At 37.8% G+C, this 72,089-nt stretch overlaps 3 protein-coding genes across 3 annotated transcripts; 1 reads left to right on the top strand and 2 right to left on the bottom strand.

The window, feature by feature from the left end:
- Positions 1-40,349: 40,349 nt before the first annotated feature.
- Positions 40,350-41,544, top strand: LOC137732947 (uncharacterized). Its single transcript, XM_068472183.1, has 3 exons — positions 40,350-40,669; positions 40,769-41,077; positions 41,166-41,544. Exons 1-3 carry the CDS (start codon positions 40,350-40,352, stop codon positions 41,542-41,544), a joined length of 1,008 nt encoding a protein of 335 aa, XP_068328284.1.
- Positions 41,545-47,759: 6,215 nt separating this feature from the next.
- Positions 47,760-50,761, bottom strand: LOC137732067 (uncharacterized). Its single transcript, XM_068471362.1, has 3 exons — positions 50,595-50,761; positions 49,406-49,585; positions 47,760-48,539 (listed from the first exon to the last, which is right to left on the bottom strand). The coding sequence occupies exons 1-3, from the start codon at positions 50,715-50,717 to the stop codon at positions 48,489-48,491; spliced, it is 354 nt and encodes a 117-aa protein (XP_068327463.1). The 5' UTR covers positions 50,718-50,761; the 3' UTR covers positions 47,760-48,488.
- A 9,257-nt stretch (positions 50,762-60,018) lies between these two features.
- LOC137730639 (NDR1/HIN1-like protein 12) lies at positions 60,019-60,966 on the bottom strand. The gene has a single exon (XM_068469613.1). The coding sequence runs from the start codon at positions 60,884-60,886 to the stop codon at positions 60,290-60,292; it is 597 nt and encodes a 198-aa protein (XP_068325714.1). The 5' UTR covers positions 60,887-60,966; the 3' UTR covers positions 60,019-60,289.
- Between the last annotated feature and the right edge of the window lie 11,123 nt (positions 60,967-72,089).

The following is a 72,089-nucleotide window of genomic DNA, read 5'->3' as shown; positions in this document are numbered from 1 at the left end:
CAAGGACGGAGCTACCAAGATCGAAGCTGCTGAAGATAAAGAGTTGGATGAGTGAACTGTTGAGCATGAAGTGGCTGCTGCTTCCTAACCATTTGCTGCTTAGCTGGTCTTCGACTATTTGATCTTTTGAACTGTGTTGCCTTCTCACACTATAGAGCAATTAGTTTATCCTCTCACATTAGAAAGCAGACCCAGATGGGTGTTGGGTAAGTAGTTTACCCTATCGCACTGGAGAGCAATTAGCTTATCCTCTCGCACTGGAGAGTAGACCCAAATGGGTGTCAAGGAATTAGTTTACCCTTTCGCATTGGAGAGCAATTAGTTTATCCTCCCGCACTAGAGAGTAGACCCAAATGGGTGACATGGAATTAGTTTACCCTCTTGCACTGGAGAGCAATTAGTTCATCCTCTCGCACTGAATAGTAGACCCAGATGGGTGTCAGGGTAAATTGTTTATCCTCTCGCACTGGAAAGCAGACCCAGATGGGTGTCGGGGAATTAGTTTACCCTCTCGCACTAGAGAACAATTAGATTATCCTGTTGCACTGGAAAGCAGACCCAGATGGGTGTCGGGGAATAAGGTAACCCTCTTGTGCTAAAGAACAGACCCAAATAGGTGTTGGGGAATAAGGTAATCCTCTTGCGCTGGAGAGCAGACCCAGATGGGTGTTGGGGAATTTTTTTACCCTTTCACACTGGAGAGCAATTAGTTTATCCTCTCGCACTGGAGAGCATGGAAGTCGTTGTCGTGAGCGCAGCTGAGGAAAGCTGGACAATTAAAATAATCCTCAGCATGTGAGGTCTTGTTCTTGATCTGTTTAAGATTTCGAATTGCTTGTGGAACCTATGTAAAGATGTAAATAGGAAGCACAGTAAGCTGTTCCTGGACCTTCCCCAAGTATTGTGCCATCCTTAAATGTTTCATCGTGTGTTCTTCTGAAGCTTGGTTAGTGGTTAGTTGAGAATCTGAATAAATTGCAAGTGTCTTCACTGCTAAGTCTTTCGCTAGCAAGGGCTGCAAAGAAAAGCTTTGTCTTCTGCTTTGTCATTCGATGCTTTAAATTTTGGAGTGCCATGGGCTTGGTCAGTGCGAGCCACATGGCAAGATCGGCACGACTGGGAGCCGTGGTGCAATAGCAGCATAATTAGGAGCCATGGTGGTAGATTAAGGGCTATCGGGAGCCTTAGAGTAGGTAGGCACAGCTGTGAGAGGGCTGGCTTGGGCTAGAACAAGACCTGCCCCCAGTTCTTGGTAGTTGGGTTGGTGTGTCCTTTTGGTACTCGTCTGCCCTCGGCGAGCCAATAAGCTGAACTACTCATTTGTTGAAACAGAAGTAATCTTTGTATCTGACAATTTATGTGGGATAGTCCTGTCTACTCGATCTTGTCAATGAAAGGTGACCCGCTTATGTGGGATCTTTCATGTGCTCGGTTCGTCTATGTCACGGTTACGATACATGTGGTACGTTCCTAGCAAGCGAGCAAATTACTCGCAGGCTGATTCACCAAGGTAGTCTGTTGCCCGAAGGCACTTGTTAACTCTATGACTTGTCGAGACAAGTGTTGTTCGCCATTTAGGGTGGAAGAGTATGGATGTTATACGTCTCCTTGAGTAGTGGAAGTGTAATGGACTCCAAGCGTGACATTTAAGTTGGGATACGTCAAATCTGTGAATAAATGAGGTGAAAATACCCATAGTTCAATCGTCGATCTAAAAATTTGAAGTTGGGATGGTTGAACCAGTCTTGAACCGATTGAGATTGTTGGTGGGCCACATGAATGGGCTGCCGCATAAACGGGTCCGATCACTTAAATGGGCCTGACCGCTGAGGTGGGCTGGGCTATGAAAGCGTGCGTGCTTTGGGCCTCCGTTCTCCTCAATAAGGCTTGGGCCGGCTACTGTTCAATGGGGACCTGGGCTTGCCATTGTTCTGTGGCGTGGGCTTGGGTATACCAGGCTGCTCCTGCTGGCATCTGGGTCTGGGCTGCTAAAGTGGCAGCAAGTTGGGCTGCCTCTAGGGCTTGTGCTTCTTGGGTTGTGGCCTGATTGTCTCGTTGCCATAAACCTGGCCCACTCCCCACTACCACAGTGGTTGTCGTGGCTACCATGATGGTGGTGCTCAGTGGGGGCAAAGTTGCTCTTCTCGCCATCGCGTTGAGCCTCGTGGATCGTCGTGGTAGGGCTACATCTCATCCTCCATCATTTGATCTGGATCTTTGAATGTAAGAATAGGGGTGGGCACTTGAAACCGAAAACCGAAGCCAAAACACGAACCAAATCGAACCGCACTGAACGGTTTGCTTTTGCGGTTTCAAAACGGTTTCGGTTTGGAACCGAACCGAATAGGGGAGAAACGGTTTGGTTTCGGTTTCGGCCCTCCAAAATCGAAGCCGCATAATTTTATTAAATGTTAAATTCTAATTGGTTATTTCATTAAGTCCATACATTTAGTATGGACTCAACCACATCATAACATGACCACATAATCTTTTTCTTTTCTTTCTTCTAGTCATAGTCTATACTCTTTCTTTCTTTTACTCATTTGTTGCTCAACTTCATTCTTCATCTCTTTGTTCTGTCTCTCTTGGTCTCCACTCAAAAAGATGATCTCGTACAAGTTAAACCCATAATTATTTAAATCAAACATGCACACTAATCAATCTTAGCCTTTGAATCAAATAGATATATCTCTAGATATTTAAAGATATATTGCTTTAGATATGTTCAAAGCAAGTTGTTAATGGCAGCCAGATAGATATTTCAAACAAACAATACCTGCTACTTTAGATATTATTCACATGCACCGAATGGCTGGCAGTTAGTCAGTCAAAGGTTTGAAACTTGAATGATGCAAAGTAAGTTGAATGAGTGTAATAATGTATGTTGTATGCATGCATGCTTGACTGTGATTGAAGCCATGCTTGATTGAACAATGCAGTAATAGAAGACATGCAAAATGAAAAAGAAACAGTAAACGTTGCTCATAGAAGAGAATTGAAGTGTATATCAAAGGAAAATGAAATGAGATACAACTAGGTAACCATAATAGTTTTCTCAAACAATCAAACCAAATCAAAACTGTTTAAAACTAAACTGAACCAAACCAAATGGTTTGGTTTCATTTCGGTTTTAGCCTCAAAACCGCACCAAACCAAACCGCAAAAACTTGCAATTTTGGTTTTGGTTTCACCCAAAACCGCACCAAACCAAACCGCGCCCACCCCTATGTACGAAGTTCCGTTTGTCATCATTTCTGAATTTTCTGTCATTGTATTTTTCTCTTACCTCTGTTCAAAGAATTAAAAAATTCTAAGAATAAGAAAGTATGAAAAATTTACGAAGAACAAGAAATGAGAAACTTTGAATAAGAGAGTCTTCTTTGAGCGTATGAATCAAACTCTCAATGAAAGCACCAATTTGTGGATACAAATGTTTGCCATCTTCTCTTTTGACAAAAATGCACGTGCAAAATAATAACATCTAAGATTAAGGCCAAAAGTCTCACGCGCCGACGATGAATCGAGGGGCTTTGGCCGAAGAATCTCCGATACCATAGTGAATTTGAAATAGAAAGTGTTTAGGAATTTTTGGGGAAAGAATGGCCTATATATAGGGGTGTGGCTCGCCCTTTTTAGAGAAATAGGGACTGGCCATTATTGGTAGAATTATGAGTTTACAAGATATGATGTGAAATAGTATCTTGCAATTAACTTGGAGTTTACAAGATATTATGTGAAATAGTATCTTGCAATTAACTTGGTAATCAATCATAATTTAAATAGGATAATTGGGAGTTACCTTTTGAGTGAGGATTTTATGAGGAGTGATGAGAGGGTTTTGAATAAATACCATTTTGATCACCTTTGACTCTTCCTTGATTGAGCCGTTATTGTCCGATGTATACGCATGGGAATCACGGTGTGCCTCGAGGGTAATTTGGCCCTTTTAACCCAAAAGCACACGTGTCGCCTCCATAATTTTCTTCATTATTTTTGGCTCCACAGTATCCATCTTGAAAGGTTATGAGCAACAATTGAGCAAATCCAATGAAGGTAGCTCAGAGATGGCTTTTGCTAATATTGATGTCTCATCCAAACAAACTAACAAATTTGGTGGTCAAGCTGGAAATTCCAGATTTCAAAAGGGTTTTAAGAACAAGGGTAAACAGTGGTCAAATAGGGTGAATAATCTTGTGAAACCATGGCAGGGTAACAATTATGCTAAAATTTCTTGTAAGATCTGTGATAAGCTCCATTATGGTCAATGTCGGAACAGAGGAAGCCTAAATGTCATAAATGCAACAGGTTTGGACATATTGCAAAGGATTGTAATCTTGAAAAACCTTTGCAGCAAGTTAACTATGCTATACAAATTGAAGATGCTAGGAATTTGTTCTATGCAAGTCATGATTCAAATGGAAAGAAGTTGAGTGATGCATGCTACATAGATAGCGGATGTAGCAACCATATGACTTCTATAGAGGATTTACCGGTTGACATTAACAAAAATGTTAAAGCTAAAGTTCAACTTAGCATTCGAGTTTTGGTTGATGTGGTTGGTAATGGATCACTTGTGATTGAGACAATGAGGAGAAAGAAATATATAAGGGAAGTTATGAGGGGAAAGAAATACATAAGGGAAGTGTAGGGCAAATGTCTGAACATGGTTATTTTCTATTATTTGGAGATTACAAGGTAGAGGTCTATGAAGATAGAAAGTTGACAAATCTGGTTATGAGTGTTCAGCAGAAAAGCAACAGATGCTTTCCTTTGAAAGTCAACTCTGGAAAACAGTTTGCACTGAAGACAAATGTTGTGCATGACTTAGTTATTTGGCACATGAGATTTGGCCATTTAAACTACAAGAGTCTAAAAATGTTGGAAGAAAAGAATATGGTTATCGGATTACCAGAGATATAAGAGATGGGTGATGTATGCCAGGACTGTGCTATGGGAAAACACCATGGGGAGCCATTCTCAAAAGAACCTACATGGAAAGCTAGTGAACCATTGGAACTTGTTCACTCGGATGCTTGTGGTCCAATGAAGATCTAAACATTGGGTGGCAATAGGAATTTTCTCACATTCATAGCTGACTATTCTTGGATGTTTTGGGTGTATTTCTTGAGAAACAAATCTAAGGTGTTTTGTGTTTTCAAGAAATTCAAATCAATGGTTGAATTACAAATTGCTTTTTTCACTGAAGAAAATGAGAACTAACAAAGGAAGGGAGTTCACCTCTAGCGAATTCAACAAATTTTGTGAAGATTTAGGATTGGAAAGGCAACTGACTGTGGCTTATACTCCACAGCAAAATGGAGTGGTAAAAAGGAAGAACATGACAATTGTAGAAATGGCAAACTGTGTCTTACATGAGAAAGAACTACCCTATTAACTATGAGGGTGAAGCAGTGCATACCTCTGTGTACTTGTTGAATAGATGTCCCACAAAAGCTCTAGATGGTACTACTCCATTTGAGACCGTTAGTGGAAGGAAGCCATGGGTAAAACACTTGAAAATATTTGGTTCAGTGTGCTACATACTGATACCAAGTCATTTGAGGCACAAACTACAGCCTACAAGCACAAGGGGTATATTTGTAGGCTATGGCGCATGCGAGAAGGGATATAGGATTTACAATCTTAGCACATAATATATCATCGTTTCTAGAGATGTACTTTTTAATAAAGATGAGAAATGGAATTAGGAGTCTAATGCAGTCACAAGTGTCAGGATTCCACAACTTGGTTCAGAAAGTGAAGAGTCAATTGAGAATGGTACTGAGAATGTTTTCTTGTCTCAGCAGCTAAGCAGCACTCAATCTAGAATTCTAGAGTCTGAAACTTATGATACAACACCTCTGAAATGGAAGAAAGTGAGTGAAGTCTATGAGTATTTTAACCTGTGCATTGTACAACCTGAAAGTTACACTAAAGCTGCAACTGATGTCTCATGAAACAAAGCCATGGAAGATAAGTTAAGCATGATAGAGAAAAACAATACATGGCAGTTAATGAATAGGCCATCAGATAAGCCTGTCATTGGAGTAAGGTAGGTGTACAAAACTAAACTAAATCTTGATGGATCAGCGATCGCCTCCCTGTAACAGCCCGTCCCAATTCTGAATCTCTTCCATGTTACACTGAGTTCCCGTGGAAGCTAAACCCAAGTTTAGATCTATAGGTGTTATCTATTCCGCCACACGACTTACAAGAGGAAAAAGAACAAAATCTCTTATTACTCTGTATTCGTTGCACAACCAGTTGTTGTATTATGTGCTTGTTCTTTCCTTGGCCTTATTCTTGTCGGAGAACTCACCGTGTTAGTCACATCATCTTCTCCTGTGGTGGACGATTGCCTAGATTATTGAGCAAAAGGATAAATGTTCATTCCCATAACACGTCTCCAAGAGCCATCGCTACAAGATAGCATACCAGAATATCTATTTCCTGAACTCGTAGAAGATTGTCTCTAAGCCGCTAAGCCAATAAGTTTACTCCTTAGCTAGTCTCTGCCTCTAAACCCTTGTAAGCTAAGACAAAAACTTCATTCTCTCTTTCAGTCATCTTTCCATGACCATTCGTTTGTCGTTTAACACATTTAGAAGACGCATGTCTAATTATACCACACTTGTAGCAATATTCGGGTAAATATTCATAACGAAAGTGTTTCACTCTCATCTTCGAAAAAGGTATTGAAGTTCACCATAGCAAAAAGAACAATTGCATCAAGCCCGACTCAGATTCTAATAAACCGACCTGTACAGTCATTTCCATCACGATTATTAACCCATACAACCTCACCAAGCTTTCCTCCAATGAGTTTTGCAATCACCAGTCATACAAAATCCTGAAACACTATAAAGTTACACCCAAAAGTACCTAGGGTTGATGGAATCAAGTGGTTAGTATCCTTCTTAGCAAGAGGCAAAGGTTTGAGAGGTGGGACAGCTGGAAATTCCATCAAGCAGGGGAGAGACACATAAGGAGGAAAACGGAAAAGGTCTAGAGGTCAGGGCGTTAAGACGAATGTCATAATATTGTCGAATGATGGTGAGAAAGGTAAACACAGAGTAGTTTTTGCAGATTTTGTATCACAGGCATATGAGACCAGCCTTGATGGGTTTCCTTAGTCTAATTTTAGTTTTCTATTGGAACATTTGTGGGCTTGGCAACCAACGAATGTTCCAAGACTTGAAGATATTTTTTCAAGATAAGTGGGCAAATTTGATCTTCTTATGTGAAACTAGAATGTCTGAGATTCAAATGGGAAGATTAAAGAAACGTTTGGGAGCGTGGAATGAGTGTTTTACGTTCCTCAAGAAGGACGGTCTGGCAGTTTATGTATCTTTTGGAGAGTTGAAGTGTTAGTTTCGTTGCATTCATTCTCAATAGGGCATATTAATGTTCGTGTAAGTTTCAAAGATCAATCTTGTTGTCAATTCACAGGGTTTTGTGGTGATTTCAACGAAGTTCTCAGTATGCGTAAGAAAACAAGGGACCATCTCAAGCCTGCTGTACAGATTGAAGAGTTTAGAAAAGCCATTGAAGATGTCGGGTTGCAAGAGTTCAAGTTTTTGGGATACGAGTTTACTTGGAACAAGGTTCTCAAATAAGCTAGGCGCTAATCAAGCGGCAGGTTGGGGCCTAGCGCTTGTACAGACTATGCAGATTTAAGTAAATTTATTATATATTATTGTTGACCATAAAACTACTAAGCCCACGTGCATGTAGGCCGAGTAATTAATAAACTAACTATGTCATTCGGTTATGTACGAGGCGTGCCAACTCGTCCGCCGAGTTCGACCAGGGAGTAAAATATGTTGATGTGGCGTTGGGCACACTACTAACTTCTTGATCTTGCGACTGTGGCCTAAGAAGGAACACATCTCGGCCTTCAGGTTCTAGAGCCTGAAGATAAGGTTGCTAGTTCTACAAAGTTCAATTTCAAATTCACCTTTCAATTTGCCAAATGTAGTAACCTGGTAACACCTTACTTCGCCGAGAAGGCAGATGAGATGATCTCTACCAACAAGGACTCGGAAATCTTTATTGACCAAGACTTGGATAAATAACCAGTCGGACTGGAAGCAGTGTTGTCTATCCAAACTGAAGGTGCTCATTGATCTACTGATTCTACAGCTCCAATACTGTCTATCCAAACTGAAGATGTCGCTGGTTGCCTTCACAATGTTCTCTATCCAAACTGAGGATGTGTTGGCGAGACGACAAGAGGGAGAGGAAAAAAACTCAGGGTTGTTGAGAAGCTTTGCACAGGGCAATTTGTGTGTTGATTTTTAAGAGGCCTTGAATGATGCACTCCCCTCTCTATTAATAGCATCGAACCCCCTTATGGTCGAACTAGAAATCTACTTGGACTAAAACTCCTCAACCCAATCTGATCATGCTTTAGCCAATCCTAACCCCTATAGGACTCTGAACCAAGCTCCTTAACGAACCAGATTCATCCCCTAATTCTAAGCATCCTTAGCTTTAAGACTCCTTGTTGCACTAAGGTTCGACTACCTCACCCTTATCTAAACCAATCCTTTTCATAATAGGATTCGGGCAACCTTGATTGGACAGCCCATGACAAGATTCTAGATGAACGTTAGTGGACCGAGAACGACTCAAAGCTCGGCCCAAAATATTATGTTAGGCCCAAACAATTATATATAAGTGTCTATTTACACTTAAAAATGCACACGTAATAAGTTTGGGTGCATAAATTGAAATGTAAAATGATATATAAATTATAAAGTATTAGAACATATGGAAAACATGAGAAACAAGCATATAATGAGTGTTAATCCAAATATTCAACAAGTCTTTTACATTTTATTAAAAAATTAAAATGCAAAATGAAAGTTATTAATTTTCTATCTAAGTCAAAGTCGCGATCTAGGCTGGTGCCTAGGCAGGTTTAGGCGGGCTAGATGGGCGCCTAGACGAGCTACGCGGATGCCTAAGCCGGTCTAGGTGCACTTTCTTAATTTTCAAATGCCTAGAGACTAATCGGGACGGTGCCCAGCCTCTAGCCCCTAGGCAGCGCTAGACAGGGATGCTTAGAACAATGACTTGGAGTAATAAGATGAAATGTGATGAGAATGTGAAGGCAAGGTTAGATCAGGGTTTTGGCAATAATACTTTTTTAAGTCTTCTGGCCCGCATAGGCTCATCATTTGATTGCTTATTCCTCTGACCATCACCCAATTTTAATATCGGTGGATAGTACACAATACCTCGGTGGTAACACACATAGACATGGCTGACGTTTTCAATTTGAAGAGTTATAGACCACGTCAGACGAATCTCAAGAGGTCATCAAGGATGCATGGGCTTCAGGTAACAATGTGGGTGTTAATTTAAAAATGTGTGTTGATAACCTTGTCTCTTGGAAACAAAGAAAATTCGAAGATATTCAGTCTCCTGTCGAGATTTAAGGGGAAAGTTAGACACTTTGCAAAGTTTGGAACCAGATGAGAGGATTCACCAACATGCAAAAACCTTGGAAGAAGAGTTGGATCAAATTCTAGAGCTTGATGAGATTTATTGGCAGCAACGGTCGCGAGTTAATTGGCTTCGATATGGTGATCACAACACCTCCTTGTTCTAGACGCACGCAAACTATTAGGTGAAACATAATATGGTTTCAGGGATTTCGGATGAAAGTAACGTATGGCAATGAGAAGAGGGGCCATCTTCAATGGCTCATTTCGCACAGATGAGGGTGTTTTGGATGATGAAAATTTTAATGCGGTTAAACCTAGAGTCCCCGACAACTTTAGGCAGGGTCTGATCTTGCCTTTCACGAGGGAAGAAATTGAGGCGTCAGTAAAGAACATAGGTCCAACGAAGTCCCTGGGGTTGGATGGAATGACGGCTCTCTTTTATCAAAAATATTGGAATGTAGTCAGAGATTATGTGTGTGATGCATGTTTGTATGTTCTGAATGGTAATGGTGATGTGAGTACTATGAATAAGACTCTGATTACTTCGACTCCAAAGATTAATCTTCCTTAGCCAGAGCCGACCTTCAGAATTTGGGGGCCTTAGGCGGGTTTAGAAGTGAAGCCCGAAAGTTTTCTGTACATTGGTATGTATAATAATAATAATAATAAAAAATAATAATAATAATAATAAATCGTTAAATACAGGAAAATGCCTATTTCTACATCAGTTTTCATTAAAAATTAATATCAAAAGGAGAAAAATATACAAACATTACTTAAATAATATACGTCTTGCGTTGTTAGATGCAAATGTACTAAAGATTTACAGTCAATAGTCTATGATCAAGAGAGTAATTAACAATAAAACTTGATGATTAAGAGAGTAAATAACAATAAAACTTGATTATGAATATAATAAATTTCACAATGCATGGCTCTTTTTAAGCAACATCACACATCACACTGATGAATATTAGAATCATTCAGTTGCATAATAAAGTATTGAAAAAAATTCACAATTTTGGTTACTGGAAACTATAATCTTCAAGAACATGTGAGAGTTGATTTAAACATTCCATAAAAATGGAGAAATCGGAAACTAAAATGAAAAAGAGGAGTGCAAAGGGACTTAGGTTTTATAACTTTATATGTTGAGGAGGAAGGCAAAATATTATACATGTATTTTTTGCGTCTGACCCTTTTTAGGGTTTTTTTTTTTTTTTTTTTTTTTTTGGTTATTTGATTTTTTAGGTTACTTCAAAAGAAAAAGAAAAAATGCATTTGGACTAGGATGATGGCTGTTTGTAATCAACCCCTTGATTAAACTATTAATTTCATATGGAGTAAATTTGGAAAAAAAAATATATATATATCTTTGAATTTCAAAGTGCTTTTATTTTGAATAGAATGATTTTGGATAAAGTCCTTGCTGCTTTTGAGACTATTCATTGCTTGAAACGGAGGGAAAATGAGAAAGGAAGAAATTAATTTTGAAACTAGACATGACCAAGGCTTATGATCGTGCTGAGTAGGCATACTTGGAGATAATGATGCATACAATGGAGTTCTCGGCCCGTTTTGTACCCTTGGTCATGAGTTGTGTTACTTCGGTATTGTACTCCCTTCTTATGAATGGTATGCCACATGGACAAATAATTCCATCTCGAGGAATTAGGCAAGGAGATCCTATATCCCCATATTTGTTCTTAATCGTGGCAAAGGGTTTCTCCTCTCTTTTACAATGGGTGGAGGAATCGTGGCGGAGTGACACACCCCGACCTGGGATGTCCACTTAGACTTCGAATCCAGCTATGTTGGCCGACACCTATAAGGTGACGAAGCCATAAAGTGCAGTGATGTGGAAAATGTGAATAAATTTAAACCTAAAAGTGCTTAAGTATAAGAATGCGCGGTGAGCAGGTATGAACTCAATTCACACGTGATGACAGAGCATAAATACAATACAGTAAAATAGGGTGAGAATTATACCATCGATGGTAATCATCTACCCCAAGATTTGCCAATAATCCTCGTCGGTACGAAAACTCTGCTACTAGAACCTGGAGGGGCGAAAAACAAAGGTGAGTAGGCCTAAAAATAAAGTTTTAATAAAAACTTTTTGAAAGCGTTATAACCCCTCGTCGTAAAACCCGTATAGTTTCCAGAAAATAATACTATGTAGGTACGAAAAATGAATGCACATGTGTAGTAAAAACAGAAGCATGCCATGCCACAATAGCTCAGCAATAATTCATATAAGCCAAGTGTGAGATTAGTCTAAACTAGCATGCCAGTCGGAGTCATCTTAATGTAACCTGTACAGCTAGACTTATTGCTCATTAGTCTATACTAGCACGTGAGTCGGAGTCACCTAGTGTGACCTATGAGTCGGAGTCGCCTAATGCAAACTGTATGACAGGCTAGCACCTCACTTGGATCCAAGGCAAGTGTGCGGTGCGGGAGGTGAACAATCACATGAAGGTTGTGCCTTGGCCCACGACGGGAGCACTAACATCATAGTGCAGTAATGATGAGCTCTAAATGAATATATGCATGCTCATATAATTCAACCATTTTAATCACATAATAACTCACCTAAACTTACCTGCGCCTCCGTAGGATCATTTGGCATAACCACAAATCTCATCACAATGCAACATTTAAATATAACACATTTAAATCATGGCATGCTATGCATAATCAATTTAAAACATTTATGGAAAACCGTAAGGTGTATATATGTATATATATATACTATAAAAAGGAAAAAGACCTACTCACCTGAGGTCCGCGCTACAACTCCCTAGCATGAATATTGAGGTGTCACGAATGATCGGCGCCTAGAACAATTATCAAATCACGTCTCAGAATTCCTATCAATAGAACACGTCACATACATATCCTATTCAGGAAGATCTGTACGTCAGATTTTCGATCCATAAGTTTCTAATATCTCAAAGATTACATACTATAACGTATCAAAGTTTGGTGACGATCCAACAATCGGATCGTCGATTGCTATAATAATCAAGCGGTGGACCTTAATGGAACTAGGTTCAAACTACCAAAATTCATCAATCGAAACTTCATGTACAGAATTGGAGAATCAAATTTAGCCTAGGAAGGTCAAGGGATGCCTCAGCCCACGCGCTGTCGTACACGGCGATCGGCCACCTCGACTTGCCTGGAAAATCAACTATTTCTTAAAATTCTTAAATTTCACAGAAATGAAAATCACAATGAGTAGAACAAGTTTTATACCTGTGGCTAAGTCCAATTTGGTCGGGAAAAGCCTCAAATCACCATGAACTTATCGGGACCCTAGAATTTGGGTGTTTCTTGATTCATCCTCAAATTGACTCCAACACTCCGACCAATGGTTGGGCATTGTTCCTGAGCTCAAGGGAATTACATTGGTGGTAACAATTAAGAGAAATTGTTTCACATATGGTGGTTCAAAGCTGAGACCCACCCGAACCCATCGATGGGTTTTCTCACCACATCAGAGCTAAAATTCGTCGAATTTGGTTAGAATTAGGTGATGGGGTGTTGTGGTGAGGTTTGGTGGTGAAGGAAGGTTGAAGAATGCCAGAAAATTGGACAGAAAACCGTCAGAAAACTCCAAGGAAGTCGGGTCATCGCAAGGGTCAAAGGGAACCCGACCGATTCCCTTCATCTTTTTTTCCCTCCTTTCCCTTCTTGGTCTCTCTTCCCATTAGTCACTCGCTTCTCTCTCTTCTCTTGATTAGGCAACGCCCATCCTCCTTCCTCTTTCTTTATCTTTCATCTTCACCGCCCAACTTTTTGATGTGGTAGAAACTAACACACAAATGAAACCCTACAAATTATGCAATCATAGTATGAGTAAGTAGGGATCGTTCTATTCCGGGGATTAGAAGAGATGCTAATCAACACAAATTAAACTTATAAAACTGAAAACTAAGTTAAACGAACAACAAAACAATGAATGGGGTGATTTTGGATGAATTTAATTAAAACAACAATAAAGTGCAGCAAGTAAATTAAGTTGTGAATGAAATATGGATGAAGGGATAGCTAAAGGATTCTTCTCCACACATGAAACATATGCATACAAATCGATTTCTGGTTATTCTTCCTATAAATCATAAATGATAATGCCCCAAATTAACTGTGAACAGCACTAATTAATTCTCAGATTTTCCTAAGTTCATTGAATTGGACTCAGCAACGCAACCAAATTATTCTTCTCAAGTTCCCTAACTATGAAAAGCATGATAGGGATACATCTTGAAGATCATTAAGTTCTGTGAAAATCATAAGCATTGACAAAGCATTCATAACTATGAAAAGCATGATACTCCTGCCAAGAATTTACTTAACTCAATCTTGACTAGTGACTTTTACTACTTACAAATATAAGTTCATAACGATTAGGTGAAATTCCCTTATATTCTAGCATCAAATCCCTGCATGCAAACTAAATATGCTTCCTTAATAAACATACAAGAATAAGTTCTCTATAAAGCAGATAAGTAAATCGCATTCATGTCTTATAAAACAATAACTAGATGTAATCAATTTATATAAAACATATGATCATGGCTTCGAATTCACCTCTAGCTAAAAAGAAACTTAGTTACACATGTTCATCATAACTGAAAAACAATCTAAAATAAACATTGAAATTTAAAATAAAGATAGAAGGAACTCTGAAAATTCCAACAACTTCAATGGATGAATGGTAGGCATGGCCCACCCTAAATCATTGCAGGAATTTCATATATATATATATATATATATATATATATATATATATATAATGGGGAATGGCTGAATCTAAGGAGGAAAAGGTTTTGGCGTTTTGAATTATTTTAGGACTCTAAGAATCAGGTAGAGAGTGTTAAAATGTGAATAGGATTCCTCCTTGCAGCTGGAGATAAGATAAGATAAGGTTGGATAAGATAAGATAAGATAAGATAATATTCCTCTCCAACTAGTATTCCTCTTTCTTGTGTAATTCCTTGTCTTCCAAGCCTCAACTTTAATTTCTCCAGAGTTCAGCACATGTCTAACATCATTTAAACACCAAAAATGTCCAGCCCATATGCTATCCACACATGCTTTCCAATCCAAGTCCAAAACTGCTCCAAATTGCTCCATCTTGCCATTTATTGTCATCTTTACCAATTGGACCTACAATAATATGAAAATAACTTAAATTACCAAAATAAATAGAAATTAACTATGTAAATGCAAAGAAATAAGATAACAAAGTCACATAAATATGCTCTTATCACTTTTCTTCCCTTTAATTTGGACCACACACTTGGCTTTCCAAATTTTGCTCTAAAAATCTGGAGCATTCCAGAAAATAATAAATTTACAATTTTGCCCTCAACTTCATTTGTTAATAACTCATTTGTTATAACTCCAAATTATGTTTCGTTTGTGCCCACGCGTTTGTAGCGATGAGTACTACGAGGATACGCCAAGAAAACGAACCTTATGTGACATGACAAGATGGTCAACAAAAGGCAACATCTTTGCCTCGAAGGGCATTTCCGTAAATTCACAGTTAAAATTTCGTCCCCGAAATTTAAAATAACTTGCTAAATGTAAAATACTTGAAAATAGGGAGAAAATATGTATATAAATACATACACAAGGAAGAAATCGAGTTAAAGCGGTTGCATAAAAGAGAATGCCATTCCGCCACGATCAGATTGCATTTATTCCTCTTTCATGCCTCCAAGCTCATACCTTCTTCCTTCCTCAATAATATAGTAGTATAATACCCGTATAAACTGTAAGGTTGAAAACACCAATTATTACGTAAAACATAAGGAAAAAAAATATACATATAAAAAAAAATCAAAAAAAAAAAAAAATATATATATATATATATAAATAAACGTACGATTCAAATACTTGTATTGAGTTTAAAACCAAGAGTGGAAAAAACTTACCAAAAATTTGTAATGGCAGAATTACCCATATAAATAAAATATCATGGTAAAAAAAATATTTGCACAAAAAATCAAAACCCAAAATGAAAATGAACCTCGCTAAACATTCGTCGTGTCACGAACTTCGAGAATGAGTCTGAACCATAGCTAACTAGTAAGTCTTGCCGTAGATGAGTCGTCTTGCCCACTTGCTTAGTGAACCCAACAATTAAGCTGATAGGAACATATTCATGCGACTTAATTAGCTTGTACTCATGCATTTATGTTGTGTTTACTTAGTTATTTTAGTGTTTAAGGCCACTTTTGTGTATTTTCAGATTATAAGGCCAAAGTGTGCAAGAAGATGCAAATTGGAGTCTTTTGGAGTGAAAGAGGAATGAACGAGTTGAAGACTTGAATAAACGATGAATTCCTACTCCAACGATGAATTTCTACCAAAACGAGAATTCCTACTCAAACAAGGTTTCCTAATTGAAGTAGGAAAGTTAACCCTAGGTTTCCCGTTTTGGTAACCTTTCCTAAACTTAAACATCCGTATTTTCTAGCCACTTTGAAGGCCTTGTAGGCACTTTAGGACACAAAACCAAGGCCCTAGCCCAATTACACAACCTTGCCGTGCCTTAACCCTAATTCCCTTCCCTTGCCGTGCAAGGGGGGGGCACTTTTGTCCAATGTTGTGCAATTAAACCCTATTTCCCTCTCCTAACCTAACCCTAGCCGCACCCTTTAATTATTCCCTTGTTAATTTCTGATTTTATTTCCTAAATTCTAGCAGCCTTTAGGTGAATTTTAGTTAATAAAAATAAAAGAGGGTTTGAATTTCTAAACCCTAGGGTTTCCACCATTTAGCCGCACCTTAGGGACCTATTATTATTTTTCTTTTCATATTTTTCAGGGACAAAAAAACAAAAAAGCCGCAAGAAACCATTCATTGATATTTTCATAAGCCATTCACCCTAATTCTCTCCAAGAAGCCGTCACTCCCATTCTCTCCCAAAACCGTGCATACCATTCACCTTATTTTATCATCAGCCACATTCACATTTTAACCTAAGCCGTAGCCGTTCACTCACTCTCTCCCATAAGCCGCAGCCACCATATTATTATTCTCTCCATTCTCCATTCAATCCGTGCATCCACCATCCATTCCAGCCCTTCCTACCACCTTGCCGCAGCCATCTTTACCATTCCAGCCACCTTCCACACCCCTTGCCGCACCACCAAACCACCCTAAACCCATCTATAACCCAGAAACTCACCCCAAATCATCCAAAACCATCTCTGCCGCAGCAAGGAGAAGAAGAAAGAGGAGCTTGGACGCGCAGAAATTCAAGTGGATTTGTTGTGCGTTCTAGGTGTAATCAATCATTTGTTTTTTATGTTTAAATTCAATTTTATTTCTCTTTCTGTGAGCATGAGAGGCTAAACCCCTAATTAGCTAGGGGGTGATTCGAAACCATGTTTATGCTTACAATATGAATTGATTACCTTTGGTTGGAATTTCATGAGTTGTTGATTCAATTTGTTTAACTGTTTGATTGATAACTTATTTGTGTATGTTTATTGAGAGTGCACGCTTAATTTTCATGCATGAATATGACGCTAGAATATAAGTGAGTTTCACCTAATAGTTATGAATTTATATTCACAAGTAGTGGAGGTGCTTATAAACAATCGCGTTAAATGAATTCTTGGCACTAGTTTCATGCTCATCATAGTAACAAATGCCTCGTCAACACTTATAGTTTTCATGATGCTTAATGATCTTTGATTGTATCTTTATTGTGCTTTTCACGTAAAGGATTTTTGGAGAATGTTTTGAATTGCGTATGCGCTAACCCATCCAATTCATTAACTTAAGGAGAACTTGACGGTTAATTTAAGCGGACCTAATTAACCCAGGGTGTTGAGTTTCATAACTTATCGAAATACCAACTGAAAATCATTTTGTATGCAAGTGTAACATGTGTGGAGAAGAACCTTCTAGCTAGCATTCATCCATATTTTCATCACATTCATATTTACATTTTGCCTTTAAATTACAATCTGTGCATTTAGTTCAATTTCGTCAAAACCTCAATCCCCCTTTACTTTAGTGTCCAATTTAGTTAGAAAGTGTCTTAGTTTGTGTTTTTAAGTGTTTTGATTCAAGTTATTACCCAAATTCGTCCAAATTCACCAAAGTGCTCAAAATTGCCCAGAAAGTGTTTTTAAGGCAGTTTTGAGTGTTTTGGTGCTGTTTTGAGTCTTTTGATTTGTTTTAGTGTTTTTATTGTTTAGTTTTGCATTCTTTGAGTCTAGTTTAGTGTTTTAACCTTTGTTTTACGTTTTTGAGTCAGTTTCCAAGTGATTTTGCAATCCCTCCTAATCCCCGGTTAAGAATGATCCCTACTTATACTTATACTACAATTGTCACAAGAGGGTTTTAATTTGTGTGTTTATTTAGTTCGCATCATAAGCCATCAATATTACAGTCTGCAACCTGTAATGCCGATAACTCATCGTTGTCTCAATAAGCTATTGAGAAGTTCCCGAGGATGCCAAAATATCATTTTGCTCCTCATGTGTGAATATGCCTAGATCGTCCAATTCATGCCTTGATCTCGATACTGTACTATCCTAAAGTGCACCAAACCAACTGCTAGAAGTGTTTCGACGTCCACGTTCCCACAACAATAAGACCCTAGTGTGAAGTAGTGGAAATATACGTAGGGACGAACACATATTGCGAAAAGCTTCCTTCGTGACTAATCACTAGAGTTGTTCTCCAAATCGAAGGGTATAAGATCTGAAAGCTTAAATTAGAGAAACCATATCTCTGACGACATTCTTCGAATGACAGTTGCAGTTTCAAGCCACACTTGAAAATTAACGCCACAATCGCCAAGCTCATAACCGACGTTCTTACCTTCGCCGGAATTTTTCTTGGTAAGTCTGGTAAACTCGCAAGAAGATTATACTCCAATGGTCCTTGCTAGAATCGATATGAAACTAGCGCACGCATCCGCCGGGTTGACCTATCATGAATTCCTTATTGATTAAGCGAGAAACCATGTCGAGAAGGTTAAAAGAACACTCAAGAATTTGAGAGTCAAAACAAGTTCATCAAATTTAAAGGACAAGATATCTAGATTGATTGCCTACCATCACACTACAAAAACAACTTCCGAAATATTCAATCACCAATGGTAACAATCCATTCAACGGACTATTTGGCGGGTGATTTCAATATCCGAGCAATTCTTTTGAATAGTCTACCCGTCTTCGAAATAATACGACTGCAGCAAAGTAGACACGTACCCAAAGTTGACTAGAATGTCTTTTGGTGCGAGATTTATACGCACACAAATTAAACCCTCTTTTTGTCAAATTGTAGTATAAGTATAAGTAGGGATCGTTCTGGACCGGGGATTAGGAGGGATTGTTAATTACTTGGATTTGACTCAAAAACGTAAAATAAAGTTTAAAACACTAAACTAGACTCAAAGAATACAAAACTAAATGCTTAAAACACTAAAACAAACCAAAAGATTCAAACAAGTTCAAAAGACTCAAAACTCTTAAAAACACAAACTAAATTGATTTCTAACTAATTTGACATTAAAGTAAAGGGGGATTTAGGTTTTGACAAAATTAAACTAAATGAACAAATTGCAATTAAAACAGAATGTAAATATGAATGTGATGGATTTGAATGGATGATGGAATAGCCAAGGGGTTCTTCTCCACACATGTTACACTTGCATACAATATTGATTCTCAGTTGGTCTTTCGATAAATTATGAAACTCAACACCCCGGGTTAATTAGGTCCGCTTAAATTAACCGTCAAGTTCTCCTTAAGTTAATGAATTGGATGGGTTAGCGCAACGCAATTCACCACATTCTCCAAAAGTCCTTTACGTGAAAAGCACAATAAAGATACAATCAAAGATCATTAAGCATCATGAAAACTATAAGTGTTGACGAGGCATTCGTTACTATGAAAAGCATGAAACTAGTGCCAAGAATTCATTTAACGCGATTGTTTATAAGCAACCTCCACTACTTGTGAATATAAGTTCATAACGATTAGGTGAAATTCACTTATATTCTAGCGTCATATTTATGCATGAAAATTAAGCGCGCATTCTTAATAAACATTCATAAATAAGTTATCAATCAAACGGTTAAACAAATTGAATCCACAACTTATGAAATTCCAACGAAAGTTAATCAATTCATATTGCAAATATAAACATAGTTTCGAATCACCCCCTAGCTAAAGGGGGGTTTAGTTCCTCATGGTACAAAACAAAGAGAATCAAAGAAACACCTAAACATTCCAACAACTCAAACTTGAATTGTATGAACGTTTAGGCCCTCTTCTCTTCCATTCCTCATTCGTACAAAACAAAGAGTATTGAAATTAAACATTGAAATCAAAGAAACACCTAAACATTCCAACAACTCAAAAAGGACTTTTGGAGAATGTGGTGAATTGCGTTGCGCTAACCCATCCAATTCATTAACTTAAGGAAAACTTGACGGTTAATTTAAGCGGACCTAATTAACCCGGGGTGATGAGTTTCATAATTTATCGAAAGTCAAATGGAAAACTTTTTATTATGCAAGTGTAACATATGTGGAGATGACCCCCTTAGCTATTCTATCATCCATTCATTCCATTTCATCAATTTCATATTTACATTCTGTCTAGTTTATTTAACTTGTTTCGTTATTTCAATTTTCGTATAAACTTAAATCCCCCTTTACTTTAATGTCAATTTAGTTAGAAATCATTTTAGTTTGTGTTTTTAAAAGCATTTTGAGTCTTTGGTTTGTCTTAGTGTTTTAAAGTTTAGTTTTACATTCTTTGAGTCTAGTTTAGTGTTTTATATTGTGTTTTTACGTTTTTGAGTCAAATCCAAGTGATTAACAATCCCTCCTAATCCCCGGTCCAGAACGATACGTGAACAGCACAATAAAGATACAATCAAAGATCATTAAGCATCATGAAAACTATAAGTGTTGACGAGGCATTCGTTACTATGAAAAGCATGAAACTAGTGCCAAGAATTCATTTAACGCGATTGTTTATAAGCAACCTCCACTACTTGTGAATATAAGTTCATAACGATTAGGTGAAATTCACTTATATTCTAGCGTCATATTTATGCATGAAAATTAAGCGCGCATTCTTAATAAACATTCATAAATAAGTTATCAATCAAACGGTTAAACAAATTGAATCCACAACTTATGAAATTCCAACGAAAGTTAATCAATTCATATTGCAAATATAAACATAGTTTCGAATCACCCCCTAGCTAAAGGGGGGTTTAGTTCCTCATGGTACAAAACAAAGAGAATCAAAGAAACACCTAAACATTCCAACAACTCAAACTTGAATTGTATGAACGTTTAGGCCCTCTTCTCTTCCATTCCTCATTCGTACAAAACAAAGAGTATTGAAATTAAACATTGAAATCAAAGAAACACCTAAACATTCCAACAACTCAAACTTGAATTGTATGAACGTTTAGGCCCTCTTCTCTTCCTCTTCGTTGTAGCATAAGGTCTAGGGATAGTTGGTTGGGGGGATGGAAGTGTGGAATGGAGTGGGGAGTGATGGAAATGGAAGATGGTTTTTGGATTCTAAGGGAGACTCACGGCTAAGAGAGAAAGGGATGTGTTTGTGGTGTGTTGTGTATGAAATGAGATGTGATTTTTGTGTATGAATGCATGGGTTTTTATAGGGGGAATGGGAGAATATGTGGGTGATTGTTTAAGAGTGAATGTGGTTGTTATGATTGAGAGTGCATGTGGATGAAATAATGATGGAAAAAGAGCTAGGTTGTTGGTGTGTGAATGCATGTGTTGAATTGGTGGTGCAATGATGAAAGAGTAAGTGCATGTGTGTGTGAATGGTGGTGCAATGATGAAAGAGTAAGTGCATGTGTGTGTGAATGGTGAATGGTGGTGCAATGATGAAAGAATAAGTGCATGTGTGTGTGAATGGTGGTAGCTAGGGTGAATTATGATGAATGCATGTGGAATAAAGATGGAGAAGGTGGTGTAATGATGAAGGAGTAAGTGCATGTGTGTGTGAATGGTGGTGCAATGATGAAAGAGTAAGTGCATGTGTGTGTGAATGGTGGTGCAATGATGAAAGAATAAGTGCATGTGTGTGTGAATGGTGGTATGATGCATGTGAATGCATGTGGCTAAGGGTTGTTGATTGGGCTAGAGGTTTTGCATGGCTCAAAGGATTGTTTGATTGGGCTAGGCCCTTTGTTTTATGTCCAAAGTGCATACAAGGCTTTCAAATTCGTCCAACACTTTGGCTCCAAGCATATGCTATCCATTCCAAGCCCAATTTTGCTCCAAAATGCTCCAAAATGCATCTTTTTGCTTCCTTAGCCATATGAACCTAAAAACACACGAAAATGGATTAAACTACTAAAACAATTATGAATTAACAACATAGATGCACGAAAACAAGCTAAGTAAGTCGCCTAAATATGCTCCTATCATCTTTCCAACACAAATGAGTGAATATGGAGTCACAGTCAGAAAATATGCTGATCGAAATGCCAGAAAATCCAATAAATTTAAGAATGGATAATTTTACAAGGTGGTATAAAATGTAGTCCCTCTGGATCAATGAAAAATGGGTTTACTTGTGAAATCGATCTATAAACATCAAAACATCATCATAATCTCTACATGTACAAGATACCTCGTACCAGGAGCTTATGGTGATATTTCCCATTTGCATTTGGATACAAAAAGTGATTATAACCATTCAAACGATTTCTTGATGGGTCAGAGGTAACATCATATCGATACTCGTGAACTTCAACTGGAGTGGGATAAGGAAGACTGAAAATGTCTAGGGGTAGAAACAACTCTTACTACGGTGCTTAATAATTATGTTTGCACAACCAAGATGATCCACAATAGTGCAATCATAGACGTTGATTTAGTTCTTCCAATGTTGTTGTCAGAAACTTAGCTCTTTCTAAAAGTAAGTGAAATTGAGAAGTTCTAAGGTTAATAAAGATTTTGGACATATTTCTCCACAGAGAAGTACCATTCAGTTTTCAGATGAAAATGACAACTGTTGACTCTAGGTCATATATATGATGGTTCATTTTGAACAGTTCTACCGTTGGGAAATGTAAGCGATGTTCCATCATACTGCCTCTACACAATTGAAATATCCAAGGAACACGTCATCATGGATTTCCAAAATGATCAAAGTCATCGAAAAGTGTAACGCGATGGTGAAGTGAGAACAACAGTTCGGTTGTCAGAAACTTTATCAATAATCAACACCCCAAGCTTAACTAACTTTCCTTGGCCAATAAGTGAGGAAATACACTATAGCCGAAAATCGCTAACCAATTGTCGATAAACTCGACAAGACTACGAATATGTCAAATCTCACAACACTTTGTGAGAATTTCAACCTTCTTCCTCTAAACTCTTTTTGGAAAAAGGAAAGAATATCATCTGTGAAGATCACGTCTCCCGAGATAAGTACCAATCTAAACAAAACTAATGTTTGAGAAATTTGGTCTCACTACCGAAGCAGATGAGAAAGTCATTGAAAAGACTACTACGAAGTCATTGGGTTATGGAAGAAAACTCGAGTTACAAAGGGTGGGTCGGCTAGATCATCAGCTCGAAGTAGGGGATAACGGTTTTTAATCGTCACCCGAGGAAGTTGCTAAAATCTAGGTATGATCCTAAGGTTCAAAGTTCCCTAGATAAGGGGTTTGGATGAATAAATTCCTAATCGGTAAGCTTTAGTAACTAAGTTCTTCCAAATGGTGGGAATTGCTCGAAAGATGCAAGGAAACTAGTGTAGTATGAGAAAGTGGATCGATGATAATATCTAAGGTAAGACTTTGGAATATGACGCCTAAATGTACGTCCTTAAAATGTACCATAATACTTCCTCTCACTACACCACGTGCTACTAGGTCTTGATCGCTTTCTCGATACTTGATTCACTCCAACAATGAGAAATTAACTCGTACTTCGATTTTACAGTCTACCTGTGGAAGTGATCGAAAATGTAGCTAGTCGAAGAGGTTATGTTTATCTAGATAGGTGATTAGGTAAAAACAACTATGAGCTTACTGTCCTAATACAAAGCTTGCTCCTAACTTTCCAAGATTTAGTTTCTTTGGCTCCAGCAGTCACTATTAATCAATCTATTAGTCATGCGCTAATTAACGGATTTATGACATTTTGATATTATTCGTTACCCTGAAACTGTGAGCCGACATTCTAGTGTAAAGGTATCATTCCCAGAGACCAGCACCTGTGTTCGGTATCAGAAATCATACCGCTTGAATACTGGTTCACAGTTCCTAGATATTAGACAATAACATTAATTAGTAGAGCCACCATAGGCTGATTACAGACTAGAGCCCTCTCGGGTGGGTGGTTTTGGACGACTGATAAGGAAATGGTCATGTGAGGGGGTTCCATAATTCTAGGGGAAATACTTACTACTTCGAAGATTTTATACTAATCATAGGTATAACAACTCGTACTTCGGTGCCTATACTCATTGAAATGACGAGTACATCACCAAAAGAAATCTGGAAACTTGTATTGGTTAAGATGTCCTAAAGCTGGAAAGAAGAATTTACTAATAATCTACTTTAGAACTGGCTTAAACGGAAGTCGATCTTTCTCTTAAAGATCCAAAATGATAACTAGTACGTTTAAGATGATTAGTGCTATCAGGAACCAAAAGTGACTGTCCCCCAGATGTTTCTTTCGTCGAGTGCTACCACTTTAGCACCAGGTTGTCTTTCAAGAAAATTTTGGAATCTTGATGAAGTAAACTTCGTAGGAATCCTAATAAATGGTATGCTAACAGGTATTGCCAAGGAATCAAAATCAGTTCTGGTTTCCTATCTCGAAAAGGTTGATAATGATGGCATGAAAATAATGATGGGATTGATTTATAGTTTCCTGGTGACACACCGTTATTGATACATTAGCCCTGCTTTAGGGCGATCAACTTGTCTCAAATCTACATCTTTCCATGGCAGGGAAGTTCTTCTCTCAAAGCATTAGGGAATTTCTTCTCTAAAAGCATTCGCCAAAGTGACCTTCTAAAATGTCGACAAGTCGACAAAATTGCCCAAAACTTAGGAAAAGCTAACATATTTTTTGTATTCAATGAGGTGGCAAGATTTGAACATTAGGCTTAAGAACCAAGAATGCTTACATCACGCGTGTGATGAACGCAATACTGCCAAACTTATGCTCTATTACCAAACTGACACTAAGACTCCAAATCGAGCTGTGTTAGCCTACATCTATAAGGTGACGAAGCCATAAAGTATAGTAATGTGGAAAATGTGAACAAATTTAAACCTAAAAGTGCCTAAGTACAAGACTGTGCGGTAAGTGGGTGTGAACCCATTTCACTGCTCATTAGTCTATGCTAGCACACGAGTCAGAGTCACCTAGTGTGACCTGTACGACATGCTGGGTGTAAATATGTACGTTCTAGTGCTACGATCATGTGAAAGCTAGTGCTATGCACAGGTCACCTACAAGTCGGAGTCGCCTAGTGCGACCTGTACGACAGGCTAGCACCTAACTTGGATCCAAGGCGAGCATGCGTTGTGGGAAGTGAACAATCACGTGAAGCTGTGCCCTGGCCCGAGGCGGGAGCACTAATACCTCAGTGCAGCATTGTTGAGCTCTAAATATTTGGCATAACCACAAATCTCATCATAATGCAATATTTAAATATAACACATTTAAATCATAGCATGTTATGCATAATTAATTTAAAACATTTCTGGAAAATCGTAAGGTGTGTGTGTGTGTGTGTGTGTGTGTGTGTGTGTGTGTGTGTGTGTGTATACTATAAAAAGGAAAAAGACCCACTCACCTGAGGTTCGCACTACAACTCTCTTGCACAAATATCGAGGTGTCACGAACGATCAATGCCTGGAACAATTATCAAATCACGTCTAAGAATTCCTATCAATAGAACACATAACTTACATATCCTATGTAGGAAGATCCATATGTCAGATTCCTGATCTATAAGTTTCTAATATCCTCAAATATTACGTACTATAATGTATCAAAATTTGGTGATGATCCAACGGTCGGATCGTCAATTACTATAATAATCAAGCAACAGACCTTAATCGAACTAGGTTCAAACTATGGAAATTCATGAATCAAACTTCACGTATGCAATTGGAGAATCAAATTTTTCCTAGGAAGGTTAGGGGATGCCTCGGCCCACGCGCTGCCGTAAACGATGGTCGACCGCCCCGACTTGCCGAAAATATCAACTATTTCTAAAAATTCTCAAACTTCATAGAAATGAAGATCTCAGTGAGTAGAACAAGTTTTATACCTGTGGCCAAGTCCAATTTGGCCGGAAAAAAACCTCAAATAGCCATGAACTCGCCGGGACCCTAGAATTTGGGTGTTTCTTGATTCATCCTCAAATCGACTCCGACACTCCAACACATGATTGGGCATTATTCCTGAACTCAAGGGAATTACATTGGTGGTGGAAATTGAGAGAAATTGTTTCACAAATGGTGGTTCAAAGCCAAGACCTACCCGGACCCGTCGGTGGGTTTTCTCACCACGTCGGGGCTAAAATTTGTCGAGTTTGGTTAGAATTAGGTGATGGGGTGTTGTGGTGAGGTTTGGTGGTGATGGAAGGTTGAAGAAGATTGGAAAATTGGACGGAAAACCTTTGCAAAACTCCAAGGAAGTTGGGTCATCGCGCGGGTCAAGGGGAACCCGACCGATTCCCTCCATCTCCTTTTCCCTCATTTCCCTTCTTGGTCTCTCTTCCCATTTGTCACTCACTTCTCTCTCTTCTCCTGATTGGGCAGCGCCTATCCTCGCTCCTCTCCTTTATCTTTCATCTCCACGGCCCAACTTTTCTTCCCTTTAATTTGGGCCACACACGTGGCTTTCCAGATTTTGCTCCAAAAATCTGGAGCATTCTAGAAAATAATAAATTTACAATTTTGCTCTCAACTTCATTTGTTAATAACTTCTTCGTTATAACTCCAAATTACGTTTTGTTTGCGCCCATCCGTTGTAGGGAGGAGTACTACAAAGATACGCCAAGAAAACGAACCTTACATGACATGACAAGACGGTCAACAAAAGTCAACGACTTTGCCTCAAAGGGCATTTCTGTAAATTCACATTTAAAAATTATAGAGACTGTAATTTTTGGAGATGGGTCGTTACATGGAGGGTTTCTCTTCTCTATTGTGGCGGGTGCGCCATCGATTAATTACCTCTTTTTTGCAGATGACAACCTTCTATTCTGTAATGCTACACTGAGGAAAGTGAATGAATTGGAGATGATTTTTCAGGTTTATGAAAATGCACCGGGTGAACGGATTAATTTTACTAAGTCTGCAGTTTGTTTTAGTCCCTCTACTAGTGTTGAAGTAAAGCAACAAATCCAACAATTGTTAGATGTTCCAATCGTTCCGTGCCATGAAAGATACTTGGGATTACCGATGGTTGCTGGAAAAGATAAGAAGATGATGTTTCGGACCCTGAAAGACCAGATATGGAAGAAAATAATGGGTGGGAAGAGAAATGACTGTCATTGTATTATTGTAACTTCTATCTCACCTGCTTCTTCCCTATCTTAACCGGAGAATTGCATATCTCTAGGGTTAAAGAATTTGTGGGATGTTTCATGAGTTAAAATTAAATTTCGATATATTTGCTCTAATGCCTTAATACGACCTCACTTTATTGTTTTGACTTATAAAGCATTTATTTATGTTCGTGGAATGAACAATAGTACAAAACAACTACCAAGCCGATTTTGAAAAATCCGTGATACAGCCCAACTAATGGATCAATGTTAAATTTTTTTGGCCTTTACCATTTAATTAAGTTATGTTATTGCAACGACACCGCCTATTGATGAGTCATGATTATTTTTGTAGTAACGAATATTACTCATGTCAATTCAATCATGTACGGGTATATGGCTACTTGTATAATGTGATCTTCCTTGTAACTGTCATGTGTTTTTTTGTTTCCGAATCCAAGTTGGGAAAGAATGAACCTTCGCTCAATCATATAATCGAAGATCAAGGTCTACTAAACTTTTGATTCATGATGTTACACACATACTACACTTCATAAAAGTATATTCATTTTTCATTTATCCACATCTTTATTGTTTTATCTTTTTCCTGCGGCCTGAATAAACAAATCTAGAATATTTTTTGAATGATTTACCACTTATAATTGATGCAATTGTGGCACGTAAATGCTACATTCCATGTATAAGACATGAGTATGGTACCAAATACACTGGGGCGTGATGTACTATTTTTGCTCGTACTGTTTACCAAAATAGGGGTTCTCGTTTAATCTATTGTGCCATATACTGCCAAATAACAAAGTTTAATCGCTTAATTTTTCCAACTAGTGTTCTGTTTTTCACGCATTGATATCGAACGATTATGATAGTCGTGACCACAACAATCAAGTTCAATATAAGCTTTCTAAAGTTTTACTGCAATAAAGCTAGTAAATCAGTTAATTTCAAAAAGGAAATAGTTGTGGCAATTAACAAATAGTTATGTGATTGTTGAGATTTAGATAAATAATTACAACTTGTAAGTTGCTTTTATTATACCAAATAAATACCAAATAGAAAAACTGTCACATCCCGGTCCGGGCCCCCACCATATCCCGGGCTCGACTCCACCATAGCACGATATTGTCCGCTTTGGGTCCCAACCACGCCCTCACGATTTTGTTTCTCGAAACTTACACGAGAACTTCCCAGTGGGTCACCCATCCTGGTATTGCTCTCGCGCAAACTCGCTTAACTTCGAAGTTCCGATGGAACCCGAAGCCAGTGAGCTCCCAAAAGGCCTCATGCTAGGTAGAGATGGGAATATACATATAAGGCTTACAGGATCCCCTCCCCTGGGTGATGTGGGATGTTACAATCCACCCCCTCCTCGTCGGCACACTTCTGGCTAGGGATTGGCTCTGATACCAAATTGTCACATCCCGGCCCGGGCCCCTACCACATCCCGGGCTCAACTTCACCGTAGCACGATATTGTCCGCTTTGGGCCCCGACCACGTCTTCACGATTTTGTTTCTGGGAACTCACACGAGAACTTTCCAGTCGGTCACCCATCCTAGGATTGCTTTCTCGCGAACTCGCTTAACTTTGGAGTTTCGATGGAACCCGAAGCCAGTGAGCTCCCAAAAGGCCTCATGCTAGGTAAAGATGGGAATATACATATAAGGCTTACAGGATCCACTCCCCCAGGCGATGTGGGATGTTACATGGAAGGTGACGAAACCATAAAGTGTAATGTAGTGGAAGAAGAATGTGAAAAAATTTAAACTTAAAAGTGCCTAATCAAAAGAGTGCGCGGATGAGCGGGATTAAACCCTTTTCACACGTGATGTTAAAGCATAAGACAGTATAGTAAATAGGATGAGGATTATACCACTGAAGATAACCATCTCCTGAGATTTGTCAAAACCCTTGTTTATACGTAAGCACAGCTACTAAACCTGGAGGAGCGAAAAACAAAGTTGAGTGGGTCAGCAAAACAACGTTTTGTAAAAACCTTTATTTTTTAATATACTAACCCCTCGCCACAAAACAAGTATAGTTTCCTTAAAACATACTACATAAGTATGTAAACAATAATATAACAGCAATAAAACCTATAATATGCCAAAACATGATATGTCATATGCTACAGTAATGTAATCATGAGATAATCAATTGCTCATCGATCTATGCTAGCACACAAGTCGGAATCACATAATGCAATTCTACCCGACAATACTAGGTGTAATCAATACGCTCTAGTACTATGATCACGTGAAGGCTGGTGTAGAAGCACGGTCACATACAAGTCGGATTGCCTAATGCAATCTACCCGACAGGACTAGCACCTAACTTGGATCCAAGGCAAGCGAATGGTGCAGATGTGAACATACACGTGAAGGACTGGCCATGGCCCTGGGGCGAGTACTAACACCGGGGTGCAGCAAGATGAGCATGTACAATTATTTATGAATGTCATGACAATAATATCCCAACCATATAGCAACATTTATCACAATTTATATCACAATAACGATATTTGGCAATATAGGTGTAAAAATGAAGTAAATACGCATTCATGGAAACTATAATTATATATAGGTATAAAAACAAACTGCCCACTCACCTGGAGTCTGCACTATAACTCCCTAGCACGAATATCAAGGCGTCACGAACGATCGTTGCCTAGAACAAATATCAAATCACAACTCAGGTTTCTTATCGATAAAACACGCAACTCACGTAAAACACATCCCTAAAGACGTTCTAGAATGATTTGAAACCCATTGACCAAAAGTAAATCGTCGATTAAAGGTTGACAGCATGGTCCACAACCCTACATAACTCGATCCATAAGATCTGTACCTTGGATTTTCGATCCATAACTTCCAAAGATCCACATTATGCTTTTAGAACAACATCCTAAAGTTTCGGAACGATCCAACGGTCGGAACATCAATTCATGCAAGGACCCTGTGATGGCCAACTAGGTGGTCAACTATGAAACTACATTAAAACATCGTAATTTCACTAAACGGATTTCAAATATAGAATTGGAGATCCAAAATAGCCTAAGATGGTTAGCTGGGGTCTCAGCCCACGTGCTGCTGCGCGCGGTGGCTAGCCGCCGCGGTTCGCCGAAAAATTGAAAAGAGTTGCCGAAGCACTATTGATTTTTGTTGACTTTCGTGGCCTTAAACTGCCATATACCGTGGTTAATCAAGGTGGTTCTTGGGTGAGTTTTGTAGAGGGGAATGAGAGCTTCAATATGGTGTTGGTGGTATTGAAAAACTCCACTGGAGTTGGCCAAAATCGGCCTTGGAAAATGGGAGGTCGAACTGGGTTGGGTCACGATTTTGGGGCAACTGAAAGCTTCTCTCTCTCTCCTAATTGGCTGATCACTCTCTCTAATTTCTGATTGGTCACTTAAACAAAATGGCTGATTGGTCCCCTTATACTTGCTTAAAATCTGATTGGGCTTCTTTCCCATAAGATGGAAGTTCAATTTAATTAAAACTAATCTTTGAATAACCAATTTCAAACGTTCGTAACTATACCACTTTAATCCAGACTCCCAAACAGCTTTCGCCTATGCGTTCGTAGTGACGAGTACTACGAGGATACGCCAAAAGAATAAGTCCTATGTCTCTCTAGACGATGGTCAACGGAAGTCAAAGTCCTTGCCTCTACATCATTTCAGAAAGTTCACGCTTTTAAAATTAATAAAAACGTAAAATTAGGGACGGGTTGTCACACTCCAGGTGTCGGCCAGCACAACTCGATTCGAAGTCCAAGTGGACTTTTCCGGGTTGGGGTGTGTCAAAATCTCTCTCATTTGATACCCCACATCAGTTAAATATGTTGATACCGCACTTCTAAGGTAACTGTATTCCGATCCGCCTTACTCCGACCCTAGAAAATCATGGATCCACAATTGCCCCTAACTATGTATATGAAAGGAATTTGTTCCCCTTGAGGATGGATAGTTGTCCAAAGACCGTAACTTTTGGAGTAAGTTGGAATATGTATCGTTTATTCTTCTTTCTTCACATGACGATCTAGGTCTGTGAAGTAGTCGAGATGCTCCAAATTCAAATGTGTTGTCTCGAGTATTGTGCCGTAAAAGTTGTAATGATGAAGAGCGATTTGCACGCACTTTTTGCAATAGGTGGCCATTTGTATCTTTGAGTAGCTTCATTCTTCGTAAACACAAATCTCAAGAAGAAACACTTCAAATTCAATGGTGAGATTTATTGGTATCTCACCTTTAAATAGATCCTTCACAGCAGTGTTTTTCAGATCAGCCCCCCTTCTAGTTGTCAGCCTATACTATGAAATCTCTTTTCTTGCATCATGACCTTCCTTTCAAACCCAGTTCTCTCTTTAAGCCTTCGATGATTAGGATTTTTCAATCAAGAAACCTATTTTAACCATTTGTCTTTGTCAAGGAAGATTAGGCAAGACAAATGTATAATCCACCTCCAAGAAACCTGGTGATTCGAGCAATTCACTTGCTTTGGCACGACCATTTGGGACACTTAGGTCAAACAATGATGCAACAATGCATCTCCTTACCCATAGTACATGACCCTTTTTTTATCAGTGGATTGAAGGGAATCATTGTGGACTTATATAACCAAAATGTGGACCATATAAATACTTATGGTTTTGGTTGATGTATCAACAAATTGGTCACATGTTTGTCTACACACATTGTTGCTAAACCTCATGGCTGATTTTAAGGGATCACCACCCAAATTAGACCTAGCAATTTCTTACATGACCCGTTAACACGACACGTAAATGACAAGAAAATAACGGGTTTCAGGTCAACACGATAACTAATTGAGCCGTTATCGAGTCACACAATAAGAACTCATTAATAACAGGCCCTTAACAGATTTACACAAAGGTGACACGCAGGTAACTTGTTTCGACACGTTAAGAAAAAAGTTATTTTGTTGATTTTAACTTTTTAAACTACTAAAAAACTTACTATAAGATACAATAGTCATAGTGTATATGTATATTGTATATTAAATATGTATTATTGTATTATTATTCTATATAAATTTAAAAAAAAAAATTATTTTTTATTAATTTATTTTTATAGTATACTATAGGCAAACAAGTGAGATTGAAAAATTATAAAACACATTAACAATAAAAGTATCAAGTAATTTAAAAATACTAAACACATTAAAAAATTATAATAATTAATTTACAAGTGCAAAAAAATGTGAAGAAATATGCAAAGGCACGTGATCGCAACCTCTACGCTTGGAGTATAGTACATCGTCGTTTGAATTTTTAAAACCATACAAACCCTCATGAATAGTATTTTTAAGGGAGTTCAAAATAAATAAAATTCATAATCATTAATGTATAAGTTTAAAAAATATGAAAGCATATATAAACGTTCAAGGTTCCTCAACCTTGAAACGCAACTCTCGTCATTTTACATATCCTTGAACATTTGGTATTTTATAGTAATGTACTAATGTTTTTTCCTTAGGCTCTGGAGTATGTAATACTTGAAAGACAAATGTTTCTTTTTTTTATGTTTTGAAGTAATATTTATGTGACAATGTGATATAAATTTAGTATTCTTTTTTGTATTCTTTTTTTAGTCAAATTATGTTTTTCTTTTTCATTACTGATTGATTTAAAATATATTTTCTTTAACGGGTAACGGGTCGGGTCATATTACCTGATAAAATTAACGGGTCGATTTTGGGTTGGGTTATATTACCCATTTACTTTAACGGGTGTTACACGACATGACTCGTTAAGATATCAGGTATGACACGAAAACGACACGAACACGAAAAACATGACACAAATGTCAAGTCTGACCCTGATTATCCCATAAAATCTAGAAGATTGGATCATGCCGGGAAGTTTATATCGAAGTTATATATATATATATATATATATATAATTATTGCATGTCTTTTGGGTTTGTAATTGAACGTCGAATTCCCCATGTTCACCCCAAAACAACCTTGTAGAGCGATCATAAACCACAATTTAATTGATCACATGAGCCTTGTGAACACACCAAGCTTTCTGTTTCTGCCTAGGGCTATGCAATCTTATATGCAGTTATGTTGGTCTACCTTGAGGCCCATTGCCACCCAACCTATTTTTGGTGTTACTGTTGGTTACTGAGTACAACCTGATGTTTTCGTACTTACGCATTTTGGGTGTGCATTCTCTATGCCATCGCATCGCCACAACGTAGCAATATGGGTCCTTAGAGAAAGTTGTGAATCTTTGTCGATTACATTTCTCCTTTGAACTAGCTTTTTACAACTCTTGCAAGCGATCTCTTTATCGCTCATTTTGCAGATTGTCAATTTAACGAGATAGCCTTTTTCGCCGTTGGGGGGAGTTAAGAACGTCAATGTTCTTGTAGAATGACGCTAATTTGCGTGGACGTTTGTCACTATGTCTCATCTTGATCCTCATACCGCACAAATGTGATAAGCAAGTGTCATGTATTCTAGCTTTCAAAATGTTGTTCTAGACGTATTCCTTTGATCTCTATAAAGTGACGAGACCATAAACTAGCTGCAGACATGCCTACGAGGATAAACGTACTTAACGGATGTCGAGTTAACATCCCCGATGGATGTGCTGCCCCTAAAAGACTGTTTGGCTGCCCCTATTAGATGGTCTGATACACCGATGAATAGCCAATTAATCTGTCTTGGCCTGAAGCATGACAGATTATTCAGGTCATATGATTCACTTCCCTAGAAGAAGAAGAATAAGGCACAAAATGAATCCATACTCAATCACTGGCTCAATCATTTACATCCCATGAGATTAATCTGGATTACTTCTGAGACTTGAAGTTCTTGATACAATATCCTACTTTAGATGAGATATAGATTTGGAATGAGATTATTATCGATGATGTTTTCACTTATATGGTAGTTGCCGACATAAATGAAAAACGACGATATTGAACTGTGTTCTGTTGATTAGTGACAACATAGAGCTAATTGGACAACCGAAATCACAATCCAAATTAAATTCCTTACCAAAGTGTGTTTGGATCTGCCGTTCCTACACTGTCCAAGGTAATGCACAGATTACGGCACAAGGTTTTTCTCAAATGCCTTGTCATTTATTGCAACATTATGAATGCGGTTAGTGTTTCTCCATGGGAATATTAATACGGAGATTTGCATGTGAGTTCCTAAAGAATTATAAGGATTAGTTCAAATAGTTCCAAACCACGGAACATCCTATCAATTCGTTACAACGTTCAACTTACGGATTGAAGTAATCCGGCGGATGTGGCATACCTATTTAAGTGATTATTTGATCAATCAATGATATGAATTATGCCTTTGCGTGTTAAACTATAAAGTCATATTCTAAATGGTTAGAGTTGTAGTTTATGTTCATGACATCAATCTCACTAAGACTCAGGAAGAGCTTGAGAAAACTGTCTCGCTCTTGAAGGCAAAATTTGAGATGAATAATCTTAGGAAACTCGTTTATGCCTTGACCTGAAGTTCAAACGTTGTTCTGACAGTATTTTGGTCCACCAATCGAACTACCCTCCGACGGTATCACCTTTGAATATATCCATGATCTTCCATATGTTATATGCAAATAAGACCCCTTGAAGAGGTTATGAAATCTGAAGTTTCATATATAAGTTCAACTTTGCACTTTGTTATACTTAGCTCATTGCATTAGATAAGACATTTTCTTCGTTGTTGATCTTTTGGTAAAGATGCAACATTGGGCCTGCATGCAATCATTGAATTGGTATTAAAGACATTTTTCCGCTATCTTGAAGGTACTACGGAATTAGGCTTATCCCAACGCATCCCGAGCGGATCTAACCCCTATGATCCTTTGAATGATGCTTGCCTTGTTTGTTATGCTGATGCTAGTTACTTATCAAACCCGCACAAGGCATTTTCCCAAAATGGTTATGTCTTTACCCTTAGGGATATCACAATATTTTGGAGGTCCATGATATAACCTTAGTTGCGAAATATTCGAATCATTCCATGACACGGTCGAGAGCTCCTGTTGAGCATATTCGAAGTACATGTTTTCATCCATTATTGAGTCTCGACAACAATCTATGAAGACTATGCCACATGTATCAACTAGACCAAAGCATGATACATCAATGAAGTCAATGGCAAGACATATCGTGTCTATACCTACATCAACAAAGCAACAAGAGATTAAAGTCATGCAACTCGATCCTAGACAACCTTGTTGACCTCTTTATGACGTCACTACAAGAGTTTTACCTTCCAAGAGCTTGTCCGAATAATTGGTATGCGTAATTATTTATAATGCAATGCTTGTAGTTCTTATTTGGAAGTTTTGTCAAACTCAAGGGGAGTATCCAGAAGTATATTCATTTGATCTTAATGTACCTTTTCCCTACGATTAGAAGCACTTTTCCCACTGTGTTTTTACTACCTAACTAGGTTTTAATGAGGCACCCATCCTGGGCTGGTCATACCCTTGTAAGATTGCTACTTGCGTCCAGAAGAAGTATAGTTTTAACTTTAATGCAACTTCTCCCGTTTCTCCTTAGTCCACCTTAAGTTTTAGCATAGCGAGGTTTTGTGATTTTTACCTTTTATGCATTTTGCTGTTAATTTGAGACTCGCATTCGCTTCGCTTATTGTGCCTACGAGTTCTTCAACTGAACTTAAATCATCGCAGGAGACCTGATGCGCTATTTACATGAGTATTTACACACTCAAAAAGGAATGTTGCAGTCCTAGTTTAGGAGTGTGATCGTATAAATCCTATATTACCTTGGATAACCTTGTGGGATTCTATCATATCTTATCTTTAGATATTATCCTATTAGAGTTGTAATCTTATTGGGGTAAGAAATGAACCTTCCATACTACTATAAATAAAGACATAGTGAAGGTGAGAAAACATACGTAAGAATTCACCCAATTCTCTCTATGATTGCCAGACCCTCTCTCTCAATCTCTTTATAATTCTTCAGTCAAATATATATATTTTTTAAATATGGCTTAAATAGACAATCTCCCTAATATTACCTTTTTTTTTAATACAACGATATATTATTACACTAAGGGGAGGAAGAGTTCGGCTAAACTACAAACTGGACAACCTAATTTGGTATCGAATCCGCTATCCATGAGATTCAAACTTAAGACCTCTCAAACAAATATCTACATACCGTAGTACTGAAAGACTCCTGATATTACCTTGTAAATAAAAATCAAAGACTGTCTGAACACGATATGCTTCTCATTGTTTTGAAAGATTCTGTTCTTTTCTCAAATTTCCCCAAGACAGTAACACACACACACACACTCTCTCTCTGTATGTGTAAATGCAAACAGAAATAGCAGTCATTTACTTAAATAATTAACCTCTATAATCTGCGGATTCACTCAAACAAAACCGTTTCCCTCAACAGAATTTGGAAATTAAGGCAGAATGTTATACCCTGTAAGGGTAGGAATTATATTTCCAATTGGACACCAAATGCAATTTGTCTAACTTAATCGGATGGTTTCATAAAAAATATTTAATGGAAATATTCAAGTGCGTAAAAATAAAAATAAATAAAAACAAAAGTGAAATTATAATGTGATGGTGGGAATTGGAATATTTAATAACTTATTTACAACGTATAAAATCCAAAAAAAAAAAAAAAAAAAGTATAAAATCCAAAAAACGTATTTAGAATTCCCATCATATCAAAGAAAACAATATATATCTGGAATCCAAATTAACAGGGGAAAAAAAACTATTGTAGATCAGACAACAACGCGATAAAGCAATAGAAATTACCGTTGTTTGTATACCGATAGAATTACATGGGCAAAGATCTATCAATATTCCATACATATATTTATTAACTTTTTTGTTTCAACAAACAAACTCCGATATTACATTTTTTTCAAACGATAGGATAATCTACTCTGTATATAAATTCACTGCCATTAGCGATAAGAGGATGAAGAAGTGACCAACCTGTGACGAGATCTGATGAAAGTGCAAGATCCACGAAACCGCCTTCACCGCGGTCTCGGATTCAGTTGATGCAAGGCGGGACCCGTTTTGCCCCGTGGCCGATTACATCGAGCCACCTAGCTCATAGGCCCAGACACGGCAGAGCAGGGTAAAGCGGTTCCCGACCTGCACCAAGCGAATTAGAGACCGCCAGTAACTGAATCAACGCCCAAACACACAGGCCTACGCCTCTATGCCTCCCACGGCAAAAGCACGTCCATCTGTTTGTTTTGATAGATAGAGGGGCTTTTAATGTAACCCTATGAAACCTGTGACGGCAGCTCGGGCGTGAGGTACTTATACCCGACACAAACGAACACGATTGCGCCACGTGGTCTGGCACCGGCTCGGATGGGCTCACGCTACAGGCAACGTTTATTTCGAAACAGCGGGCCCTCCCTCACGAGGAAATTGAGTTTGAGTTTGTGCGTATGGTGTGATCGGTGTGGGAATGGACCACGGTGTTTGGGTTATTTACGTATGTACCATCCGGTTTGAGCTCAGCCTAACAGCCTAACAGCCTAACAGTGCATGCACGTGCGCGTGTGGTGCTACAGCAACGTGTTGCGGGAGGTGCTGCCACTGCCAGTCTCGCCGATTTCGGATTTAGTGGCAGATTTTTCTCCACTGTGGTTTCTGGTCGCGTAGCCACATCGACAAAACCTTGTGGAAATTCAGATGTGTATGTTTTGTTCAATACGCCCTTGTACTTTCCATTGTAATAGTTTTTAGGTTACTTTTCGATACGTATAGAATCAAAATGTTTAAGATTTGTTATGTTAAACATTATATAAACGGAAGGATACAAATATACATGGAATAATTGAAGATATTCGATTAGCTTCTTACTCGTAATAGAATCCAAAATAAAACTTCGGATTTATAAATTTTATTAGGATGGAAACAAAAAATCGATACATTGATTGTTATAACGGTTACATATCCAGTTTTTTTTATCATTTATGTATCAGGATGTGTGAGGGCTTATACATTATGCACTTTGCTTTTATCAGTGAGGTTGGGAGATGGGCTTCTAATTTTACTACTTCTATTGGCTACTCTAGTTCATTTCTTGACTGATTGCATAATATGGTTTCTAAGCCTCGTCCAACATTTGACACATGAATATGACTTTCAAAACCAAATAAGTCACGAGTTTATTTATACATTGCAACTTTATATGTTAGGTTTAGAGGTGTGTTCATAACTTTCCAATGCACATTGGCTACTCAGACTCCTTCCTCAAATGGTGGTATAGTTTGACTTGTGCACACCTTTCATCATCTAACAAGTGGATAGTAACATTTGTGAATAATATTGTCCAATTGGGGATGAATCTCAAGATCACTGGTGGTTATATGACATTTACGTATCTATATACTTATCCTTTTCAATCATAATCAAGAAGTGTGAGTGGATTATACATTACATAATATTCATTTATCAGTGAGGTATGGAGGTGTACTTCTAGTTGTCCTGCTTCTATTGGCTACTCTAGTTCATTTATTGATTGGTTGCATATTATGATTTGTGAACCTCATCCAGCATCGGTTTAGAGGTGTGTTCCTAACTTTCCAATGACCATTGGTCAGTCAACACCTTCCTTAATTGACGGTATAGTTTGACTTGTTCACATCTTCCATCACTGGACCAGTGGATAGTAACGTCTGTAAATATTACATCTCAATGGGGATGAATCTCAAAATCACTGATGGTTATGATAGTTACATATCTATGTTTCTTGTCTTTTTCAGTCATAATCAAGATGTGTGAGCAAACTATACGTTATGTAATATGCTTTTATCCATGAAGTTTTGAGGTGCTCTTCTAATTGTCATGCTTTTATTGGCTTATTTTGTTCATTTATTGTCTGGTTGCATATTATAGTTTGTTAACCTCGTCCAATATCTAGCACATGGATAGGACTTTTAGAACATGGTGAATCAGGAGTTTATTTATGCATTGCAACTTTAACTGTTAAGTTTAGAGGTGTGTTCATTACTTTCCAATGCACATTGGCTACTCGGGCACCTTCCTTAATTGGTGGTATAGTTTGACTTGTTCACATCTTTCATCATTAGATAAATGGATAGTAACATTTGAGAATATATTGTCCAAATGGGATGAATCTCAAGATTATTCATGGTTACGACAATTACGTATCTAGGTTTCTTGTCTTTTTCAGTCATAATCAAGATCTGTAAGCGGATTATACATTATGCAATCTGCTTTTATCTGTGAGATTTAGAGTGTGCTTTTATTGGCTACATTAGTTCATTGTTTGACTAGTTGCATAATATGGTTTGTGAACCTCATCCAACATATGACTCGTGAATAGAACTTTTAGAACGGGATGAATCTCGAGTTTATGCATAGCATTTTTATCTGTTAGGTTTAGAGGTGTTTCATAACTTTCGAATGCCCATTGGCTACTCAAGCACCATCCTTAATAGGCGGTATAGTTTGGCTTGTGCGCATCTTTCATCATAACAAGTGGATGGTAACATTTATGATGAGTGTTGTCCAAATGGGATGAATTTGAAGATCACCTAATTGATGTAAAGCACCTTTTTCCAGTGAGTTTGGAGATGCACTTTTACTCTTAACTCTTTCCCTGATTGGTCATTGTTGGAACTAAATTCGCACATACCGCAAAAGGTGGACATGCACAAATCCAAGTTAGATGTAAAAGAATAAATAATCGTAAGCAAGCCAAAGTCCCAAAGTGTTGAAAGAGTCTTCAGTGGTCAAGGTTCTAGTTGCATCTACATCATCAGTTATATGCAACGTCAGTCATATGCAGCATCAGTTTCAGGGTACAAGTTGTATTTGCAACTTCATTTACTCACATGTGAGTTGCAGCTGCCACTGTGCATTCTTGTGTCATTTGGTTAATGAGATAAAGCTGCATCTGTAGCTCCATACATCCCATACTGTGTTGCAGCTATTCCATGCATCTTTCTCCATAGTTTTGGTTTTCATATTTTACCTAGAAACTTGTATCTAGTTTAGTTGGTTTAACTAGTGGCCCATCTCAGTGGCTTGCAGTTGTCTTTTCTCTTTAGCTGCTAGTCTTGCTCAATCTCTCTATATAGGGCCTTCTCTTGTAATTGTTACAATATGAATAAATACAAACAATCACTTTGAACTAGAAATCAACATGGTATCAAAGCAGGAACCATAATTGGCCTACCTCTGATTTATTTATTCTCTACTGTTTTTTTTTTTTCTCTCTTCTGTTCATCCCACGAAAAATGGCATAAGACAACCCTTTGGTTTCAGAGGCTATGAGTTCCTCTACTTCAACTTCCAGCATCATTCATGGAGAGATCAATCCTAATAAAAGGTCGTGTTCCGTGTTGTTAAATGAATTCAACTATCTACCTTGGTCTCATGCTGTCACGCTCACCCTAGGAGGAAGATCCAAGATAGGGTACATTAATGGCAACATTAAACCTCCTGAAACTACCTCTACGTCTTATGATACATGGTTGTGTAATGACCAACTGGTTATGTCATGGATGCTCAACTCCATGGAGCCTAAGCTGTCTGAGCTTTTCAGTTACTCAGAATCCTCATATATTCTTTGGGAAGCAGTTAAGGAGATGTACGGGAGTCAAAACAACGCTGCTTGTGTGTTCTAACTCAAAAAGAACCTTGCTAGTTTAAAGCAAGGTGATCACGCGTTTGTTCAACACCTTGAAAGCTTGAAGAACATATGGAACGAACTAGATTTGTATCGCCTTCACACCACTGATTCCGCTGTGCTTCTGAAGAAGGTTGATGCAGACAAGGTTTTCCAAATCTTGGCTAGTTTAGGATCAGAGTATGAAGATCTCAAGAGCCACCTTTTGATGACTCTTGAGCTTCCATCTTTTGCAAGTGTGTGTCAAGCTGTGCAAAGAGAAAAAACCTACAGGAAAGTGATGAGTGTCGAAATCAAGACCAACCTTGAACCTAGAGCATTCAATGTCAATTACAAATCAGCTGGGGACAAGCAGTTCAAAGGAAGGAGGTCAGATTAAAAGTGCACTTACTGCAATGATGGTGGTCATTTGAGGGAGAAGTGTTGGATCTTACATCTTGAATAGGTTTGAAAACAGGTCTTTCAGAGATGTAAGAAGTTCACTCAACCACTCACAAATTCATACTCCAAAGGCCTATCATGCAGCAAACACATCTACTGATGAACTGGTAAATTTCACCTCCAATCTGGTTAATTTAATAAATGAGTTTGCTGCCTATATACAAAGGAAGAAGGGAAGCACTAAGAGTGAGGATCAAGCCACTGGAAATCCCATTCCCTTACTTGGGAAATTTGCCGAATTCTTGGCTGATTCAGAATGTGTACCACAAAGAGACATCTCAGGTATAACAAGTGCACTTTCCACTGCTCTAAATATAGGTATTTCACATGATGTTTGGATTATAGACTCAGGTGCCACTGACCATAAGACAAGCAAAGTATCCAGTTTACATTAGTATACTCAGTTACATAAACCTAGCCATGTATCTGTGGCAAGTGGTAAAGGAAAACTTATTCAAGGTAAAGGGAAGATAAACTTGCTGAGTGATAGGGACGAGTCACCTGCACTTTATGTTCCTTCTTTTCCTTTCCAACTGTTGTCTGTTGGAAAGATTACAAAAACCTTAGATTGTCTTGCCATTTTCTCCCCTCACAATGTTGTTTTTCAGGACCGAGTCAACAAGAGGAAGATTGGTGAATAAGTCAATCTAAATGGTTTGTACTACCTGTCAAGGGATATCAACATTGTCCAAAAAAATTTTGCCTGTTTAAGTCTTGATCAAGAACACCAGCTTTGGCACCAAAGATTAGCTCACCCTTCTGAACAAGTGATGTCTGTTGTGTTTCCTATGTTTTGTAAAGATTCACATGAATGTGAGACATGTCAACTCTCAAAAGCTACTAGACTTCCTTTTGTTTCATCCAAGTCTAGAACCAATAGTCTTTTTTAAATTGTTCACTCCGATGTTTGGGGTCCCTCGAGGGTAGAATCATTTGATGGGTATATGTACTATGTTACCTTTGTAGATGATTACTCTAGAACTACTTGGTTGTACCTATTGAAGTTCAAAAGTGAAGTGTTTGATGCCTTTAAAGAGTTTCACAATCTTGTTAAAACTCATTTTTCCTCCAAGATACATATACTTAGGTCTGACAATGGCACTGAGTATACATCTAACATCATGTCAACCTATTTAAGCACTCATGGAATTATGCATCAAACAAGTTGTGTGGGTACACCACAACAAAATGGTGTTGCTGAGAGAAAAAATAGGGATTTGTTGGAAAAAAACCAAGTCCTTGATGTTTCAAATGAATGTTCCCAAGATGTTTTGGTCCCAAGGCATTCTTACTGCCACTTACATCATTAACAGGTTGCCTAGTCTAATACTTAGTTCTAAATCACCCTATGAAATCCTTAAAGGAAGAACCATGGATGTATCTAACCTCAGAACTTTTGGGTGCATTTGCTTTGTCCACATTCAAGCTACTCAACGTGACAAATTGGAACCAAGAGCTACTAAATGTGTATTCATGGGTTATTCAAGTTCTCAAAGGGTTACAAGTGCTATAATCCAAGCACTCAAAAAATTATAGTGTCCAGAGATGTGAGATTTGATGAATTCACTCCTTATTTTTCAAAAAAACTCTGAGTTTATTTCGCAAGGAAAGAGTTTCTTGGATTCCTTTCCACTTCCCACTCCAGCTGAAGTGCCTGAATATAGCTCCCAATTGCTCTCTATTAATCATACTGATGTTCATGAGAGTTGTGAAACTTTCACTGATCTTTCTCAAACTCAAGATCAACTCCAAGAAGTTGTGATTGCTCCAAGGAAAACCCTACCAGAGATAGGCAACCACCTGCAAGGTTTCAAGAGTATGTGGTTTATACTGCAAGGCATTCTATCTCTCAAGTTGTTACTTATAAAAATTTGTCTTCATCTCATGCATCTTTCCTTAGTCTGTTGTCTAATGAAACTAAACCTAAAAGTTTTCAAGAAGCTAGTGTCAATCCAGTTTGGCAAGAAGCAATGCACAAAGAACTCAAGGCCTTGAATGATAATCACACATGGAGTGTTGTCAAGCTTCCCAAAGGGAAGAAAGCTGTGGAAAGTAGGTGGATTTACAAGACTAAATTTCACTCTGATGGTGAAATTGAAAGGCACAAAGCCAGACTAGTAGCTAGAGGATTTACTCAAACATATGGTATTGATTACAAGGAGACATTTGCTCCAGTTGCCAAGATGAACACTGTGAGAGTACTACTATTTGTGGCTGTTAATCATGAATGGCCCTTGTTCCAAATGGATGTGAAGAATGCCTTTCTTCATGGTGACCTCGAAGAAGAGGTATACATGAGATTACCACCCAGACATCCTCAAGAAAATGAAACTGATATGGTATGCAAACTTCACAAAGTCAAATATGAACTCAAGCAATCTCCTCGTGCATGGTACTCCAAACTGAGCTCAGTTTTGGAAGTTGTAGGATTCAAAAAAAGCCATGCTGATTCTTCCTTATTTGTTCGAATTGGTTCAACTGGTAAACTCGTAGTACTTATATATGTTTATGATTTAATCATTACAGGAGACAATATTGATGAACTTAATGCTCTCAAGCAATCCCTTCACCACAAATTTGCAATCAAAGATTTGGGAGTTCTCAAATATTTTCTTGGGATTGAGATGGCTACTTCTAATAAGGGTTTGTTCTTAAATCAAAGAAAATATGTGTTGGATCTTCTTGATGAGGCAAAAATGATGGACTCCAAACCTGCTCGTACTCATTTGGTCAGCAAGCTCAAGTTAGATGTTGAAGGCGAACCTTTAACTGATCTCATCACCTATCAAAGATTAGTTGGGAAACTCATTTATCTTACTATTACGAGACCAGACATTGCTTATACAGGGAGTCTCATTAGTCAGTTCATGCATTCTCCTACCTCAATTCACTGGGAAATGGTCAAAAGACTTCTCAGGTACCTCAAAGGCTCAGTAGGAAGGGGTATTCTCATGAAGAAAAATGGTTCAACTCACATTATGGGCTACACCGATGCTGACTGGGCAGGTAATGCCCTTGATCGTAAATCTAGCACAGGTTTTTGTACCTTCGTTGGGGGCAGCCTTGTTACATGGAAGTGCAAGAAGTAAGCTGTGATAGCTAGGTCAAGTGCTGAAGCTGCGTACCGTGCGATGGCATCCACTGCTTGTGAGCTTATTTGGTTAAAAAGTCTCCTTACAGACCTAGGTTTTTCAAGCTCTCAACCAATGTATTTGCACTATGATAACCAAGCTGCCATGCACATCGCATCGAATCCGGTGTTTCATGAAAGAACAAAACACATTGAAGTGGATTGCCACTACATCCTTGCCCAAGTTCAAGCCAAAGTGATCGAAACCGTCTTCACTTGAAGTCATGATCAACTGGCAGAAATTTTCACAAAAACCCTAGAGTCTACTCGGTTTCAAAGGTTGCTTTGCAAGCTTGGATCAATCAACCCCTTTGATCCAGCTTGAGGGGGCGTGTTGAACGAAGTCTTCAGTGGTCAAGGTTCTAGTTGCATTTGCAGCATCAGTTATATGCAGCTCAATCATATGCAGCATCAGTTTCAGGGTACAAGTTACATCTGCAACTTCATCTACTCATGTGAGTTGCAGCCGCCATTGTGCATTCCTATGTCATTTGGTGAATGAGATAAAGCTGCATCTGTAGCTCCATACTTCCCATACTGTGTTGCAGCTGTTCCATGCATCTTTCTCCATAATTTTGGTTTTCATATTTTACCTAGAAACTTGTATCTAGTTTAGTTGGTTTAACTAGTGGCCAATCTCAATGGCTTGCAGCTGTCTTTTGTCTTTAGCTGCTAATCTTGCTCAGTCTCTCTATATAGAGCCCTCTCTTGTAATTGTTACAATATGAGTGAATACAAACAATCACTTTAAACTAGAAATCAACACAGAAGGGTGGGATGGGTATGCTGGTGAAAGGCTCTCCGACAGCCAAGTTAGTAAGAATATCAAGACTTAAGCAGTGGGTAAGAGGATAAGTGTGCAGAGATTGCGTTACCAGAAATGAACCTTAGAATGGTGTATTTATACCAGTTGAGGAGAGGAACTTTTAGGATAGTAGAATCATTGTTAAACCGGAAGAATCCCAGAGATCTAGGAAATAAATATAGTATCCCTTGAGGAGTGTGATTACTTGCAGCCACGCCAATCCTTAGATGGTAAGGACTTCAACTTCCATATCTCCATCGACTAAATTCGGTTGTCCGTTGTTGAACTAGAATTCAGGAGGAAGAAGAAGCACCATGCTAATCTCCATATTGTCCATAATTGAAGGGCCCATGGTGTCCCTTTGATCCTCCTTGGCCGATATTTCCGCCTCACTGGGCTCCACGTTTTCATCCTCGTCGTCTGGAGCTTGAGGTTGGAGACCGAGTGTGGATACATCTGAGATATCTCCTAGAACTAAAGATCCAGTACCTGATTCCTTCATGGCCGATTCTGACACAATCTTTTAGTAACTTTTAATAAGATAAACTATTCAAACAGATGCGACGGAACTGAGTTGTATTTTGTGATACCGTAAGGAAAATATGATATATATGAATTTTTACTCTTCAACTTAATGCATAGATTAATTATTTAATATGTTCTCTTACTCCATTATTTGGTTCCTTATTGTATTTCTTCTTTTATTCTTTTGTAACCTCTTTGAACATGGTTCGCGCATGCAAGGATCTTTTCTTTCAGCATTTTACATGCAACTTAATTATGTATTATTTTCTTTTATTTGCAATTGTACGTTGAATTTTAATTTTAGAATGTAGTATGAGGAAAAAAATAATTAACACAACACATCTTTAAGGATGCAAGTGCCAATGACTAAAACAAGAAGTTTCGCATGCGCATGAGCGCATGCTGAGAAACTAGTATCCACAGCATGCAGAAACTAAGGTTTTATTGGTGTGGTGCCAACTTATATAAAAATACAAAAAGGTCCAATCTTTTTTTTTTCAATCAACCTTAAATATGTACGGCAAAAAAATGGTATAAAACAGTTATATTTAATCAAGTACTAAAATGAATGAGGGTTCTCTTTTGATCCTCTTTGTGAGGATTATGAAGATTCCCAAATCGTGTCCATTTATCGTACATTGTGCTCCAAGTTTTCGTCAAGTACTGCTCATGTTTATACTTTTATTTAAAATTAAACATTTTAAATACTTTTATTTAAAATTAAACATGAACAGTATTTGACGAAAACTGGTCGCACGATGTATGATAGACAAACACAATTTGAGAATTCCCGGGATCCTTACAAAAAGGATCTGGAGAGGATTCTCATTCTACTAAAATGAGAATTCAACCTCAAACCACACATAATTTTTTAGTGAAAATAAAAAAAATTCATAGATAGTTTAATTTGAAAAATGCTAAAGAGACTCTTTAGAAAATGGAAACTCTTCATGGATTCTCTGGCACCTCATGTTTTGGCACAATATTTAATAATATTAGCACGAAATTAATATTAAACTGTGATGTGATAGAAAATTCATGAAAATTCTCATTTTGAAAAAGTCTCCTTAGCATTTCTTATTTAATTTGATTCTAGCGTTTTCTGTTGTTATTTATATTGGTTGGGCCAACAAACCCATTTATTTTGAAAATATCTCGTAAAAGATTAGTGTCATTTTTAACACTACAATTAACTACAGATGGCGCTTTACCATAATGGCGAAAAGCAAGTATGCATTTGCATCTTGGTGCATTTTCGATTCTTTTTTTTTTCCTTACCAACTAACAATTTAACTTACTTGTATTATCATTGTCAAAAATAAAAAAATAAAAAAAAACTTAAGAAAATAAAAAAATAAAAACTACGATCTAGTGATATTCATATCTACTTATAAGTGAGATGTTTTATGTTCAAGTCTCTTTGATTATTATAGTTTTACTATTGTGTGGTTTCACTCAAATCTCACACCTCTTCTTGTACATATATAATTCAAAGAGGCCTTAATTTGGATATAATTTGGAAGCTAGAAATGGTTTGTAACCTTTTACTTTCAAGAGTAAAATGCGCTTTGCCTGCCAATTCTGTGAAACCAAGGAATAACTAAGTAGTGACAAGTCGACGAGTCCTCTTCCTAGATTTAATAGCACAGATTGAGATGGGGAGTTGCAAGGTAAAATACCATCTCCTCTGCTCCTTTTCAGACGCCAATTATACAGTTAACTGACTGAGACTGGGAGTCAAAGCCAGACACGTCACTAGCTGAAGGAGAACGAATACAAACTCATCATCAAAACATAATGTTGAAATATCCCACTTGACCGTATCTCTAAAAAAAAGAGAAGTTTAAATATCCTAACTCCATACCAACTAATACCGAGATCTTTTGTGATAAAACCCCACACACGATGGATTATACAAGTGGTAATTACTGAGTTGGGTATAATATCGATGTTGGAAGTAAGCTTTTGACCCGTTTTTCTGATAATTTCATACACAACACAAAGACTAATCCAATCACTTAATCGTGTGCATCATTCCTTTAATTGCGTTACTTATCATCTGCATTTGGCCCCCCGCGTTGTTATCTAGATCACTATCTGGTTTCATTGCTTCTGTTTCGAGGGAACTTAACAAAACAATGCATGCTCAAGATAAAATCAAATAGTGTAGGGCACCTTTACCATACAAGCTCTCTAAACGATGTATATACAAAGAACCATTTCGTATTCCAGGGTCTATATATAGTACACGTCCGTATATGAAAATGAAGAGAAAGACTTAAGCTAGGAAAAATGAGAAACCAAGCCAGCTCAACACTCGGTCGACAAAATTTAATGCCACAGGAACCACCGTATGCACTACCTTCGGTAATGTCGGGTACGTAAGTGTTCCCAGTATGAACCAGTTGAAGCTTAAGAGAGCAACCGCATCGGAAGCAGGTTTATTCTTTATGGTAGAGAAAAACTGAACCACACTCTTCAATGACATACCAACCACAGAGAAGAGAGCCACGATAAGGGGCATGCAAGGGTCTTCAGCTTGCCAAACAATCATTCCAACCACAAGTGACAACGCTGGACTAAAAAGAGTCTGTTTGACTGCAATACCCCTTCGATGGTCGAAAACTTCACTCATATCTAAACTTCTGAGGCTGATTTCAGGCATAACAGGATGTATAGGTCCAGTGGATATTGGTTCATTTCTCAAGATTTTGAGCAACTCCATTTTAGTTTTGCATTCATCCCCCGAGTATCTTTGTGCATCGGAAGGTCTTGAAGGATGAATCCACTTCCATCATAACAGGATTTCAGTGATGGGATCCCAATGGCTGTACTCTGGGCATTGCCTGTTTGATCTCAACCTTTGTTGTTCCAGTATCCTACCCCTGAATTTCTTTTAGCCGCAGATTTTCAGTTCTCAGATCGTGTAACTGCCGAATCACATACAAGGATCAAGTATTCAGTTAAGTATAATTGAAATGGGACATAATAATGCAAATGTATAGAAAGACAGATCTAAATTTGCATTGCAAGCAACTTGAGTGAACACGCCTCTTGTTGTGTCTCGTTTAAGAACTGAGGGATAATACACTTATCTGTTTGATGGTCTCACTAAACTCAGAAGCAACATTTTTTTAACCCTAGTGCAGTGTACTTAGCATTACTTGTTTTACATTTTCAAAAGTAATAGCGCACTAAGTTTTTTAATCTGTATGTGGTTAATCATTGAACTTATAAGTATCAGAAGAAAAGCGACCCAACTTTTCAAAAGTTAACACCGCATAATATTTGACAATGTTTATGGCAAACAGTGAGATACTCGCGATAATAATCAAAGGATCAAACAGTTTTCGACTTTTTCTGATTTTTTCACGGATAACTGTTAAATGGGATCTAAGAATTAGATGGTCCAGGGTAACCACAAGAATAATAATTCTTTTGGTTCTAATCAAAATGAACTTTCTTAAGAAGGGGGATCTTAGTATCAATTTTTAAATTTAATCATTACAAGAAATAGACATTCAAATCAACAATGATGTTACCGTTTCATCATAAAAGGGCACAGGCTCACTCATTCATATTGGCATGTCCTTATTCTGGATTGCTAGATATTGGCATGCCAAACACCAGAGCCAGAGGACACAAGAAACTCTTGTTCCGCAAACCATACTAGAGAAGTTATAAATTAGAAGTATTTAGCATAGTAAGAAATACATACATAAAGTGCAGCCAGAGTAGTGGAATGCAGTTTTGGCCACTAGCTCAAGGCATGCATGGGGATGATAAAAGTCATTACCTCGCTCACTAGTAGTTCAACTTTGGCAATGGCCTTGTCATGTTCCCCTTCAAGTTCTGCTAATATCAACTCCATCATTCTTCGTTCGTTAATGGCTGTATGTAGATGCTCCTGAAGCTCTTTTCTATCCAATGCTAGATTCTCCACCTCAATTTGCATATCGAGTAAATGTTTTTCCAGCTGTTTACATAACAACATTTTTCTAGCCAAGACATTCTCAGAGAATATGAAATTTAGGAGCTATAATACAATGAGGAAAACAACCATCCAGCAGATGAAGCGTAAACAGATGACAAAGAACTAACAGCCCAACAGCTGGAAATAAACATCATCAAAAGCTAGATCAGACGTAGTAAACAAACAAAAGCTATTATCCTAGTCTCCAGCTAGAACACAAATCATAACCACCCATCATCCTTGACATCCTTAATTCAAATAGCAGGACCTTACCGAGTCTAATAATAAGAAAGTTAATTTTTTCAGCCAAAAAATAAATAAAAAACAGAGACGGTTAATCCAGAAAAAGGACTCAAGAGAAAACAACGGTAATATTTCTAGTCAGCTTTGTCAAACCTGTAAAGAGGCACAAGAATGACCCCACACCATATGCATGCACATGTACACACAATCCTTTTGCAAGCTTTGAGAGTTAAACAAACTGGTAGTAGCATGCAGCATGTGATGTACCAGAGGTACAAGAATGGTTCACATTATCACAGAGTTTATCTTGTAGTTTCTATATATTGAGCCACTCGTCTATAATTTTGTTCCTACTTTTCTTTGGCACCTTTTCCTAACCCTGTAGTCATCCGTCCTCCCTTGTTAGTTCATGGCTCTTTCATTGGAAATTAAACGTGAAGTGAAATGGACAACTACAAGATTTTTTCAAATCTTTTTCAATTAAACTTTTGTGATCTGAAATGAGTAAGAAATTTACAAGTGTGAGATTTAGTAGGAAGTTATGCTCAATCACACGAGCAACAAAACAACATACAAATAAACAAACAAAAATATATAGTAAACCGTTCATAAACTAAACCAAAACAAAAACACAATGGGGGAGAATGGGATGTTACTACATATAATTACACGTCAACATGCCAGTCTACTTTCCTTTGTAAATGACATGCTCAATATATGTGTTTCCTTAATAGGAGAGTAAAATTCACTGAAAGCAGATAAAATCAACCTGCCTCTCCCTCTGTAAGGTAGTCAAAACTCGCCCCGGCAGAGATATAAGTGCCAATGTCCATATCATGATTCTCAAGAAAATGTTCACTTGGAAGCAGACTGCTGCCCTCACCAACTCCATCCATGCATGAATGACAATAAAAGCAGTCTTTATGCCAAACAAGCATAAGAATAAATTATCAAAAGGCCCTCAGAAATACAGAATTTGGATACTACGCGTTATCCGAATTTCAGTTCCATTGATGAGAGAGACTCAAGCATTTATCGACTACACGTCTCATGAAATTTGCGAACTTTAAATGACCACGGTTCTCAACAGTGCCAACTTCCATTGTAACTCCTAAAAAATGAGACTTTTAGTCATTACTCCCCCACCCCCAAAAAAAAAAAAAAAAAAAAAAACCCCACTCTCTAATACAAAATAATGGTGAAACAAAGAAGATGGGTGAACAAAATATTCTCAACCATCACAACAAATATTAACAGTGCATGTGGTGGATTGCCGCTTTCTATTCAACCCACTGCATTCCGAGTTCAAACCCTCCCACTCCCCTTCGTGTAATTTAGAGTTAGAGTAACAATATCACTTGTAATCAAAACAAATATTATCAATACAACTAACGCAATACAATAGAAAACTGAGCCAAGCTAAAGAATGCTTCAACCTCGATCGATTCGAATCAAACTATTTCGGATTATATTAACTAAAATGAATGCAGAAAACAAACCCAAAAATTTAAAAATAAAATAAAACGCGTTAAATCATACCCAAAACTATAAACCAAAAAAGTGGCAACAGACCACAAAAAATTCCCTCTGTGGAACAAACATGCGAGAAAACCCAGCCATCTGTGCTCCCTTAAACCCTAAAATGCCACAAAAGCAGGCCGAGGAACCAGCAAAAGCAAATTTAATTCGAAATTCTTACGAGAAAAAAACAATAAGAAACTCCAACCGATCATTTTTAGATAACCAATACGGAGGTAAAACGCCCCACAAAGCAGAAAAAGATAGCAACATTATTAGTTACAGAAGAGAAAAAGAACACTTACGCAGCAGGAGGACACAGAGACTACGAGTTGAGCTTGAAGAGACAGGGAGTGGATATGTGCAGCGCTTGTGCACATCAAAAGCAGTTGCGGAAGTGCACAGGTGGCAGCAGGACCATGGCCAATGATAGACATTTAATACGGTGTACTGCTATTCATTTTTTACTTAAGTGAGAAGTTTTGGGTTCAATTTTAGCAAGAGTTAAATTTGAATCACACTAAGCCCACCCCTTCCCCCTTAGGCCAACTCCAACCCATGGCCTAAAACCTATTTTTCCCCTTCTATTCCCCCCAATCCATATCCATTCCAACCCGAATTCTAATTTGGATCTAAAACCTAAAACCTTAAAAAAAGCCATAAACCGGCCCAGATTTAGCCCAGAAAATGGTGTGAGCCCACCATTACGAGTGAAACCCGACGCTTGAGCGCCAACTCCCCTAGGAGACGGGCCCCATGCGGGCGACGCGCCAAGACTGAGACCGGCATGGCCCCACCCACGCGGGCATGTTGCCCATTTGAACCAGAGAGCCAACAGCTATTTTTAATCCAACGGCATACATAAACAGGCCGTTGATTAATCCAGGCCTACATTCAAATTTTTTTTTTATATTTATATATTTATTGAATCCAACTGCTGAGATCGAATATAATTAAATCTAATGGTAAATATATATATATATATATAAAATTGCCCAAATTTAAATCCAACGGCTAAAATAATTATAAAAAAAAAAGTTATTTAACTCAAAATTCACCCAAAAACTCTATAAATACCTATGTACTTGTTCAAACATCTACACAAAACTCACTTTTCTCCTACAATTCTTCCAATTTTTCTTTCTACCATTTCTTCCCATTTCCTAATTTTTCAAGATGGCAAAAGAGCATATTAGAGGTCGTAATTGGACATTTGAGGAAGATGTTGCTTTATGCTTGGAATGAGTTTCTATTAGTGAAGATGGTGTCGTTGGCACGAATCAAAATAAAAAGGTTGTGGGGTAAAATCGTTGATAAGTTCAATGAAAACTCCAATGTCGGCTGAAGGGAAGTAGTGGTGTTTACGATCGGTGGAAGGTTACGAACAAAGTGTGCACTTAATGGAAAAAAGCTTGCAGAGAGTCGTGGTTGACATGGCTAGTGAAAGGAGCGCCACAGAAGTTGTGAGTTTGTTTGTTGATATTTTATTTGTCATGTACATAATATTATTTTGCAACTAATTATGTTTCTGTATTTCTTGCATAGGGTGACAAAGCAATGAAAATTTACAAGACCAGAACTACACCAAAAAATCAAGCTTTTAAGTTGCATCAACGTCCTCAAGGATTGTCCGAGGTGGGGAACCGATGCGGACCAACAATGGGGAAGATTATTTCATAGTGAAGCCACACATACAATTGATGTCAATGAAGGTGTTGATGAATTGACCCCAACTTCTTCTTTTGCAAGGCCCTTGGGAAGAGATAAGCAAAAGGAAGCAAAGAGAAAAGGGAAGTCCCAAGATCTGATTAGTGCACAAATTGCTACCGTTTTTGCAAGATTGACTGAAAGCCATAGCTCTCGGGAGGAAGAAGCGACCCAAATGTGTTTGGCCATTACGCACGAAGGGGATAAGGAGCAAGAAATGTTCAAATGTAATTTCATGATGGAGGACCTCAACAAATACACTCCAGAGAGGAAGAAGTTCTTACATGATAAGCAAAAGGAAATTTTGCGAAGGCATGCCACAAGAAGTATATTTCAAGATGATGATTCATCTCAAGGCTATATCCCAAGTCCACCACCAAGTCCAAATGGTGGATATCATTATTAAGTTTATGTAGTTTATGAATTATCAATTTTATTAAGTTTATGTGGTTTATTAATTGTCATTTGTATTAAGTTTATGACTTATTAATTATCGTGTGTATTAAATTTATGGCTTATTAATTATTGTTTCTATTAATCTAAATGCCTTCAATAATTATTGTACTTGTTGTTGCACACTTTGATGTACAATAGATGCCTTCAATTTAACACAAGAACACATTAATACACCAACACATTAATACACTTAAGATTATCCATCATCAACGTTCTTCTTCTCGATGCCATATATGCTCAACCAAATTCTTGCGGAGTGTGTCATGACCTTGAGGAGCTTGAATTCTATTTAAACGTCTCATATACTCACTCAGTGTGACCCTATCATTTCGGGTCTCGTATGTAATTGCAACAAGATATTCAACATCTCTTGCCATAGCTCTCGCATATGTTGGTTGGTCATCATCCACATCTTCATTAGTTACTTCTTCAATTTCTACATACTCATCTTCCACAATCATGTTATGCAAAATTATGCACGTCATCATGATTGAATAAAGGTCCTGACACCCCCAACCCCAATATTCTCCAAACATCGGGGTATGCACGTGCTAGCTGACATCCAAAGGTGACGAAGTCATATTAGGATGCATGAGAACTAAAACAATTAGTCGACATAAATAAAACTTGTAAATTTGACTATAGTGAATATGCAATTGAGGAACGTGTTCAGAGCATACAACTAAACCAAGACACTAGAAAGGAAATAATATAAAATCGAATGAACAAAGGAATGGGTCCTACACTGAGAGGACTCGAAGATGCCAATGTGGAAGTGCCTTGACGCCTGGATTTTACGCCTCGATTCTAAGTCTTGAGGGGGCGCAAAACAAAACATGAGTGGACCAAGTTGATATATAAGTAATACTAAAACAATTATTCATCAACGTACTAACCCCTAAAGTTTTAGAAAACTCGTATAGCATAATAAGTAATAGGTTTTCTGAAAACCCTAGCATGCCATAAAACCTTTAATAAAACATACATCGTATATAAAGTGATAAATAATTGTATCAGTATTGCCCGAAGGCAGGTCATTCGCCCATAGGCAAATCATACGCTCATAGGCAGATCATTCGCCCATAGGCAGAACATACGCTCGCAGGCATAGTATACGCTCGTAAGCAGAACATAGTTGCGACTAGATAAGCAAAAAAATCATTGAACATAATCTTTCAAGAATATAAGTATATATACATCTCAACGAAGCTCAGCAGCTCAAACATCATATCTTAAATCATCTTCATAGTATATAGTCATTCATCATATATACTACAAAGAAAGTAAATTCGATAAAGCATGAAATATCATAAGGCATAAAACCAATTTACTCATAAATGTTTCATAAAACATAGCCATTAAATCATGCTTTCATGTATGCATTTTTAATAGTAAAATATGCATTTTGGAAGGGGTCCACTCACAGATACTCTATCGTTGAAGAGCCGTTCGAAATAGGAAGGATGGAAAAGCCGCTAACAAACTCACCTAAGTACATAAAGGGTCCAATTAACAAAACTCTAACTTAACAATTGAATTTTGAGAAACGGACGTCATAAACGGATTCAGGACATCGAAAAACTCACCTAAGCACATAAAGGGTCTAATTAATAAAACTCTCCCACACAAAGCCACACGCGCCTTCACGAGCCGTCATGAGGTGGCGGCCCCAACTGCCATGCGCCGCCACTCGCCATTTAGGTCACCAGAAAGGTTGGGCCTGGGCAACTAGACCCGGGCCTGGTTCTCAGTTAGGCTTGGGTTTAGTTTTGAGTTGGCCCAAGGGTTTTTGGGCTAGGTTTAGCAAATAGGTTTGGACCTGGGTTCATTGAGCCGAAGGCCTGGGTTTGCACTACCCAAAGGGTTGGGTTTATTTGGTTACCAGGTCTGGTCGACCTGGTTTTAAACTGGTATCGACGAAAAAGGAGGTCGAAGCCTCCCAAGCTCCATACAACTCCGATTCTCCACCCTAGCATGCTATCTGCCCACCAAAATGAAGACCACTAAAAGTAGATTAAGATTTTACCAATTTCAGGTCCAGCCGTGGCTCGGAATAAGCTCGAAGCCATCAAACCTTGTCGGAGAGGTGGGTGTGCTGGGTTCCAAATATGTTTCTGTGCTTCACAGAGGATGAGGGAGAGGGAGGAAACCCATCATAGTGGTGGTGGTGTCGTCGTTCGTCGTGGTCCTTTGGGTGTGTGTGTGTGTTGGTCCTCAGGGAATGGAGGATGCAGCGAGGGGGGAGAGAAAGAGAAGAGAGAAAGTGAAGGAAAGAAGGAGAGTGAATCACGGGGAGGGAAAAGGAGAAATGAAAGTGGGCCAGAGGACAACCCAAAAGTAAGTGGCCCTACAGGGCACACAAAATAAGGCCCAAAAGAAATCCTATTTCAAAATATCCCATTTTTTGTGAAATTACAAAAATGTCGTTTTGTTTCGAAAAGCTCCGGGATGGGTTGTTACATGTCTTCCACATTTCATAATCCTTCAGCCCCTCTAACAATGGCCCATCGAGCATGTAGGATCCCGAACGCTCTCTCCACATCCTTCCTGTAAGACTCTTGTTTCTGCGAAAATAATTTCTTTTTCACACTACCAAGATGAGAATAACTTTTCACAAAGGTAGACCAACTAGGATAAATACCATCAGTTAAGTAGTAACCTAGCTCATGCCCATTACCATTTACCTTGTACCTCCATTTCGATGCCCATCCATTTACAACATCATTGAACAGAGGAGAAGACCAAAGAATATTGATATCTTTGTTTAATACGGGAGCACCGAATAATGCATGCCAAATCCATATGTCGTAAGACGCCACAGCCTCGAGCATGATGGTTGGCTTGTTGTGACGATCCTTGAATTGGCCAACCCAAGCAGTAGGACAATTCTTCCACTCTCAATGCATACAATCGAGACAGATTTCTCATCGAGTTCAGATCCTGAATGTTATACCTTGCTGAAGGCGATTCACGAGAGAACAGCGCATAGTTCTGCTTGACCGAGATGTGGAAAAGATACTCAATCTTTCTAGAGTCATGATTACGTTGCCTAATCCCCAAATATTCTAACATGACTTTAATTAGGGTTTCTTTACTTAGGAAACAAGTAATACTTTTAATATGCTTTAAGCCTAGGATGCCGGATTATGCTTAATAGGTTGTGTATATTCCAATTATTTTTACCACAAATCATGAACCAAAAAAATCATGATCCCATAGTCTAAGTCATAGTTAAAATGGTTAAAGGCACATCTTGGCCTTGGTCATTAGTATGAGCTCAAAGAAACTCCAACAGACCTCCAAACAAAAAGCCAAGAAAAGACAATCACAAAAAGAAAAATAAAACTAGAAAATGTGCCTTCTTTAGGACAATTCTTCCACTCCCGATGCATAAAATCGAGACTTCCTATCATGCTAGGGAAGCCTCTTTTGTTTGCCTTGCGTAGAAGCCTCTTCAAGTCTTCATGATTTGGCTTACGGAGGTATGTGGCTCCATATATGGCTTCAATTGCTTTACAAAAGTGCTTGAGGTTCTCAATAGCAATACTCTCCGCAAGTCAACAATATTCGTTAGTTGAGTCTGTAGAGCACCCATTAGCTGGAATCCAAAATCAGTTGTGAGCTTCTGATAAGGTGATAGACTTTGTCGGCCTACGACATCTATCTTCCTTGCAAAGTAGTGATCATGATGGACAACTGCGTTTAATATGCTTTCAATGTGTAGCTTTGATACCTTATGAGGAGGGAGCATACATTTGGCACTTGGCTTAAAAGGTGTGCCAAAAGAAAGTCGCTAGCCCCAAAGAATTTTGGCCCTGCTGCTTTTGGAGGAAATTTAAGGGACAGATATGATGAGTTTCTTGGTGATTTTTGTCAAGGTATTGGTCAGAACAAATTCTTTATTTTTTCTAGAATTATTAGTAATTATTATTGCTGTTAATTTTGCTTATGCGAGATTGATGTACACTTTGGTTGGAAATTGATTATTCTAGTGTTCTTGCTTCTCTAGAATTATTGTTTCACTAGCATCCAAAAGGTGACTTTTACTGCCCTCACATTTATCAAGAAGTGAATGTTGTTACTGTGGAGGAAAAAATAATCACAAAAATCTTGGAGGCGACATGTGGATTTTATCCCGAAGAAGACAAGTTTGTCCTCATTAAATGGACAAGACATACAAATACTCCCACAGGCAGCTCAACATCCCTCGAAGTTTAAACAATTGTTTATGACTGCTCAAAGTTCTCCTGCTTGTGGCATGGAAAAGTCATAGGTATTAAAGATAAGGATTAATAACTAAATCTTATCTTTAATACATCCCCAATTAAAGATCAACTTCATCAAGTAATCCATATCACAATCAATCAAGGATACTTCCACCATTATCCACATATATTTTCTCCTAATTAATATCTTGGAAATATCCTTTCCTTATTCATCTAACGGATGACACACATTAGCCAATAGGATGCTGGCACGTGTTAGGCGACTACTTAACACTATGTCCGACCACCTCTTCCTATAAACCTTCATCTCCACCAAATTTTGGTAAGCTTTTGCTATGCATACGTCCCTAAACACTTACTCTTTCGAGAGATACTGACTTAGGCATCGAAGATTCACTGGCCAAACCACCCCCTTGTGGCCGTATGAGGCTTTGATCTTTGATCAAATGTGTTGATTGTTTTGTAAGTACAAATTCATCAAGACTAAAGACGGCAAATTTTTACTACCATAGCTACAAATAACTTCGCTAAAATGGGCTTGCCTTCCGAAATCTTGGTGGCATGACTCACTAGTTGGATTTTGAATACAAATAAAAGAGCCACAATACCACATCGATCAAAACTGGTTTTGTTAGACTTTATAAGCTCTTACACGTTGTAATTAATAGAATAAGGATTGGAGTGGTGGCATGGACCTTGGGCTTATTTATATAGTCAAGGATCCGAGCACCTGGGTGGATGTGATATTAGGCTGACGTCAGCCATGTTCTACCACGTTCTAAAAAAATTTGCATCAGGCACGTGGGCTATGCATCAGGCACGTGGGCTAAAAAAATTCAGATGGTGGGGCCTGCGTGGCAGCCCACTCAGTTACCGTTGCTAGGAGCAACATGACTTTTTCCAGGCCGTTAGATTTTCAATGGCTATTTTTATGGGCCGTTGGATTTCCATCGCTAAAAAATAAAAATAAAAAATGTTACAGTTGGGCTATGCTTCAAAATCTAGACTGTTGGATTTCAATCTTTTTGTAATCCAATAGTCCAGATTAATTAAGTTAATAAAAAACTTAAAAATTAATTTAAAATCAGAAAAAAATTCAAAAAAAAAAAAATTCAAAATTATAATTTTGTTTTCTATAAATATGTAATTTCTATCTATAATTTTAAAATTTTAAGTTAATAACACCATTGGGTACTTTATGTAATTTGTATTTATTTAATATAGTACTTTATATAATTTGGTATTTATTTAATTTGTACTTTATGTAATTTCATATTTATTTAATTTGGTATTTTATTTAAATTAAAATCCTATCTGAATTAAAAAAAATATTATTTTATAAAATAAAAAATACTAATATTTTAATGCGAATTGCTTTGGCTATTCAGTTTAGAGGTGGAGATGCAATAGACAATTACAATTCATTAAATGCGATTACTATTTCTTGAGGTGATTGAATTGCCTATTGCCAAATGAAACCTTTACACACTGAAAGTGCTCTTAGTTGCTTCTAGGTAGCTTTACCTTGTTCTTTTGCTTAATTTGCACAATTGTAATGGCTTGTCAATTTGCACGATTGTCATGGCTTGTCATTTGATCACTGAATACTAAAAGCTTCATTTGTTTTTTTCTTCAATTCTTATTGCCCAAGGTCATCCTCAGAGTATATATTGGCCAGTAAGGGCTATATCCTCGTTAGCAAACAAGGTCAGTGACAAGTAGCTTTCAGGTCGACTACCTGTAATTTTCGAGCTAACTACATTTAGTCATATGGATGAGGATTCTCTCCGGATCCTCTTTGTAGGGATCCTAGGAATCTTCACATTATGGCCGTTCATCGTATATCATGTGGTTAGTTTTCGTTAGGTACTATTTATGTTTAATTTTAAATAAAAAAATTCAAAATAATTTATGGTCGCATGATGTATGATAAATGGTTAAAATATGAGAATCCCTAGGATTCCCACCATTTGAATCCGAATAGGATCCACATCCTAGTCATATGACAAAAGCTTTTGGTGGAGCCCGTGTGGAATTTCTATATCCTTCTCTCTCTTTATTATCGCTTCCAATACAACAAACTATTATAGTCCTATGAAAACTACGTAACCAAAACTAGACACTAAAAATAATGTTTTAGGGAGCTAAAACATAATCGTGAACTCTCTTAGCCCTCCACGGTTGATAAGGGACTAAAGCTTCTCAATAAACGTTCCGAAATACTAGCGTTAACATATTTAAGAGCTACATTAGCAAAGCCATCATTTGATTTCAGAAAGCTTCGTATAAGTGTTTTTTATTGGTTGCGTAAAGGAGCTTCCAGGTAGGTTTTGAAATTACAACGAACCCTTTCTTCTTCCTTCGTGAAAGAGAAAATTTTAGAAAGGAATACAAAGAAGGGAAAAGCAAAAGAGAGAGACTACATCACCGATTAATTGTTTTTCAATATTTCTAATCCTGAAAATTGAAATGAAGCCTATTATTTTAATGGAGGAAAGGAGAAGAACTCAATTTGCGTACGTAAAAATTGAAAGATGACAATAGATCTATGTTTTGACTATTTTGCCCTTGAGCTGCAAGGTGAGCGTATGTAAGTTCCATTTGAAGGATGAAACTTGAGCTGACAATTCAAATGACCCCAGAACTTAACTGAACCAAGCAACCCTACTCTCCACCTTGCCCTCAAATTCCCCTTCAAGTTAAAAACAATTCTGTCCCGCTTCAACGAAATGTCCACTTGATCCATCAGCTCCGGACTCAGCGGAATTGACGATGATTGCACCAAGTAATGGAAATCAACCGAGCTATTTTTATTGACTTCGAACGGATACGCCACCAGCCTCGCAACGTTCAGCCCTTGGAAGCTCAGCATGAAGCTTGTATCCGAAAAGCTTGCATGCGCTTTGGTGTTGTCGTTCTCTGCCCTCACAACAATGGTGATCTCCGTTTCAAGAAGACCAGCCTCGGTGTTTTGAAAGTTGTCGAGATGACCAGAGGTGACGGTGATGAAAGGCACCCTCGGATGGACGATCATGTAGCCGGAAAACACCACGATGCTCACAATGATCATAGCTATGGCTACAATGGTGCAGATTATGGCTGCAAACCAAACCAAAGGGTGCGTGGCTGATCCTTGGGTTAATTTTCTTGTCATTGAGGGCTAACCCGAAGAGCGACAACATATATAGGGCAAAAGTGTTTTCGGGGTATTACGGGCAGTTTTATGTTGTGGATCAGGGTGGTGGTGGTGGTGGTGGTGGTGGTGGTGGTAATTCTAGGGTTGAGTGGCTTCCCCCAAGACATGGAATTAAGTTGAGGTTGTTCCTGGTTCTTATTGGTAAGGAAGGTTTTGGTATCTTCTTTTCTTTATTTGAAAGCATTTGTGAATGTATGTATGTGTGTTTGTGTGTATATATATATAGGTGTTGTATGTTGTAGGTACCCCTTCCATCTAGGTATCTTGCTCACTACTTTTTTTTTCTTGTAAAGCGAAATATACCAAACTTGCATTGCTGCGTACCACTTATTGCCTTTCCCCTGTTTGCAGATGTGCAAAACATAAGACTAACATGTACTATGTAACGTAATATGACCAAGAATCATACAAAAAATGTATTCAATACATCCACTTTTTAACGGTTCGACAGGATGGTTTTCACCTTTTGCACTTTAAAATAAAGAAAAACTAATGAAAATGGCTTGAAAATTTTGAATTTTAATGATAAATACATAATAAAGGGTAAAGTGAATAGTACCAGAATTGACTTTTTAGTGTAAAAATGTGGTTTTTCGTTAAAGTGAACTGTACCGTGAGTTTTTCGTTAAAACTCCCAAATAATAATCACAGTTGGATTTGCAATGTACGTTATGCAACAATATTTGTAGAAGGACACGTACGATGTAAGAAAACTAATATTTTTCTTTTTCTTTTCAAAATATGAAAAAGAATAGATGCACATACATAAGTTGTCTCCATTTTTATGTGCCTCTTTGAGGAAAGAAACAAAGAGCATTTCTCTCATGTGGACGATCTGTGCAGACGAAGATCCAATGGCTATGATTAGCCAAGTCTATCAATAGAACTGGGTCCTAAAGACTAGATCTAGCATTCGTGACATGTTTTCTATGTTTGTGTTATTTTCGTGTCATACCCGATATCTTAACAGTTGGTGTCGTGTAACACCAGTTAAAATAAACGGGTAAAATGACCAGACCCAAAATCGACCAAATCCTTCAATTTTCCTCAATCACCATGGAAAACAGTATTGGAACTTTGGCTTGATATATTGTCTTCAAGAGTTATATTGATGATGTTTTCAGTGAGGCTTTCCACATTAGCACTCTCTTCTGCATAAACTAAACATAGAAAAATCAAATATTCTAAACCATTCAAATTATGGGTACTAAAAATAATTATGAAAAGAAATAAAAAATAGTTCTATACTATATAAATGATATACTACCTCCTTTTCCAAAAAGTCAATCTTGTGTACACAACAAAGCTTGAACCGTGTCTAGCAACAACGAAGTACGATATCGATCTAGCACTTTACCCCCAATATTAAAAGCAGATTCTGACGCAACAGTTGAAATAGGAATTGTTAACAAATCTCGTGCTAACTGAGAAAGTATTGAATAATGAAAACGTTCCATTTGCCACCAAGAAAGAACATCTATATCTTGTCTTCTATCTAATCTTTTATCATCCAAATACTTCTGTAATTCACTTTTTTCAACTAAATTTGGACCATTGTAATTATTATCAAAATCCTACATCATAAAAAAATAAAAAAGCAGAAAGATAACATAAATTATGCATAACCCAATTTCAAATATAAAATTAATAGTTTTAAAGTACTATGTATAAAAAGGAAAATACAAACTTTATGTTACCTTAAAGAGAGCATCTCACAATATTATTACCACGACTTTATGCATAATAGGAACAACTTTATAATCATCAGTCTATCAGAAATTAACTCTTCTACAGTAGCAAGTTTAACATTATAATAAATTGAAAATATCAACTTTATGGTAAAGATATAAAACACTTACTGGCTTGCTCAAAGAAAAAGCTTTGAAAAGCTTGTCAACGTCCTCTAAGGTAGTGATCTGAAAGGAGTTTAAAATTTAGTAACCTCATGAAGTAAAAGCACTTCATCCTCCGTCCTCAGAGAACATTTAGTGAAATAAACGATGCAAGAGACTCACAAAAATAAAAATAAAAAACTTACAGTGCTAGAGTCTACTACTCTCAAATTTAATCCAAGCTTGTTAGCAGCATCCGAAATTGCATGTGCATCAGTAACCTTAACCTTCATAGTGTCGAAGAAGGGAAGTCTTTGAACTTCCACGATTCCAAGTTTCTTCAATCCAACTGTAAATGCCTGCCACGAAACAATTAATATGAATAAATGTTGACAGAAATTCATAGTAACTTAATATCCCCAAAAAAGTAATGAGAAAGTATGAAAATCAACCCCAAGGTGATGCACAATCAGAGATTCAAAAAAGCTAGACAGATTGATAGCAACAAATTTAAAAGATTAAAAAGAAGACAACCAACCAACCTCTGAACAAAAAACACACGGACATAAAACATAAAATTAATAACAAATTGGGAAAAATGAAGAACTTAAAAAGATGGAGAAAGGAGATGCAAAGATTTAGAGACAAAATCGAACTTGGAGTGGAATCTGGAGAATGGAGATGCAGAGATGCAAAGATGTAGAGATGACTAGAGATGACAAGGATGATTCCATCCACTGCACAAGGGAGAAGAAAAGTGAGACTGAGAGAGGCTACCGGAAGAATTGAGCATACTGTGGGAGAGAAGGGCTAGGAAAAACATACGACCGGATCAGGAGAGAGGGTTATAGGAGTGGGGAGAGAGAAAGGGATTAGGGCTTTTGTTTTTGATCAAATGGTAAAATTAGAAAATAATGGAATAGAGAAGGGTTTTTTTCGTCAAACAAAGTTCTAATGATATAAGTGAATAGAATCCAACGGTACAGATTTACTCTCATTTATCTTACGGCTGTTATTTAAGTAAAGTCTTTAATAGTTTTTTAATTAATGTAGAAGTGTAAAAAATATAGAAAAAATATATAAACGCTTGTAATGACAAGCTTTATAATTTTCGTGAAGAGCTTAACTTCAAAATTCACCACTATAATCATATAAATCATAGATCAAAATTTAACCATTGATTGTTGTTTACATTTACGCTTCATTTTTCTCATCAAATTTTATTTTTTCGGATTTTCTTTTTTGAAAACATGATCTATTAGAGGATGCAAGAAGATGAAAGGTTTGGATCGTTGATATTATGTTCAGAGTTTTACGGTTGGTGAAAATATTGTTTGATGTTTATAAAGTTTCTACAAACTATATGACATCGACTCATATTTCAGTTAACCGTAAATATTGAAACGTGATATCAAAGATTTGAACCGTTCATCTTCTTACATGCGCCAGATGATCATGTTTTCAAAAAAGAAAATTTTAAAAATGAAATTAAGTAAGAAGAATAAAGCGTAAATGACAATTGATGGTTAAATATAAATTTAAGGTTTATGGATTATGGATTATAGTGTTGGATTTTGAAGCTTAGCCCTTCATGAAAGTTGTAAAGCTTGTCACTATGAGTGATTGTATATTTTTTTTTTTTTTTACATTTTTTATACTTTTACAATAATTATTATTAATTTTACCCTCAAATAAAAAAAAAACATTATTCATGAGGGTTTGGAGGATTTTAAAAATCTAAACGATAATGTAAGTGTAACCATTATCTGTGACATCCCGTCCCGGGATTATTAGAACGCACTTGTGAAATTACATAATTGCCCCTAGTTCGTTTTCGTCACGTTGTTTGGTTGTTGGTGTGGTGTTGGCAGGTGTTGGGCCACACCCACAAACACACTGCCATTTCTCTCTGTCTTCTCCCTGTCTCTCTCTCCCCCGAATCTTCTATCCTTCTTCTTCTTCCTAAAGCGTACGGACAAACCCATAAGCCACCAAAACCTCACAGATCGAGGAAACCAAGGACACATTTGAGCTCGTGAGGTCGAGGCAAGCTCAGCCATACCATTTTCAGGTGAGAAATCCTTCGTTTTCACGTCGTTTCGACGACGGCCGATTCAAGTACTGTTCATGCAAAAGTTATACATTGAGTTTTTGGGATTTTTGAGCTTGTAGTTGTCTTTGTGAGGTTCCCAGGAGCTGGGGAGTAGCTCGTTGGGTGAATTTGGACGTCAGGATCGTTGGATGTGGAGTTGGCCGAGTTTTGGAGATTTGGACAGGTATAATCTCTTAATTTTAGGCCTTAAAACTTGTTGGGACATGTTCTACTAGCTCTAGGGTTGATTTTTGGTGCAAGAAACGTGGAAAAAGGTGGAAAAACGAGCGAGATATCGTGATTTGCAGGTTTTCCGGCGACGGTGCCGGCGCTGGCGTCGGGGACTGGCCGGAGAAGAAGCAGGAATATTCCGTTAAGTTTAACGGAATATTCCTAACGGCAGGGGTTAAGTTTAACGGAATATTCCGTCAGTTTAACGGAATATTCCTGACGGCGTCTGTTGACACCGTCAGTGTGCTTGGCACGTGGCCGCGCGTGGGGGCGCGTGGGTCCGTGCCTGTTCTGGCGCGTGGGGGCGCGTGCGGGGTCCAAAAATTATTTTAAAAATATGGTTGTGATCCTGAGGTTGTGTAGAGCACATTGGTATATTCATTTGTCCATTTTGAGCAATGTATGAGAAGTTATTACGAAAGTTAGGTTATGTGCTTTAAAGTTAACGTTTTTATAGCTATTTCGCATATAGGTGACACGTACCCCGAGGACGAGCGTGCACACGCGAGGCAGGGGGGCTACGACCCTTCTACATATCAGTGAGTGGGCTTTTGTTTTCCGTATATACCTATATACATTTATATTCCCAGAAAGTAGATAAAAAGAGTTGATTGTTTTATGCCATGTACATTACTATTATTGTTTATGCATCATCACATGCATTAGTAGTGGCATATAAATACATATGCATATTGGGTGCTGTGGACGCACAGGTAAGTGCCAGGTAAGCGGTATTCACGTTTATGTTTCAGTAGTGGTTTGAGATAATTTGAGAGCTCATAACCTGCACCCCCAGTGTTAGTGCTCCCGCCCGTGGCCAGGGCACAGTCCTTCACGTGATGTTCACCTCCCGCACCTTATGCTCACCTTGGATTCAAGGTAGGTGCCCAGGCTTGTCGTACAGACCACTTTAGGTGGTTCCGACTCGTAGGTGACCCGCGATTATTCGTCCAGTCTTCACGTGATCGTAGCACTTATTTACACCCAGGCCTGTCGTACAGACCACTTTAGGTGGTTCCGACTCGTGGGCAGGTTTAGATATTGAGATTGAGATTTGAGCTCTAGATGCAGCCGTACAGGTCACGTTAGGTGACTCCGGCTGCTAGATTACATGTTATTGATATGATTTATACCTGAGCACTTGCATTTCATTTTGAGGTTTTGGCATGACATAGTCTTGAGCATGATTGGTATATATCTACGTATATATATTTTCTGGGAAGTATACAGGTCTTACGGCGAGGGGTTAGAATGTATTTTACTAAATGGTTTTCGAAAAGCTTTGTTTTTGCCCACTCACGCTTTTGTTTTGCGCCCCTCCAGGTTCTAGTTGCTTAGCCGTTGCGGTGGTTTCCCTTGAGGGCTTTACGGCGTTCTGACAGACACTCCCCATTGTAGGGTCGCCTTCGGGCGTACTACTGTTGTCGTTTTTGTTTGGACTGCTATAGACCTGCTCTGAAATTGTATCTCACTTACTAGCACTTATTTTAGTACTTTGTATGCTAGTTTTTAATTATTCGTACTTTTATTACTGTTCTATTAGCTTCCGCACGTGCACATGGCTACGTCACCTTCGTGTGACGGCCAGCACGCTCCGATCTCGGTCGGGGTGTGTCATTATCTACTCGTGGAGGAAAAATGATGAATCACGAGTGTTTATATATTCCTTCACATTTTTCATACTTGTATGTATCTCTTCTTAGTTCTTGCCTATACAAATACTATACTAGTTTATTTTAATTTTGGACCATATGTTAAGCAAAATTTATCCTAGTAATCGTAATAAGGAACTCTCATAATAAAAATAAATAATGACTAAAACTTTTTTTATTTTAACTTATATAGAATAATAATACAAAACTATATATTTAATATAGAATATATTGTATATATTAATATGGCTATTGCATTTTATAATAAATCTTTTAGTAATTAAACTTTAAAATTATCAAAATAATTTTTTTCTTAATGGGTTGAAACGAGTTACTCACGTGTATACCCGTTAAGAACCTGTTATTAACGGGTCACTCGATAATGATCCGATTAGTTATCATGTTGACCCGAAACCCATTATCTTCGTGTCGTTTTAGTGTCGTGTCAGAAACTGTCGGTAATTCACGAGTTTGGTTCCACTTCACAGACATCCTATCAAGTTTTGGTAGTGATGTACATCTTCATCTGCTCAAATAATTTTGGTTCTTCCAAATCACCAACACCTATCAAAATTCACAGTGAAGGAGCCCAGACCCTTGTCCAGAAACCTTTGTCGTCTTCGTCGTCATCGCTATTGTTGTCCAGATGTGGAGCATGGTGGTTCGTGGTGATGCATTGCTTTAGGTTTTAGCATCAACCTCTATTCTTTCTTTCTCTCTTTGAGATTTATTTCAAAGTTCTGGGTTGTGAAATTCGATTTCGTGGAAGTTTCTATGCTATTTTTGGTTTCGTGAAATCTAATCAATCATGCTAGTTGTTATAACTTGGGTCATTTGGTTCGAAACTGATATTTTATGTAAATATTGGTGAAACTCGTGTTGGATTGTGATAAACTAGGTTATATTTGTGTGACTTTGAAGCAACAAGTTATTGATTTGGATTTCGGTGGGGGATAACAAAGAAGTAAATGAAAATATAGAGGAACTTGAGTATTTAGATGCACGAGATGAAATTGGTGCAGCGAGGGCTAAATTTGTGGTAACAAATATAGGAGATAAGTTGAAACTGAAAGTGAATATGGAGTTTGATTCGTTTGATGAAGGCTATGTTTTTACAATATTTATACAATAGTAGTTGAGGGTGGCATTCGGGAACTTAGTGATAAAAAGGGCAGTGGTGGTGAGGGGTTGGTAAGGAAGGAATTTTTTTTGTTGCAAACAAGGCAAAAGGAAGGTGGATGTTAATCCCAAACTCAATTGGAAAGGTAAAAGAGTAGATAGTAGAACTGACTGCTAAGGAAAAGTTGCGTTGTTGAACCTAAATGTTCATGATAAGTTTGTAGTAACAGTTTTCAAAGAGCAACACAAGGCAAAGGAGGTGATTATTGATTACTATTCAAAGTTGATATATTTCCACAAGTATACAAGTGGGTTTATTGGAGGTGCAAAGTAGAGGAATCAGAAATACTGGTTGTATCCCCAATGATATGTATAATGCCGAAAGGGACTTACGAGCTCATATAATCATGAATGATGCGAAAATGCCTAAAAAGCATTTTGAGGGTGATGAAAAGAAAAATGAGTCATTCTAATTCAAGATGGAGATTGAAGAAACTGGAATACTTGCCAATTTCTTTTGGATGGATGCTAAGTCAAGACATGCTTATGCATGTTTTGATGATGTGATTGTGTTTGGTACTACTTTCAGCACCAATGTCTATGGGATGTTGTTTGCTTCTTTGCAAGAAGTCAATAATCATGGTCAAACCACAATATTGGGTTGTAGATTCATCAAAATTGAAAAGACTTAAAACTTTGAGTGGTTGCTTTAATAATTCCTTAAAGCTATGCCAGGTGAACAGTTCAAAATGATCCTCACGGATCAGGATCCGGCCATTGCAAAGGCGATTGGCAGCAACTACCGACAACTTCTTATATGGTACTGCATATGGTATATTATTAATAAATTCAAGAATAAGGGTTGGATTGAGATCATTTTTAAGAATTTGCATGATTGCATATGGGATCTCTCGATCACATAAAAACTTCATATTATCTTACCTCATAATTTTCACTATTCCTACACCATTTCTCACATAATTTTCACTATTCCATACTATCTTACCTCATTTTATTTTAATTCTTCAGATTCTATTCTCTAACCTCTTCCAATAATCTTTCCTTCAATTTTTTCAATAATTTTCAAATGGCCACATCTGCAATGAAAGACAGGGCTTGGACCCGAAAAGAAGATGAAGCTCTTTGTAGGGCTTATAGATGGGTCTCAAAAGATAGTGTGAAGGGGAGTTCTCAAACAAGTGAAGGTGTTTGGACTCGTACGTCCAAATAATACAATGAGTTCTACGAAGGCACCACTCCACCGAATTTCGGAAACCACAAGAGTTGTTCTTCAAGATGGAAAAAACATCTTCATCCAAATTTGAATAAATGGCATCAAGCAGTGTTAAAGGCTGGAAGCAAACATGAAAGCGGAGCCAATTACTACAACAAAGTAAGTGGTTTCACAAGTTATTTCAAATATTTAATTATATTATATTTAATTTCATAAATTAATTTCCTTTAATTTTTGTAATTATATTTTATAGTTACGCCAAGCGGAGGAATTGTATATGGAAGACAACTCGAAACCCTTTAGTCATCACAGTTGTTTGTAAATTTGTAAAAGGTGGGTGTTATTTGAAGATCCACCTCAAGAAACATTTGGTCCTATGCCGAGTGTTTGGAAATGTTTCTTCGAATACAGTTAGGGATGAACATGGATCTCCTACCATTCAAGAAACAAGGCTAGAAAATCTGTCTCCCGGTGAAGCTTCCACACCTAGGGCTACGGGACAAGACAAGGCTCGAAAATTGAAGGAAAAGGGCAAGGCAAAGGATGATTACGCCTTTCAACATGAAATGGCGTCCTCATTGCGATTAATGGTGGACCAAAATGCCTTTGCCGCGGAAGAAGGGAACCGTAGGCACGAAGAATGGGCAAAACAAATACAAGAAGAGATGGATGATAGGAACATGCAAAGGAACACTTCGGATTACACTCCAATGAGTTTGATAGGAAAAAGAGGGAAATTATGGCCCAACAGGAGTTGTTTACATCCGACTATACTCCTACAATGGCGGATGAAGATGATGATTATAGTCTTTAAATTGAAGTTGCAGTCTTTAATATTTAAGTTGTAGTTTTTAATTTAAGTTGTTGTGGTCTTTAAATTTAAGTTGTAGTCTTTAAATTTAAGGTGTAGTTTTAAAATGAAATAGTTGAATCTTTAAATTGAAGTTATTGTAGTTTTTAATGTCCAAAAACCTTATTTTAATAAGATAGTTTAATTTAAGTAACCATGTTAATTCAATTAAAATAATAAATTATGTTTGGCCTATGGCCCTTTGGCCCCCTCGATTGGAGATGGTATGAAATATGGCCTAGTACAATTCATTAAAAAATAATTTCTTGGAGGGTTATAGGGCTAAAGGGAGCTCTCTGGCCCTCCTTCACTTGGAGATGGCCTCAGGTTTCAAATCAAAACTCAGTGAAGAAGCTGGCATAAGAAAGAGACAGAGACAGAGGACCAATATAATAAATAAATAAATATTTGGAATTAATTAGTTATTTGGAAGAAGAAAAGAACCATAAGGGAATTAGAAGAAGAAAGTATAATCAGAAGAGAAGAAGAAGAATCAGAAGGCAAGAAGATGGGGATTTTTAGAGGGCGAGAAGAGGAGGGGAGGGCCTATTGAATCTCGTTGTTTTTAATTGAAGGCGTTCATAGAATTGGTATACGGTGGGGTATTTTTATATGGTAATAAAGGCTTTTTTAGGATAAACTAGAAAATAAGCTCGCGCCATGGTGCGGGAAGTCAATGTATTAATCATAACTAGATGAATAAGAAACATTTACCTGAATAAATTCAACATAATAATGAATGAACAAAGGGATATATAAGTGAATGAGGTTGATAAGATAAGTAACTTGTTTTTATATAGATTTAACCAAGCTAATATGTAAAGGAATTGAACGTTTTTTATTTCAAAGATGTGATCACAAAAAATGCTTTGTTTCTATTATAAATAGAAGAAACATAAGCAAAATGCAGTTTACACATCTTTTGCCCTTGTTTAAGTAGCTTTGTTTCTGTTATTTCAAAGATGATAGAAAGTGCTTTGTACTTGTTTAAGTAGCTAATTTTTCAAGGTAAAATGTTTAAAGCAACAAATATGGAGAAGGGATGTTTCTATAAGCCATAGAAGAAACATAAGCAACATGCAGTTCACACATCATTTGTCCCTGTAGTAAGGGCGGCAAAATGTCCTACAGGTGAGGCATCTGTTTGAGCACTTAACAGAAAACATAAAAAGTGTTGTGTTGTTGTTCTAGCAGCGAAGTTTTTCAAGCATAAGTGTTCAAACCAAAAAACATGCAGAACATTTTGTACCACTGTTTGGGCCAAAGTGTTATTGGGCCAAGCGTAGGTTTGGCCCAAAGCTTTTCCGAGTGTATTATGTGGGCTGCTTGGTAGTCCCGGTCCGTTCAGCGAAGGTGGTTGAGTCCTGTCGCAAGAAGGAATAGTTCAGATAATCGGAGGGGTCGAAGGAGTCCCGATATGATAGGGAAGCCTAGGGCAAAACGGATTCTCGACCAGCAATGAATACGGCCTCGAAAGAGGGGTAGGTTCAAAGTCCTAATAGGAGTAGGATTGGTCGAGGTAGAATTGGAGCATAATAAGAAGTCCTAATTCAGATATGGTTTCAACTCAATCTGAAGGAGGATATGCTGCTATAAATAGAGAGCAGAGTGCATCATTCAGGGGACCGCCAATTCAACACACAACTGCTCTGCGCAAACCTCTCAAATAACTTGAGATTTTTCGTTTTTCTTTCTCCGCCAACACACCTTCAGTTTGGATAAATAGCACTGTGGAGGCAACTGACGAACATCTTTAGTTTGGATAAACAACATTATCGCCATAGAATCAATCGACCAAGGAGCACCTTCAGTTTGGATAAACAACACTGCGTTGAGGCCGATTGGTTACCTATCCAAGTCTCGATCGATAAGGGTTTCCGAATCCTTATTGGCAGAGGTCATCTTATTAGCTTTCTCGGCGAAGTAAGGTGTTACGAGTTTCGACATTCGGCACATTGAACGCCGAGTGATTTTATGATTGGATATTCACAAGTGAGTTTCAAAGTTCGGCATTTTGACGGTCGAAACACGTTTACCATCAAGACATACATCACCTTTGAGTACTTGTGTCCATATAGTCTTGTGTCAATTCGACGTGCTTATACTTTCACGAATATAATCACTGTGACCGAATCCGGCACCGACAATTTG

This window comes from Pyrus communis, chromosome 4, assembly GCF_963583255.1.
Source record: "Pyrus communis chromosome 4, drPyrComm1.1, whole genome shotgun sequence".
Lineage (NCBI taxonomy): Eukaryota > Viridiplantae > Streptophyta > Magnoliopsida > Rosales > Rosaceae > Pyrus > Pyrus communis.
Note: the sequence above shows the minus strand (reverse complement) of the source record. Positions and strands in the feature narration are given on the sequence as shown.

Bases quoted from the DNA above. Each gene is read 5' to 3' on its own strand.
- LOC137732947 (XM_068472183.1), top strand. From the start codon at position 40,350: ATGAGTTCCTCTACTTCAACTTCCAGCATCATTCATGGAGAGATCAAT. The intron at 40,670-40,768 runs GTACGGGAGTCA...ACACCTTGAAAG, and splicing joins TGGGAAGCAGTTAAGGAGAT to CTTGAAGAACATATGGAACG. The intron at 41,078-41,165 runs GTCAGATTAAAA...GTTTGAAAACAG, and splicing joins AAGCAGTTCAAAGGAAGGAG to GTCTTTCAGAGATGTAAGAA.
- LOC137732067 (XM_068471362.1), bottom strand. From the start codon at position 50,717: ATGGAGTTGGTGAGGGCAGCAGTCTGCTTCCAAGTGAACATTTTCTTG. The intron at 49,586-50,594 runs GTTGATTTTATC...TTATGTAAACAG, and splicing joins CCTTACAGAGGGAGAGGCAG to CTGGAAAAACATTTACTCGA. The intron at 48,540-49,405 runs GTAATGACTTTT...GTGATTCGGCAG, and splicing joins TTGAACTACTAGTGAGCGAG to TTACACGATCTGAGAACTGA.
- LOC137730639 (XM_068469613.1), bottom strand. From the start codon at position 60,886: ATGACAAGAAAATTAACCCAAGGATCAGCCACGCACCCTTTGGTTTGG.